This window comes from Acipenser ruthenus, chromosome 7, assembly GCF_902713425.1.
Source record: "Acipenser ruthenus chromosome 7, fAciRut3.2 maternal haplotype, whole genome shotgun sequence".
Taxonomy (NCBI): domain Eukaryota; kingdom Metazoa; phylum Chordata; class Actinopteri; order Acipenseriformes; family Acipenseridae; genus Acipenser; species Acipenser ruthenus.
The window spans coordinates 68,527,678-68,599,766 of NC_081195.1; the positions used below are offsets into that span (position 1 = coordinate 68,527,678).

Sequence of the window (72,089 nt, forward strand, 5' to 3'; positions counted from 1 at the left end):
CGATTCAGTTACAGTAATTCCAGCTCCTGAAGAGAATGCACGGTTCTTAATTAAAGATACGTGTACGATTCAGCTACAGTAATTCCAGCTCCTGAAGAGAATGCACGGTTCTTAATTAAAGATACGTGTACGATTCAGCTACAGTAATTCCAGCTCCTGAAGAGAATGCACGGTTCTTAATTAAAGATACGTGTACGATTCAGCTACAGTGATTCCAGCTCCTGAAGAGAATGCACGTTTCTTAATTAAAGATACGCGTACGATTCAGCTACAGTAATTCCAGCTCCTGAAGAGAATGCACGGTTCTTAATTAAAGATACGTGTACGATTCAGCTACAGTAATTCCAGCTCCTGAAGAGAATGCACGGTTCTTAATTAAAGATACGTGTACGATTCAGTTACAGTAATTCCAGCTCCTGAAGAGAATGCACGTTTCTTAATTAAAGATACGTGTACGATTCAGTTACAGTGATTCCAGCTCCTGAAGAGAATGCACGGTTCTTAATTAAAGATACGTGTACGATTCAGTTACAGTAATTCCAGCTCCTGAAGAGAATGCACGGTTCTTAATTAAAGATACGCGTACGATTCAGTTACAGTGATTCCAGCTCCTGAAGAGAATGCACGGTTCTTAATTAAAGATACGTGTACGATTCAGCTACAGTAATTCCAGCTCCTGAAGAGAATGCACGTTTCTTAATTAAAGATACGTGTACGATTCAGCTACAGTAATTCCAGCTCCTGAAGAGAATGCACGTTTCTTAATTAAAGATACGCGTACGATTCAGTTACAGTGATTCCAGCTCCTGAAGAGAATGCACGGTTCTTAATTAAAGATACGCGTACGATTCAGTTACAGTGATTCCAGCTCCTGAAGAGAATGCACGGTTCTTAATTAAAGATACGCGTACGATTCAGTTACAGTGATTCCAGCTCCTGAAGAGAATGCACGTTTCTTAATTAAAGATACGCGTACGATTCAGCTACAGTAATTCCAGCTCCTGAAGAGAATGCACGTTTCTTAATTAAAGATACGTGTACGATTCAGCTACAGTAATTCCAGCTCCTGAAGAGAATGCACGTTTCTTAATTAAAGATACGTGTACGATTCAGCTACAGTAATTCCAGCTCCTGAAGAGAATGCACGTTTCTTAATTAAAGATACGCGTACGATTCAGCTACAGTAATTCCAGCTCCTGAAGAGAATGCACGTTTCTTAATTAAAGATACGTGTACGATTCAGTTACAGTGATTCCAGCTCCTGAAGAGAATGCACGGTTCTTAATTAAAGATACGTGTACGATTCAGCTACAGTAATTCCAGCTCCTGAAGAGAATGCACGGTTCTTAATTAAAGATACGTGTACGATTCAGCTACAGTAATTCCAGCTCCTGAAGAGAATGCACGGTTCTTAATTAAAGATACGTGTACGATTCAGTTACAGTGATTCCAGCTCCTGAAGAGAATGCACGGTTCTTAATTAAAGATACGTGTACGATTCAGCTACAGTGATTCCAGCTCCTGAAGAGAATGCACGGTTCTTAATTAAAGATACGTGTACGATTCAGTTACAGTGATTCCAGCTCCTGAAGAGAATGCACGGTTCTTAATTAAAGATACGTGTACGATTCAGTTACAGTGATTCCAGCTCCTGAAGAGAATGCACGGTTCTTAATTAAAGATACGTGTACGATTCAGCTACAGTAATTCCAGCTCCTGAAGAGAATGCACGGTTCTTAATTAAAGATACGTGTACGATTCAGTTACAGTGATTCCAGCTCCTGAAGAGAATGCACGGTTCTTAATTAAAGATACGTGTACGATTCAGTTACAGTAATTCCAGCTCCTGAAGAGAATGCACGTTTCTTAATTAAAGATACGTGTACGATTCAGTTACAGTGATTCCAGCTCCTGAAGAGAATGCACGGTTCTTAATTAAAGATACGTGTACGATTCAGTTACAGTAATTCCAGCTCCTGAAGAGAATGCACGGTTCTTAATTAAAGATACGTGTACGATTCAGCTACAGTAATTCCAGCTCCTGAAGAGAATGCACGGTTCTTAATTAAAGATACGTGTACGATTCAGCTACAGTAATTCCAGCTCCTGAAGAGAATGCACGGTTCTTAATTAAAGATACGTGTACGATTCAGTTACAGTGATTCCAGCTCCTGAAGAGAATGCACGGTTCTTAATTAAAGATACGTGTACGATTCAGCTACAGTAATTCCAGCTCCTGAAGAGAATGCACGTTTCTTAATTAAAGATACGCGTACGATTCAGTTACAGTAATTCCAGCTCCTGAAGAGAATGCACGGTTCTTAATTAAAGATACGTGTACGATTCAGTTACAGTGATTCCAGCTCCTGAAGAGAATGCACGGTTCTTAATTAAAGATACGTGTACGATTCAGTTACAGTAATTCCAGCTCCTGAAGAGAATGCACGGTTCTTAATTAAAGATACGTGTACGATTCAGTTACAGTGATTCCAGCTCCTGAAGAGAATGCACGGTTCTTAATTAAAGATACGTGTACGATTCAGTTACAGTGATTCCAGCTCCTGAAGAGAATGCACGGTTCTTAATTAAAGATACGTGTACGATTCAGTTACAGTGATTCCAGCTCCTGAAGAGAATGCACGGTTCTTAATTAAAGATACACATATGATTCAGCTACAGTAATTCCAGCTCCTGAAGAGAATGCACGTTTCTTAATTAAAGATACGTGTACGATTCAGCTACAGTAATTCCAGCTCCTGAAGAGAATGCACGTTTCTTAATTAAAGATACGCGTACGATTCAGCTACAGTAATTCCAGCTCCTGAAGAGAATGCACGGTTCTTAATTAAAGATACGTGTACGATTCAGTTACAGTAATTCCAGCTCCTGAAGAGAATGCACGGTTCTTAATTAAAGATACGTGTACGATTCAGCTACAGTAATTCCAGCTCCTGAAGAGAATGCACGTTTCTTAATTAAAGATACGTGTACGATTCAGCTACAGTGATTCCAGCTCCTGAAGAGAATGCACGGTTCTTAATTAAAGATACGTGTACGATTCAGCTACAGTAATTCCAGCTCCTGAAGAGAATGCACGGTTCTTAATTAAAGATACGTGTACGATTCAGCTACAGTAATTCCAGCTCCTGAAGAGAATGCACGGTTCTTAATTAAAGATACGTGTACGATTCAGTTACAGTGATTCCAGCTCCTGAAGAGAATGCACGGTTCTTAATTAAAGATACGTGTACGATTCAGTTACAGTGATTCCAGCTCCTGAAGAGAATGCACGTTTCTTAATTAAAGATACGTGTACGATTCAGCTACAGTAATTCCAGCTCCTGAAGAGAATGCACGTTTCTTAATTAAAGATACGTGTACGATTCAGCTACAGTGATTCCAGCTCCTGAAGAGAATGCACGGTTCTTAATTAAAGATACGTGTACGATTCAGCTACAGTAATTCCAGCTCCTGAAGAGAATGCACGTTTCTTAATTAAAGATACGCGTACGATTCAGCTACAGTAATTCCAGCTCCTGAAGAGAATGCACGGTTCTTAATTAAAGATACGTGTACGATTCAGTTACAGTAATTCCAGCTCCTGAAGAGAATGCACGTTTCTTAATTAAAGATACGTGTACGATTCAGCTACAGTGATTCCAGCTCCTGAAGAGAATGCACGGTTCTTAATTAAAGATACGTGTACGATTCAGTTACAGTGATTCCAGCTCCTGAAGAGAATGCACGTTTCTTAATTAAAGATACGTGTACGATTCAGTTACAGTAATTCCAGCTCCTGCAGAGAATGCACGGTTCTTAATTAAAGATACGTGTACGATTCAGCTACAGTAATTCCAGCTCCTGAAGAGAATGCACGTTTCTTAATTAAAGATACGCGTACGATTCAGCTACAGTAATTCCAGCTCCTGAAGAGAATGCACGGTTCTTAATTAAAGATACGTGTACGATTCAGTTACAGTAATTCCAGCTCCTGAAGAGAATGCACGTTTCTTAATTAAAGATACGCGTACGATTCAGCTACAGTGATTCCAGCTCCTGAAGAGAATGCACGGTTCTTAATTAAAGATACGTGTACGATTCAGTTACAGTGATTCCAGCTCCTGAAGAGAATGCACGTTTCTTAATTAAAGATACGCGTACGATTCAGCTACAGTAATTCCAGCTCCTGAAGAGAATGCACGTTTCTTAATTAAAGATACGTGTACGATTCAGTTACAGTGATTCCAGCTCCTGAGGAGAATGCACGTTTCTTAATTAAAGATACGTGTACGATTCAGCTACAGTGATTCCAGCTCCTGAAGAGAATGCACGGTTCTTAATTAAAGATACGTGTACGATTCAGCTACAGTAATTCCAGCTCCTGAAGAGAATGCACGGTTCTTAATTAAAGATACGTGTACGATTCAGCTACAGTAATTCCAGCTCCTGAAGAGAATGCACGGTTCTTAATTAAAGATACGTGTACGATTCAGTTACAGTGATTCCAGCTCCTGAAGAGAATGCACGGTTCTTAATTAAAGATACGTGTACGATTCAGTTACAGTGATTCCAGCTCCTGAAGAGAATGCACGGTTCTGTGAAATATAATGAGGAACCAAAGATCAGAGCAGCATCCCAAGCTAGTGGCAAAACTCTGTTCTCTATTTAAGATGCTTCAATCAGGGCACAGACCAGGTCATGTTGTGAGGGGAATGAATCCTTGTATATTAGAGAGGCTGGTAGAATCTGTGGCCTTTAATTTAAATCCAAGGCAACTCTCTAATCCTTAACATGTAACTTCAAGAAGCACAAGTCTGGGATAAATGATTTCCCTCTCATGAAATCGATAAGCTGTTTCCCATACCAGTCCTGTGCAAGCCTGTACCAAACAGCACATGCATTCTCTCAGGATTGCTTCCTCTCTTGTAATCCTTTGAAATCCCACAGTTTGGCTCTTCACAGCAGTGGATTACATTGCAGAACAACAATGGTGTATCATTGAATCTGACCTCTTCAGGTTACTGTAGTACAACTATGATTTACAATGATCCTGCTTGTGAGTGCTCTGTCTGAGGAGCACAGCCTTCCCATCTCATCTTTAAAATCTAGCCTGTCTTGGGAAACAAACTGTGTGCGCTAGTTTACACAAATCTGTTCAATTTGTAATCCAAAATAAACATCTAGAGCCATTTAATCATATACATTCTGTCATGTAAACAATTGCCACTCCTGACACAAAGCAACACAGACAGCAAGTCTCTATCGTCAGTATGGGCAGGGACTCTTACTTTCATTCGCCATATGGCACACCAGTGGAATGACATGGCCAGTGACTCACCAGACTGCCTTGAGCTTCATCCAGTTCACACCAGGTAGCTGTTCCCTGCAGTGGGGTGGGGGATGGAGTTCATATCCTTGGTTTCTTTGAACACAAAGAGAGGACCTAGCACCAAAAGTATCTTACAAGTAATTCAAAAGTCAAAATATTCATTGAAGGATTCAAAATGGTGTCTCTAGTACATTGTTTGTTACTAGTTATATATCATTAACAGTCTTGTTTTTTTTCACAAAAAAAAAAATAGTACATTTTGGTGAAAAGACATTTTGGCCTAAAGCAGGGGTGTCCAATCCTGGTCCTGGAGGGCTATTCCACTCCAGGTTTTACAGGTAAAATGAGATAGTGAACCACTAATGGGTCTGGATGGAGACTTAATTGGTTCAATTAAAGTTTAGAACACGGTTGGAAGAAAGACTTTGCCAGCCACCACCATGCGTTTCTGAAACCTTGTCCCCTTTTTTGTTTTGTTTTCCCTTTTCTAGTAACTACAGCGCCCTGGTTGGAGTGTGGATCTACGGCTTTTTCATCATGGTGTTGCTTGCCTTGGACTTTCTGTACTACTCTGCCATGAACTATGAACTGTGCAGGTACTACTTAGTGAAGTGGGGGTTCGGGGGCCGGTGGCTGAAGCAGGGGCAGAGCCAGTGGAGCAGCCCGGTCCAGGGGTCCAGCCAGCCCCTCTCACAGCCCCCCCAAGCCTCCCAGGCGAGGCACAGCCTGAAGCCAGAAGCACAGAGCCCCACCCTCATGTCCTTCCAGAGTTCCACAGCCTGGTAAGCACACCCCTCACACTTCACTGCAGGGCCCTTACAAGCGTTTATACATTTTGCAGGTTTCCCACACCTTTCACATGGTTATCCTACACATCATTTACAACCATTTACTAAACTTATGTATGCTTTACCATCCATACTTTATTACGCGTTTTTTTTTCATTGTATTACCTTACCCCTCCTCTAACTTTAACTGCAACCTATATTCATTATTATTAGCAATTGTTGCTGGGAAACAGATAAAAAGCACAATGCAGAGTGCCCTTAGTAAATCCTGGTAACGAGCTCCTGGTTAATAGAAGGCGTGACCTGTGGAAAGGACACCTCGGAGAATACTTTACTCTGTTATTTCATTTGAAATGCCAGCAGAATGGGGACTGGAGCTGAAAACCAGGGCTTCAGGAGAATTTGCAACCCTGCGCTCTCCTGATTTCAATGTTTGTTCCAGTGTGTCTCTAATGCAACCCTGCGCTCTCCTGATTTCAGTGTTTGTTCCAGTGTGTCTCTAATGCAACCCTGCGCTCTCCTGGCTCTTTAATGATTCATGCAGCTCTGGAGGATTCGGAGGCTGTGTGTGTAAATATCACTTGTTATTGTTGGCCTGAGGTACAGTACTGTAAGCGGGGTGACAGAGGAAGCATGCGAGGACAGAGGGACTGCCAAGTGAAAATGCAATTTCTCCAATGCGTTATACCCTGTTTATCATTTCCAGGCTCATCATTATTATATAAGAGGATTCTGGTGAAGCAAATAAGGTAACCATATTAATAAACAAACGTGGCATAACCATGGGAAAACTGCAAAAATATTATGCAAAAAATAATTTTATAAGGGTATCTGCAGCATTCTTATTGTAGAGTTCTACAAACCCCTGTGTGGTGCAATGCAGTGTTCTTCACAGTTGAATCCCCTGCTGTGAGAGGATTTATTTAACATGCTAAAGGAACCCTGTCTCATGATTTGTTCTACTATCATCCCTAACTATTAAACGCTCAATATTGCTATATTAAGAAATGCTAAAAAAACCTTAACAGGTTCAATGACATTAAAGTAAGAAAGTGAGGAACAGCAGTGGCGGCTTTTTATTTAACAAACCATACTGTACAACATTAACGTGCAAGACCATTAGATAGACCAGCTGGCAATACCCTAAATTAATACAGCCCATATGGGAATGTGATCATTATGAATCCTGGATTTCAGGCTGGATTTACATGCAGCTGGTTGTCTTGATATAGCTGCACCTCATGTGTTCTGAAGCAGCTGTGGCAGGGTGGGCTGTATTACAGGGAATTCCACCATGAATACTGAAAGCATTACCGTGGAATCTGTTTGATCTTCATTGTCTCAGATTGCCTTTGCCAACATGGCTCATGTGATGCCAGGCAGGTATACACGCAGCCAGACTGGCAGAATGGAGGTAGATGTGACTTACCTGTGGCAGAGAGCAGAGCTCTGTGTAGAATTTGTTTAGCACATGCGTGTGAATACAGTTGTGCAGTTCTCTGATGAAACTGTGAATTGGGGGAAAATGCAACTAGATTAAAAGACTGCATTTTTATTTAATTTTTTTTGCAGTTAATGCTATTGTATAATCATGCATACTTCACTCACTGCTCATTCAAACAGTGAATACTATTGTACAGTCGTGCATACTTCCCTCACTACTCTTGTTTTCCATATGCGCTTATTGTGTATATCCATGGATCCATAGTGATGTTTGTTAATCAAACAGTACTGTGTCCTCTTAGAATCCCAATGAAAGTGAATGGCAGGTATATTTCACTTGTCACGTAATGTACAATAACATCCCAACACCTCCATTTTCTATGACAGCAGTACGCTGTGTGATGTCCACTGTATTACTGAATCACGTGTTTTTCAACCAGTATTGTTACTCATTGCAGGGTAGTTTATATTGGAGTTGCCTGTTTTTTATTATCACATTCATTTCAGTAAAGTCTGCCATGCAATTAAAAGAGACAAATGAAACGGCTGCATTTCCAACGTATCTTAATCAGCTGTCACAAATCAAAGGCAAAGTGAAAACCAGCGAATGAAAAACAAATTGAATGTCCAAAATAATCTTGTCAACGCGAGATGAACTGTAACCCCGGGATGACAAGGCCACTGCACAGGGGAATCTGACAACGTCCTTTAATCCAAAAAGCCAGATGCTGTGGTTTTGAAACCAAAGACCAGCATCTGTGTTTAGAGTTAAACAGTATTGTACAGGCAACTATATTTTGTCATTGTGTGAGTGTAAAAGCCTTTGACATGCAGTTTTATTGATTCATTTATTTTTTAAGAGGGTTTAATGCCAAAACTGCAGGCTAGCAGTTAATCTGAGCTGGTGGATGTGTCTTTTAGCTTACAGTTAGTTATCCATGAAATATAAAATCAAAATAATAGTAAATATTTACTAGTGTAAATTGCCTCCCCTGCGCTTGCAGGTTAGGGTTAGGGTTAGGGTTAGGGTTAGGTGCAGTGAATGATATCACACCGATCAGGGTTAGGGTTAGGTGCAGTGAATGATATCACACCGATCAGGGTTAGGGTTAGGTGCAGTGAATGTTATCACACCGATCAGGGTTAGGGTTAGGTGCAGTGAATGATATCACACAGATCAGGGTTAGGGTTAGGTGCAGTGAATGATATCACACCGATCAGGGTTAGGGTTAGGTGCAGTGAATGATATCACACCGATCAGGATTAGGGTTAGGTGCAGTGAATGATATCACACCGATCAGGGTTAGGGTTAGGTGCAGTGAATGATATCACACCGATCAGGGTTAGGGTTAGGTGCAGTGAATGATATCACACCGATCAGGGTTAGGGTTAGGTGCAGTGAATGATATCACACCGATCAGGGTTAGGGTTAGGTGCAGTGAATGATATCACACCGATCAGGATTAGGGTTAGGTGCAGTGAATGATATCACACCGATCAGGGTTAGGGTTAGGTGCAGTGAATGATATCACACCGATCAGGGTTAGGGTTAGGTGCAGTGAATGATATCACACCGATCAGGGTTAGGGTTAGGTGCAGTGAATGATATCACACCGATCAGGGTTAGGGTTAGGTGCAGTGAATGATATCACACCGATCAGGGTTAGGGTTAGGTGCAGTGAATGATATCACACCGATCAGGGTTAGGGTTAGGTGCAGTGAATGATATCACACCGATCAGGGTTAGGGTTAGGTGCAGTGAATGATATCACACCGATCAGGGTTAGGGTTAGGTGCAGTGAATGATATCACACCGATCAGGCTTAGGGTTAGGTGCAGTGAATGATATCACACCGATCAGGGTTAGGGTTAGGTGCAGTGAATGTTATCACACCGATCAGGGTTAGGGTTAGGTGCAGTGAATGATATCACACCGATCAGGGTTAGGGTTAGGTGCAGTGAATGATATCACACCGATCATGGTTAGGGTTAGGTGCAGTGAATGATATCACACCGATCAGGGTTAGGGTTAGGTGCAGTGAATGATATCACACCGATCAGGGTACCTATAGAAGCATCTGGACTATTTTATTTACTCGGCTGAACTTCTCAAGGCCCTTGGACAATATGGACAATAAACTGGGTTATTGACAATGTGATGAACGTGTCCCTGAGGGCGAGGGAGCTACAAAAAGAAGGCCTGTGCTCTGTAAAATGTTGCAGGGTCAGGATGTCAGGATGACTGATTATAGGATTTACATAATGGTTTACTTTCATTCCTCCTGGGAAAATCATGAAGCTGCATTTGCCTCTCAAACATATGAAACTAAATGCAGTGTAGCAGGTACATGTGGTGCAGCAATAAGGCAAACGTTTGCTGTATTGTTTTTTAAGTGATACAAAATATGTCTATTTGGGGAATTTTCACAGGGAAACGGAAATCCATTTTGGCATTCAAATTGTTTTGGGCTTGTTTTACAAAGCCTACCACACCCTTAGCCATTTCATTTTATGTTGTTTATAAAGTCATTCCCCCATAAAAAATCCCTTGTTAACACATCGGGCTAGATACTCAAAGCTTTGTACTTCAAATCGTCCATAAATAAACAACTCAGGCATTTTATTTAGGGGGCTTAAAATAAATCTCAAGTCTTATTTGATTTACAATTGTGTATGTAGCATTTATCTTCCAGAAATAATGTTGTGACAGTTTGGAGTAAATAGCTTTGAGAATCTGGCAGTGAAAATACTACTCCGTCTGTCTTTCTTTCTTTCTTTCGTTCTTTCGTTCTTTCGTTCTTTCGTTCTTTCTTTCTTTGCCTATGAATGGTTCTTGATTTGGAGAATGATGTCCTTGTGATAGTTCTCTACAGTGCATAGTTAGGGTTAGGGTTAGGGTTATGGTTCTTGATTTGGAGAATGATGTCTTTGTGATAGTTCTCTACAGTGCACAGTTAGGGTTAGGGTTAGGGTTAGGTTTCTTGATTTGAAGAATGATGTTCTCGTGATAGTTCTCTACAGTGCACAGTTAGGGTTAGGGTTAGGGTTAGAGTTAGGGTTAGGGTTAGGGTTAGGTTTCTTGATTTGGAGAATGATGTTCTTGTGATAGTTCTCTACAGTGCACAGTTAGGGTTAGGGTTAGGGTTAGGGTTCTTGATTTGGAGAATGACATTCTTGTGATAGTTCTCTACAGTGCACAGTTAGGGTTAGGGTTAGGGTTAGGGTTCTTGATTTGGAGAATGATGTTCTTGTGATAGTTCTCTACAGTGCACAGTTAGGGTTAGGGTTAGGTTTCTTGATTTGGAGAATGATGTTCTTGTGATAGTTCTCTACAGTGCACAGTTAGGGTTAGGGTTAGGGTTATGGTTCTTGATTTGGAGAATGATGTTCTTGTGATAGTTCTCTACAGTGCACAGTTAGCACTACCAGTGAAACCACAGGCTTTATTGCCCCACGAGGTGCGGCCAGGTTATTTACTGTAGCTGCTTTGAATCTCTCCTGAGGATGAAACATCTCCCACATTTTATCCTGTGTGTTGAAATTAAAACTGCGGATGTCTGTAAATCCCCTCATTAGACTAAACATGGCTTCTACTGATTATTCGTAAGTTGCACTGTCAGCAGCAAGCTGTACACTGGAGGGCGGTGGAGGGAGCTTGGGGAGTCTTACAGCTACTGGAATATCCTCTCTCTCTTGTACCCAGATTAGTAAAAAACAGGGAAGATGGTTTTTGGTTATAGTGCTGGACAGTGGGCTTGTTACCTCAGGAACTAAGTGTTACTTGTTTTACTGAATATGTTATACTGAATCACTGGATTACTATAAGAAACGTGAAATTGAATGACAAGCTTTTGGACAGGGCCATTAATACAAGAATGCAAGGGTTTAAAATCCATGTATTTCCTATTGTTAGATGGGCCTGTGATAAGACTGCTGGTACTGATAAGATGTACACAGAAATAGCTCTTAAACCCTTGATAACCCCACAGGGCTGTTCTGCAGTGACGGCTGTACTGCTGTACTGTCACCAAAGCCATGTGTTACTTTGGAAATCATCAGAATTACAGTAGGAACATGAGGTGGTAACTAACAAGAGGAGGCCATCCAGCACACCAGTGCTCGCACAGCTCCCACTAGCTGATTGATCCCAGTTCTTTGTCTAACTGGTTTTTAATGGATCCTGATATTTCAGCACAAAAGTGCTGTTCTGTGGTCCAGCTCTCTTTTAGGATATGTAAAAACTTCACTCAAGTCTCCTTTAACCCTGCTTTGTTCTAGATTAAATAAATTCAGTCCCAGTCAGCCTACTGTATGTGTGTAATGAATGTGTAAATCTTTTTGCACGATATAACCCTAACCCTACCCTAACTCTAACTCTAACCCTTTCCTGATACAATTGTGCACTTACATACAGTATATTGTGCAAAAAGACATGTTAAGTATGCAAGTATGCACAATAACATTGTAATTGTGTGTAAGTACACATGTATTTCCTAGGTAATTAATATGTGAATTCAAGTAATTAGAGACACTTAATATAAAGTGTGACAGACATTTATGTGTGTTTTTGGCACCCCTGATAAAGCTCCTTCTTTATTTCTGAATTGGGTGAAAGCGGGAGATTCCCATGGCATTAATATCGCTTGAGATGTTCAGTTTCACAAATTTCTAATTAAATGTACAAAAAAACACGTGCAATGTGTATGTGCGTAGACATGCCTTTGCTGTCTGAACCTGTCATCCAGTTTACCTACCTGCCTGCTTGATGAAGGCATTAAACAAACACTGTAAAGGGGAGATGCCCATGTCATTACTGTCCCTTGAATAAGAGTGTGAAGTTTCATATCGCAGGCATTTCTAATGAGATGTACAAGAAAGACCATATGGCAAGTCTTAATTGATAGCAATGCAAACCCTAGCGATCCTTGGCACCTCTGTGGGCAGATGGTGAGGGTGTCTGTGTTCTGTGTCCATCATGTACTCAACTAGCAGGTATGCTGCTGAATCTGTTGCAAGCTGTCTTTTCTGTGGCTGGAGGTGCAAGGGTAGGCCTGCCGATTCCCAGTATAATAACAGACTTACGATTGTAACATTCATGTGCATACATATAGTTCAGCATTTTTTTCTGGTTTCATGCAACATACATGTTGTGCTTAAACGTCAACCTAACAAGGTGTTACAGTCCAGCTGTTGTTTCACCTTCTCCACCGTCCTTACCTGGGAGCAGTATCACTGCAATGCTTCACTAAACTCTCGCTCTCTCAGACTGAGAGGAACTGCACCAGCCAGTCCTGAACAATCTAAAGGGCGGGGCTTAATAAGTGATATTTATTAAAGGGATCATAACACTGTGCCGCTGAAGTCGTTTACCTACATTTGATACAGCCTTCCCTGAGCGTTTCTTAAAAGAGCGTACTGTACAGTGTCCATGTTTCACAGGGTGTTATGTTTATCCTTCAAAGGGCATACGTATATTGACTTGATTTAGAGTGAGAGTATATTGTTAGATGTACAGACTTTGAGGGATTCTTCATCAATGTTTACTGTTATAACAGCATGTTATGTGTCAACACAGAATGTTACTAAGTGCTCTGAACACCTCCCATCACTGGGTCTGCAAAGCTCAAAACTACAGCGTTCACTTTTGTTTTGTTTGTTTTGCAGAAAGACGAAGCACAGCGATGAAAATTGACAACAAAAGCAGTTCTAGGATGCCTGTGTGTCGAGTGGAAAGCAGTGAAGGAGGTTAGAAGAAGCTACAGCTTGTAGATGCCAGTGGAGACGTCCACTGGACTACAGTGACGACAGCGTCGCGAGTGTAACCTGTAATCAGTGTGAATGTGGTGTGTAAGCAGTAGAGTTTGTGTAGATGACATACCTGTGCGCTGTTTCCATCGTGTGGTCTTATTGAAGCTGTGCCCCATCTCAGACAAGACAAGCAGCGTTAGAGTGTAGAGGCTGCAAACGCCTGTTCTGTGGGTATTTATAGAAGAAGCTACTTCTGCAATCAGGCCATGAAACACAAACTCTGTCACACATCAACAATATTTTATTTTAAAATTGCACTCCCACACATCCATTTAGTTTAATTTGTATTTATTTATAGATTAATGTGAACTGTATTTATTTATAGATTAATGTGAGCAGTATTTATCCATGACATAATTTTTTAGTCAAATCCTACGCCATATGAATGATTTGAAAATTGGAGTTGGGTAGATATACGTCACTATACCCAGACTCCTGATTAAACATGACATTATTTACCCAGGGTTGTTAAAGAAGAACACTAACAGCCAGCATTACCAAAGTAGACAATCAAGAAGAGCCGTGCTTCGTATTCCCATGCATTCGCAAACATAAAGTCCTTTAGAGAAAGTCTTCAGACTCGGGTTTGAGGAATGATGTGATTGGGCCTAGCCTTGCAGGAGTAGTTACCATGTTAGAGCAGACACCATTGTTAATTACACTGTTATTGCAGTCAATCAAGAAATACAGCACCTGTGTTACTTTCCTGTTCTATGGCAGCTTTCAATCCAGCTTTCCAGATGCAGTAACTAAGCAAGTATTATTAATATGAATTTTGTAATGTGTCCTTCATAACACAGCAGCCTGGCCTATTCCTTATGGCTGATCAGCAATTCTATACACAAGGTAAGGGAAAATATAACTCGCAGTTGCTCTCAACTTTAGATATATTCAGTGAGTTTTGCATATACAGCTATCTTATTTCAAACGCTCCAACATGCAAACTTTATTTTACCATTTTAGAAAAAAAATGCAGAGCAGCATCTGGGCACCAGGTGAACCCTGAGTGGAGCCGAAGGAGGTGTAAGCAACCTCCTGAAGGGAGGTGTTTGGGATTGTTTGCTCAATCAGTAAATGTAATGCTGCAGCCTCCTCTGCACTCAGTTAGCAAGCTTAATGCAACTTGAAAAAGCTCTGTTGTAAAGGGAGATGCAAACTTCCTTGATACTAATACTTGCAAAAGGTTATTTTCCAAAGAGAAATTCATTGTCTGATTTTCTTGGTGTTACACACTCTGCCAGAGCATGCTCCCTGGAGAGTCAGTGTAGCTCTGCATCTCTGAGCAAGCTAGTGGTGTTTAAGAGGAATGTGATGAAGCAAACTGTGTGCTTCCCCCCCTGTCTGTAAAACTGTTATTAGTGATGATACAGTGGTTATACTGACAACATACATATAGTAACATATAGTTCATTTCCAATGCACAGCTCCAATCCACAGATCTCTTTACATTAATACCTTGCACAAGATGTCACATTTGCCCCTGCTTGTTAGGAGGAAAAATGACTAAATAAAGACTGGGGTGGTGCCTCGTACTGTAGTTGACTATAGATTTATTGTCTTTGTATTTGATTCTTGCACCAGAGGGTGTGGCGATTGTACACCCGAGGGCATAGCAAAGCAAAGCAAGGTATGAGGGATTGCACAAGTCGTTTTCAGTGGGCTTGTCACTCATCACGTGCTGTTGGTCAGGTTTGCAAACATTTTGGACCGTGATGTCCGAATGCTGTTATTTTTTTAATGAGAGAATGATCTGAGCTCAGTTACAGCCTGGTAAAAGATACTGTACCCTGACTGGTCAAGACGCTTTCAGCAACATGCAAGACAAAAGTTTTTCTCACCTGCACACCTGCTGTGTGCATTTAAGATCAGGGAATCTTTCACAGTCTATAGTTCCAATCCCAGGCAGAGAAGGCAAGTCCTAATTAAGAGCAATTTCCAATAGCTGGAGCTGTTCATGCATGCACAGGTGGGGGCTTTCATCATGGTGTAGTGCAAAGCTGATTTATTAGGTGGAAAAGATCAAGCTTAAGCACAAGCTGCTGTTACTGCCGGAGGACCCTGTGGATAAATAATAATCAGAAATGTGTGTGCAGAGCTGCAGGCTACATCATCATAGAAAAAGTGTATGCAAGGGCCACTGAAAAAGATAAATAAATGAGATGTAATGTAATGAGAATTCCTGAAATCTTTTAACTTGTCTAACCCTGCTTCCAGCACAGTGTCTTAGATATGCATACTGTAGCAGTGCCTGGTGACAAAGGGATAATTCAAAGGAATCCAAGAAACTGCAGTAATTTATGCTGTATCAAGGGCATCCATGCTGTCAGTGAAATATTTCTCATGCATGTTGCCTTCTGTTGTCTTGCGAGTACATAGCTTAAACGGCAGGCAAACCCCTCCGAGTTGTAGCGTTTATGTGCCTGTAGCTTGATTTGATTAGCCTATACCCTGATAAGTTACAGCTGGATTCTGTTTAGAGCATTTTACAGCACTGGGGGAAATCCCTGCATTGCATCAGCCACCTGTTTGTGGTTATACAGAATTGAACTGGCTGATGCAATCCTGGTGGAATCCCTGATGCTGTAAAATGCTCAGGTCAAAATCCAGCTGTGGTTTATTCCAGGGCTCTATACAGTAGGTTAACCAATCAACTTCATTGTGTCCTATGTAAAGGAGCACTCCTATTGGTGCACACCTTGCAAACACACAGAAAAGCACAAGCATGCACACACACACACACACACGCTATAGATGCTACTTTTAAGTGTATTTATTGTTGAGCTCAGAAGCATAGTATGTGCGTACAATGCTGATATACACCTACCAGTCTCACTTGATAACAAACACACAGAGGGAAAGGAGCCCATCACTTGTAAATTACCACCGTTCCTCATTGACGTGTAAAAATGTGCAATTTTCAACTTTAAACATGCTCCTTTCCTTGAATCTAAAGTCCCTGTTGCTCTTCATGGCTATACTGTACATGTAGTATATTGTAATGCTTATACTAAGAGTGGGGGCGCACTGTATTGATATTGATAAGGAAGTTGCATTGCTAACAGTTGCCTTACAGCTGATCTACACCTGTACCCAGTAGCTTTGTAGTGGCTGCTACTGTACATGTTCCGGATACATTGTTAATACAAGTCTAATACTCTATATGTTTTATTACTAGATAGAATGTACAGTTTGAGTTTAATTGTAATTGCACTTGTTACCTTTGTATCGTTACAACATGGAAAAATAAACTATATATCTTTTCCATTGTGTTTAAATGCTTGGAGTCTCTCTCTCTCTCGCTCTCTCTCTCTCTCTCTCTCTCTCTCTCTCTCTCTCTCTCTCTCTCTCTCTCATCAAGAAAACGTTCTTGATCACCTTTTATCTGTTGTTAGTAAACTGTGACTGGCCTACCCTGATGAAAAGAGAGAGGACAAGGGATATAAAATGGATCAATTGCTATTTCTTTACCCGGTGCTTTGTGGGACATCAAATGATTCAGTACCGTCAGCTAATCAGCTTCCAGTTCTCACAGAATGACTATGTGAGCCCACTGTGACATCAGCCCACCAGCTGTGAGTTAAATCAATCCAGCCCTTGTCATTGTGACAAAACCTCAATGTTTTCAAGGGGTTCCCCGTCACACGTACTAACTTTCAAATATCTAGTATTTTTTTAGAAGCAACAAGTGTTGTATGTTTAACATCACCACCAGCTCAGTGTTTCTCTCATAATCCCAGGGTATTGTATGCTAACAGTATGTGCATTTTATGCTGGCAAACGATTCCTGGGCAGGTCCTTGCAAAACTGTCAAGCGGGCCGTCAGTCTCTTTGTTATTGAAGGGACAGAGGCATAATGGGAGGTCAATATCAGCGAATGAGGTAAAAGAAGCTGTGCAACACCTGGACTGGATGAAAGCAGGTGAGTGTGGAAGATAAGGACTGCTGACAGAGATGGAAGGTAGAGGCATTGCCATTTAAACAAAGACAAGCCATAGCAGCAAACAAAAGAGGACACACATCAAGACAGACACAAAGTGACTGCCGATGTTGCAAGGGGAAAACAATTCATCGCGTCTGCACTGAAAATGGACCACAAAAAGCAATCATTATCTCTTAGAAAAAAATATATAAAAAGAAAAAATGAATAGACGCAGTTTGATTTGTTATTGTTTAACCAGCATGAGACCGGTCTTGAAGAGACATTGCTTTATTGAGATTGTATTTAAAACTTCTGTCATCTGGACAGACTCCTGTGCTGCAACAGCTTGTTTCCAAGAGTGTCCTGGATAGAGCAAGCTGCCCCTCATACACACTGACACCATACACAGTAAACAGAGTAATGACATTGTGTTGGTTGTTTTACTGAAACTAACAAATAAGAAAAGCTTAGTCAAGTGTATTTGATCCTCCTGACATTGTTCTTTCTAACTCCCTGTTTAAATATCTATTCACTTCTTGAAATTATCCAGCTTTTTCTTTTTTTCACTTGTGTAGACTCAGGAATGAGGCTGTAGCCATCCCCTCCATTTTCTATTAGTCTGATAATCTTTAACACGGTTCCTCCCCTGCACCCATTACATCTCACAGGCAGCCAGCCAAGCAGACCTCCATGACAGCACTGGCAGCCTCACCCTGGAAACCTCTTCTGATAATGCTTCTGCTATAAATATACACAGCAACGCAAAACTGTCATTTCTTCGCCTAATTCATTTTAAAAAGGACTAATTGCTTTGATTGATACCGTCTTTCCGGATAATGTAATAAAGATGTTCACTAATACATTGCATGCAGCGGCCTCAACCGGAACATTTTCTATTTGAGGAGCTTGCAATTATATTACAAGTCATCATGATTAATAGTGTCACAGCTGCAGGGCAGTGGCAGCTGGAAAGCCTATCCGCACAATTCAATTGGTTCAGGGGTGGTCCTGGTCTTTGTTCCAAACCTGTTCCAAATTGTTTAATGGAACCAATTAAACATCCGTCCAAACCAGGGGTGTCAAACTCAGCTCCTGGTGGGCCGCAGTGTCTTCTGGCTTTCGTTCCACCCCAGCTCTCAGTTACTTAATTGGTCTAATTATTTGATTAACTGGACACATTTAACACTTCTCTTCAGGCCTCAAAATGTTTCATAGGTAGTGTACCTTGAATCAAGTGCATTTTTAAAACCAGCAACTAAAAGACCTTGAAAAATAATAAATATGTCAAATTGAACAAATAATTAGATCAATGATGTTAATTGAGAGCTTAAGTTGGAATGAAAACCAGAAGACCCTGCGACCCTCAAGGACAGGATTTTGACACCCCTGATCCAGACCCTGAAGTAGTTCATTATACAATTTTACCTGTTAAACCTGGAGTGGAATGGCCCTCCAGGAATTTACCAAACACACCGTGTGCTAGAATACAGTACAACTTGGACTGGATCATTCATATTTCCTTGCCTTCAGAATGCATGTAAATTGGTCTCTGAATCCCAGGCAAGTGAGAATGTGGCTGGAATGGAGGAGACTGTGGCCTTTATTGATGGGCCAATTAATGAATCAATTATTCACTTTGGGTAAACTGTCCTGGTGTCGATAAAAGGGTGCAGAAAGCCCAGTCAGGGGCTATAGGCTGTGCTATTGTATGTAGCTGGGTTGTATCTGTGGAAATGGTGTCTGTCCGTTGTGAGCCTAAAGACTGACAGTCTATTTGGTTTGAAAATTTGGTTTGGGTTCAGTGAGGTGATTGTGTGGCTGTTTCTATACTCGGCTACAGACATCCTTACCAGAAGTATGGTGGAGGATCTAATGGCTTTGTTAGAATGCCAAGGGATGGTTTGTGAAGAATTCATTTATTAGTCACAATTTGAAATGCTGTTAAAGTTTTACAGTTTGTTAAACCCATTAAAATGGTGATAATCTATCGTATCCCCATATGCCTTTTTAAAATGATATAATCCATGTGTTCAAGTAAAACAGGCTCATGGTGTTTTGAACAAAAAGCATAAAAACCTGTCTGAAAGACAAAAATATACCAATTTTATGCAAATGCATTTAAAAACGACAATGGTTGGAGAATCAAAAGCAACAAAGAAAGAAAGAAAGAGTAATTATGAAAACAGCAGGGACCCAGGAACTGGAAGAGGGTGACAGGGACTACAAAAGAAAGAGAAGAAAGAAACAAAAGGGTTAGAAATGTACAAAATCGCTGAGACGCAGAGCGAACGGGAGACGGGCGACAGCAAAAAAAAAAAAGAAGCTTTTCACTGTATTTCCTTACAATATCAATAAAAATGTGATTCATGTTTTTTTGTGTGTGTTTGGATGCACAGTACTGGGATGCTAATGCAATTAGCCTACAAGCACAAGAGGGTTGCAGGGCTGGATTTTATCAGCCACTCCTCCAGCTTGTTCCATTGCAACAGAGGACATTTTAGTGTGGGGATCAGAAAACCCCACTTTAAACTGCTGAACCCTGAGTAAAACTGATGAAATGTGACCCCCAAAGAAGGGGATAAAAGGGTTTCTAAATTCATTGTAAATATAGTCACTACAGGTTATTACTACGTAATGCCTTTAACATTTAACATACTCTATTCGGCTGCTATAAATTCCACCTTGTGTGGATCCACCACTTAACCCTACCAATGTTGTCATTCTTTAGCTACCATGGGGTCTGCTCGATTGACCTCAACCAGGGGTCTCAATCCTGGTCCTGGAGGGCCGCTGTCCCTCCTGGTTTTTGTTCCAACTGTACCCTAAATTACATAATTGGACCAATTAAGTACTTATCAGAAGCTCAATTGGTCCATTTAATTCATTTAGGGTACAGTTGGAACAAAAACCAGGAGGGACAGTGGCCCTCCAGGACCAGGATTGGAGACCCCTGATCTAAACAGAGGCCAATTTAAACGCTATCATCATTTCAATAAGAGCGGACCAATCTTTTTGGTGTAAAGAGCCATTCTGATCTCCAGGGAGTTAAAACGACTAAATAGCACTGAGATGCCGCTTCAGTAGTTTTCTGCTCAATAAAACACAACATCAATCTCCTGCATTGTGACTGTATTTGCTTCCGCAGCGACACAGAGTGCAGCTTGTCTTTTTTTTTCAAACCCATTCAAAACCTGAAATACTTCAAAGGAGATCTCACTGAGACCTATTCATTTTCATAACCACTAAGACCCTGAATTCATCCCATTTAAACAATGATGGGATTAAGATCCACCTCCGAGTGGCTCACCTGGCTAAAGCATGGGCACATGGTGTGCAGTGGACCCTAACGGCCAGGTGCCTGGTGAGCTCTAGAGGACACCTCCAGCGCTGGCCCTTGTCCCCCAGAGGCCAGTAGCTCTCTGACATCTAGTCTCGAGTTCCTGGGAGTAAAAGAGGAAACTGGCTTGGTCGTGGGATCGGAGGACGCCCACTGAACCTTCAGTTCTCCTGAGTTGTGTGTGGAATAGCTCTGTTGAGGGAAATCACATTTTAAACTGGGGAGAAAACCAGAGGTAAAATAACTGGACACTCTAAATGTATGTAAAAATGTACAATCTTTTTTTTTTTATGTTTTTTTAAATAGTTGTTGTTCCTGAGTAAAATCTTCTATTTTGTGATAAATAAATCGTTTAGCACTGTTTGAGCAAACCAAACTGCATGAGAGGGAATGTCTTATACTAGAGACCTCCTGCACTCACTGTGTTAAGTTATGAAACAGTTCAGAGAGTAATATTGGAACTGCATGACAAGGGGATATGGATTTGAATCCAGTGCTGCACAGCCGGGCTCTGTTTGATCAGACATGTTTGTTCTTTTGTTCTCCCAGGCTTGACGACTGCCTCTGCTTTACCTCCTGTGGTTGAACCATTAGATTTCAGGTTACGTCCTGCTCCAGCTGCCTGAACTGGCCACAGCACCACAGTAATAATCGTTAGAGCTTAGCTTTATCTGCCTAATAGCTTTCATACAAGACAAGACAGGTCAATTCTACATAAGCCAGGGAGATGACTGTGCAAGGGGGTGGCTCTTTACAACTTGCACAACAGCGGCAAATCCTCGGAACAGGTTATTGACCTGGAAAAAGATAAGAAACGTCTCCTTTCATGCTGCATACTGTATACCATGCAACTGATTGAATCCAGAATTTAAGATCACAATCTCAACTGCTGTCAGATCAACCAAGGTTCAATAAAACACCATATGGGTTCATTTTAGTGCTTGTTATGATTACAATTTTAAGGTTCTACTGCAGCTTCTGTTATTTATCTTGAAGATTGTGCACAAAACTGAAACACCTATCATGGGCAGATATTTAACCACCGTTATCCCACGAATCCATTCTGCTGTACCCAGGAGCAGTCAAAACCCAATGGTTACCCAGGAAACATGGTCAAAGTTTATCTACCTGCAAACAATACATCCAGCCACAAAATGCCTCCATAAAATTCTCTGGAAGTAGCGTTCAGAGTTAGTGCAAACATTTTACTCAAACAATGAGTTCAGGATCAGCGGAAATAAAAATAATGGGATATCACTGTGAAAAGGTCCAAGGTACCCAAAAAGGTCTCTGTGCAATCGTGCAATAAAGATGGGATTTAAAACCAGTTCAATTCCATCTTAACCCCCCCCCCCCCCCCCCCAAAATTCATACCTCTGCAGTTCAGACAAGCTGCACTCTTTAGGCCTACCGTTCTCCAGCTTATTGAATGATTGATGTCTCGAAGACCTTTTAGTTTCTTTAAAAAACAACTGTCAGTATGTAGAAACGGGAAATGAGCAAAACAAGATGCATTATTTCATTCCACTAAAAGATCAATCATTCCATTAAAACACTCCCTTAAACTAATCTGATTGCACAATGGAAAAGCAACCCAGCACTGGGGAAATCAACCAGGCTTATCACAGTTCAAATCACCCCTAATCATTTGAATATGCAGCACACCATGGTAAGGAATTGCTTATGTATTGTTTTTCAAGAAAACAAATAGTTACCACTGTGTTGAACATGGATAGTCAGGATTGCCTCTAGTTTTATGTATGTGTGTATATTGAATACATGCTCGCAAAGGGAAAGACCTTTTTAACAGGAAATGCATTTCATGTTAAGTGGTTGTCCAAAGTGAACGTAGCATAACTTTATTATAATGTGCACTTGAGCAGAGATACTGAGCTCCTTTTGCAATTACAACAGGGATCATTACTAAAATATAGTGCAGCGTGCACGGGGGTAGGGTCAGGGCTGGTAGGTGACGCACTCTAAAACATGTAGACATAAGCCTGATATCTTCTCCTGCAAGGGAGCCGGCTCTTTTGTACAGCGATATTGGCGCTATGCTTCAGAGCAGGAGGCCCCAGGTTCACGTCCCACCTCCGCCTGTGAGAAGCCCCTGCCTGTGGGAAACGAGGTTTGCCACAATATTAAAAACTAATGTTGGTCTCCCTGTATGAGGGTTCAAGAAATGTGTTTAAATATATTCAACATATACTAATACTTACACTTATATAGCACCTTTTATCATAAAGGATCCCAAAGCACAAACTAGGAACCTCGTTACGCAGTAATAATAATAATACAAAAAACAAACTTGACAGTGCTTCCCATGATGCAGGATCTTTTAAAGTTGCAAATAGAAAGCTGCATGTTTAAAAGAGACTGGGGGGGGGGGGGGTACTGCAGCTCACTGGAGAGGTCAGGCCATTGGGAATCAGTCACACACATGAACTGTGCTTCTGTCTTGGGGATCGGAACATGGTTAGATTGAATCCCACAGTGTAAAGAGCACTTGTACTGAGTTTTCACACCTAACATGCTCTTCTTGTCCTTATTTAAATTCACGTTGTCCAGTTTTCTGTTTCAGTCATCACATCCCTAAGGTCCCATGTTTCATCAACTGGAATGCCGGTCCAGACTATAACTGCGGATTTTGGACAATGATTAATTTGACATGAATTATTAAAATTACATTTCAAATCAATAAAAGAAAAAGGAGACAGCAACATTGGTTCATTTAAAATTCTACAATTTGCAACTTGAATTAAGAACACATAAGTGAATGAAGTGTCCTTTGCCTACAATCCTATGTTGATAATGAAAAACTTCAGTTTAATCCCACAGTTTAATCCACTTTTTATATTCATATGCTTATTCTGACTCTAGTCTTGTGCTGCGCACTGAAGCTGGGAAACAACCAAGACCGACCTTAAATCCAATCTTACATAGAAGTTGTATTTTGCGGGTTGTACAATGACTGTCGTGGGTCTGCGGGTTTTATTGTCAATTTGCAGGTCCGGCCAGCGAAATGCGTAATCACTTGGGTGGTCATGTTAAATGAGTTTAAAGCAGCCCTTGTGGTCTCAATATACCTTTAAGCACAACTCGTGTAGACACAGCATACCCATTGTTTCATTTCTTTAAGCACAACTCGTATAGACACAGCATACCCATTGTTTCATTTCTTTAAGCACAACTCGTATAGACACAGCATACCCATTGTTTCATTTCTTTAAGCACAACTCATATAGACACAGCATACCCATTGTTTCATTTCTTTAAGCACAACTCGTATAGACACAGCATACCCATTGTTTCACTAACACCTATATCTGGTAATGTGCACTTACTGCTATGTGAACACCAACACCTATATCTGGTCTGCTTAACACTTGGCTACTGTTTAAACTTCCTCTTTACACTCTATAAATTATTAATACACCTTTATTTAACCTTTTTTCAAGCAGGAACATCCCAGTGAAATTCAAATATAGTTCTTAAGAGATACCTGGTCTTTACCTTGAAACAATAAGCAATTCCTATGTAGTATTTAGGGTTAGGGTTACACAGGGCGCAGGTTTCTGAAGTGTTCTTTGAGATCTAAACCAAGAGCTTGAGTAACCAACGTTTTTCCTTGGATTTAGGATTGGATGTCTAAGTGGTGGCTGCACAGCTCTATTCCTTTGTTCAATCCCTGCCTGGGCACTCAGGTGTCAGACTCATGATAGTGGCTTCATTCCCATTCTTTTTTTAGAAGTTTTTTTAGTTACAAGAGCAGATGCTCAGCTTGTATTTCTAATGATAGAGCCTGCGGCTCAGAGCATCAAGCAAACCTGAACAGATCTGATCTGCACTTCTACAGTAAGCAAGTCCACAGACACTCGGGGGCATTCCTTTGGCAAATTCAAAATTGCAATTGAAAAGCTTTTGATACCACTCGGGCTTGGAGATTTCCTTTTCAATTCATCAGAATTGTGAATTACAAACCGGCGTTCATCTGTACCAAGCTATTACACTTCATAGAGCCGCTGCTCATAAATGTGAAGAACAATCAGGCCTCCGAATGAAATGTGAATGATGAGAAGTTCCCTGCTGCAGTCACTACCCTGCGCAGATGTTCTCTCTGCCACTGGAAGAATGCCTTTAATGAAGATAAGCAGACACGTTCTCAAGGACCATTAGGAGCTCATCCCCACTCAGTCTGACTCGGAGCTGAGCAAATTGTTCAGTCTTCCTTTAAAAGCCATTCAGAGATGAAACAAACACATTGCATGTGCAGCAGTGTGGAGTAGTGGTTAGGGCTCTGGACTCTTGACCGGAGGGTTGTGGGTTCAATCCCCAGTGGGAGACACTGCTGTTGTACCCTTGAGCAAGGTACTTTACCTAGATTGCTCCAGTAAAAAAAACCAACTGTATAAATGGGTAATTGTATGTAAACATAATGTGATATCTGTATAATGTGCAATAATGTATAATGTGATATCTTGTAACAATTGTAAGTCGCCCTGGATAAGGGCGTCTGCTTAGAAATAAATAATAATAATAATAATAATAATAATAATGTGCATGATGGGAACCAGTGGAAAAAGCAATCAATTTGCTACTGGCCTTTCAAGGAGAGAAAATCACAAAATGACACGAGACACAAACAGCTGGTTTCACAGACCCCAGTTAGCACTAATCTCAGACTACCTTACCTAAAACAGCATAGGAGAGTTCAAGATTAGTGCTAATCGGGGTCCAGCAGATTTGTAAAGGTGCAAGGCTGGTTTAGCATTGACAACCACTCTACAATCAATCACTCTGGCAGGGGTAGTGTGCCACTTTATATTTAAATGACCCATTGTGTGTCATTGGTTTCTTAAAACAATATGTACAAATGAAAACGAATAAACCGCTACACAGTGACTGTGCTATGAATTAGGTCGAACAGCTCATATAGATAGGTTACAGGGTTTGCTTTGATTGCGAAGTAGAAGCCTAATTATGCCCCCTAGTGTTAAATGTGTTCAACTTCATAAAACAATAGTATTAAAACACACAATTAATACAGAGAACATGAATCTACATTACGTGCATCTACTGTAAAGCTTCAAAAACAAACCCTAGGATCACATTTTAACTGCTCAGCTTAGAAATTACTAAATAACAAAAACATTTTTTAAAAGTTGCATTGTCATAGTTAAAATGTATTCACATAAACACAGGCTGAGGATAGTAGGAAATATCTGACCTTTGTGCCCCCCCCCCCCCCCAAATAATGTGTTCCATATTGACAGTGTTATGGCATGTGTTTCACCCCTTTCATATCACGTACTAAGAAGTTCAGTTTACCAGTGTCATGATTAATGGATTTGTACATGTCATTACACTACACTACGCATAGGCTGCTGGAGTGACAATAATAACACAAAATAAATAATAACTTAAAACATAAATAGAAACAATGTTTATATTTAAAAGGTTTTTATTAAATTTGAAACATGTGCAATTCACAAGCATTCCACAAAATGTATATACAGGTATTACATTTAAAAACAATGCACAATGACCATAGTTAAATAGAAATAAAGAGGTTTGGTTTATGACAGCAAGAATGCTCTTGAAACTAGTCCATTCCAATCAGGTAAGGACTCTTTTTATATATATAGAATGTGCAGTGATTATTTCCAGGATCACGTTAGCGAAGGCTCCCAGTGCAGCTTGGTGCATGCAGGCTTGATCTCAGTAAGCTATGGTGTGGTTCACTGGAGCAGTTCCTTTTCTGAGGACCCAAGGTACCCGTGTTTAAAATGTTTCTGAATATATTACCAATCCGCTCCACTCCGGTGACTGGGGCTGTCTGCAGCACTTCTATGACTGTATCATGAATCCTCAGCTCTGCCCTTGTATTTTTTAAACAAGGCGTACAGAACACTCAGAGTTGCTTTCACATCCTGGGAAACGATATCTATTGAAAAAAAGAAAAACAGTTGAGTCAGGAAAATCAAGCGAGAGATTATTTATTAAAAGCAGACTAGACAACATGACTACAATATACAGATGTTACACTTTCGAGGTACCCCTGCCCATAAATGAGCTTGCAGATAAGTGGAGAGGCTGACCGTAGGGAAGCCATGGGCAGGGGGGCAGGATAGCTGCCCTCCTCTGTTAGACAAAGGCAAAAAGCAGGTGGAGGCTGGGGAAGAGGAGGAGAACTCTGGTGCACAGTGGGGACGTAATGGATTGAGGCAATATATAAATCCTTTCATTGCCGATCACTGGACATATTGTTTATCGAGGAACAAATAAAGAAACTAGCTATTCAATTGAAGATTTAGTCTGGTATTGGACGCACCTAAAATATGCTTGATATTTATGTGATTTGAGCTCCCTGTCACAGCCATCGCTTTTATGAATCATTACCATATTCATCACTTACAGAAGGGACTGTTTTGTTGCATATTTTAATACAGCACATTTCTATTTTATGTAAAACATTGCAGGGCAACATGTAGAACTGTAATTAAACCGCTAATTCTTATTCATGCTGTATATACAGTATATATGATGGCGAGACTTATTTTTTTCTGATTAATAAATCTAGTTAATTTGCTTTTCACCATGTCCTGCAGGGCTACTAACGCAATATATACTTTACCGTCAGGGATGTGAAAGTCAGTTCTGCAATTTAAATTCATATATATATATAAAAATACAAAAATACATGAATAAAAACATCCAGATTGAACCACATTCTACACTGGTAAAGAGTTTTGGAAATGCATAAGAAAAAACAAAGAGCTGTCAATAAAAAGCTGCTGACCTTCGGGGGCGACGGGATGCTGCAACAGCCCCTGATCCTTTAACAGCTCCAGCGCTAGAGACACATTCTGGAGCTGTGGAAATGAACCATCCATGTGTTAATGTGCTGCCTGCTCTTTGAAACACACACAGGGTAAGCAGCCATGCACATCACTGGAGCCTGGGTCTCTACTGATATGGGAATGGTGTAACATTGGTTTGCTGTTGCAGTCGGCTCAAACTACTTTATGATTCCTTTACCATTTCTGAGGTGGTGGTTGGCCTGAAACAGAAGTCGTTGAGATGAACAAAATAGCCGTTCAGCTGCCCGATCAGTAAAATCAGAATCACTCCATCAGAAAACTGGGGGGAGAAGGGAAGAAGAGATGTTAGTGGTGGATAGTAAATCAATATATATATATATATATATATATATATATATATATATATATATATATATATATATAAATATAAATATAAATATAATCAGGTGGATAGATAGATAGATATACAAATGCAGGGAAAATCTTTGAGATAACCACGGCGGTCTGAAATGTGATTATGATTCTTGAACCATGCATTATGCAATAAACAACATTCAACTATTAAAAAGGGGAAGTCACTTTAAACACAAATTTGATTTACTGGATTTCCCTTAGCTGGGAACAAGCCTTTCTCCTGGAACGCTGGCTGGCTAGAGTACAGCACAGTATCACAGCTCCCCCTACAGCAGCACCACACCGCACTGTCCCTGCTAATATGGACTCTGAGCAGGTACCCTGGAGTAGAATGGAGAGTGCACACCAACCTGGCTGTCCATGCTGCTCACTGATAACCCCAGGTTGAATAGGTTCTTGTTCACAAAGTGCAAAATGGCCTTAAAAAAAAAAAAAATGAGCCAGACAAGTCAATCAATCAATCCAAAATCTGCTTTGTGATTAAAACGAAGCATTGCAAAGCATGCTGTGGCCTGCTCCAGTACCTGCTTCACCGTGTTCACTTTCTGTGCTCCCAGTTTTAGCAGCTCATCCATAGGACCTGATTGTAAGTAAATACAGAGAGAGTGTGAATTATATAGATCAACCCAGAGAACACAATCCCAGTCAGGCTGGAGTCCCTGTTCAACCCAGAGAACACAATCCCAGTCAGGCTGGAGTCCCTGTTCAACCCAGAGAACACAATCCCAGTCAGGCTGGAGTCCCTGTTCAACCCAGAGAACACAATCCCAGTCAGGTTGGAGTCCCTGTTCAATCCAGAGAACACAATCCCAGTCAGGCTGGAGTCGCTGTTCCGCTGAAGACAGGTGAGCTCTGCATTGGCTGCAGCTGGCTACATTAACTTTTATAAGGGCAGTTTTATGTTTTTTCAACCTGGAACTGTGGCTTAAAGACAATCAAAAGGAAATGAATGTATGGGACAGTTCTCCATGTGTGCTCCCATGACGGGATTTTAATGGTGATACCTACAGTAAATGGTAAATGTGTTTAAAATGTAAACTTACTACTCGTGTCCTCTTCGGCAACAACACTGAGAAAAACAGAACACAATATATTAGATCAAGCTGAAAAACAGACAACATGCACACAACAGCGCCATCATATTTACTGCATTGGCTGTACACCATCAGCACTGTACATGCATAGTATCAGCACACTTCAAAATGGTTATTTACCATCACCTACCCTTGGTCTGTAATGTATTCAATCATTTTTTCTGACTTGATTCCATTTTTGCTAACCTGTTGAGAATAACATAAAAGTTAAAATTGGCACCTTTTCATTTTGTGAGCGTCACCCTTTTCAATGGATCTTAAGGCTATTCAGAGTCATTTTTTAAACACAACAACAAACTATACGGAGGTCTGTAATAATCTGGGGGTTACCGCTGTGCCAACTGCTATTTCCAATGGAGGTATTGTCAATGCCCATGACAAACAAACTGAAATCCTATTAGCATGTATTAAAGTGAACAGTATTCTCGTCCATGCAGAAAGTTAGTTCATATATCATATTGCCTCAAGTCTATGTGTCACCATGTAGCTGCCGACCAACAAAATCTTCATTCAGAGAAACAAGAGAAGATACTTCTACAAAATGACCCACGTTAATGTGCACAGCGATCTTGCTGTTTGCAGTGCTTTTACTACGCAGCTGCCACACTGCCAGCCTATCCGTGTGCTTTGCCGTGGTTTACAATGCTGTGCTTACCACTGTATAAAGCCATGCACTTTTACAAGGAGGGATTCAACTTCAAATGAAGGCAGAAACTAAAAGCCTTTCGAATTGTTCTCTCTCAGATCACTGGACCTTTTTTGTGTGATCCACAGTTAAAGGTAAAGCAGACATGAAAGAAGGCAGGAAACTTTAATCTTGGAATTCCTAGAGAATAAAAGCATTGCTTTGGTCAAACACAGCAGCAGCAGCAGCAGCAGCAGCAGCAGTAGTTTGGCTCTCAGGACATGTTTTGTACTGGTTTGGGGTCTGGAATCAGCACACGACACAATCCAAGTGAAACGCATCTCAGAGCTATTTACTCCAAAACATTAGCACAATTTTATTTATTTATTTATTTTAGATAGTAAAAAACCCAATAATCTTATCAAACCAGAAATAAACCAAATCAGGCATTTAATTTAGGAGCCTGCAAGTAGTCTGATGTTGTTTCTTACTGTTGGTTTAATTGGAAATGGTGCTGTTTGCCTTCAGACAAAAATAACACTGATGCTGATCTGGAGTAAATATCTTTCTAGTGCATTGTGTCCACTACCGCTGTTACTGGGGCAGTAATGTGTCTGGGTATGTAGCTTAACTTTAACACCATGTTTAACACTGTGTTAAATAGCTACTGCATGTAGTAAGTGGCCAATATAACCCAGTCTGCGCTAGACCCTGCAAACAGCCTTCTTTGTAATGTATGTTTCTACATGTCATTCTGAGGTTTAAGAGACTAGGTACTAGAATCTCAAAGCTATCTACTCAATTGTAATTTGCGTTATTTTTCTGTCAAACACCACTTCAGGGTACTCACAAGCCCCTACATTAAATATCTGCAGTGCTTCTTTCTGGTTTGGTACCTCGATTGGGTGTGTTTTCACTGTGGTGTTTTGGTGTAAAGAGCTCTGAGAATCCAGCCCTGCGTGATTGAGAAGGAACACTGTTACCTCCAGGATAAGCACTTCCACGGACACACCGGCCGGCAGCTCCAGCTCGGGTTTGAAATGCTTTGCCATGGCAACCAAGAGATGCAAGGTAGCCAGCAAATCCCGGCTATGGATTTCTGGTACGGAAGAAAGCAAATACATTGTCATGTACACAGAGGCAGAGGGGTGTACACAAATGATCTGCGGTGCCAATCATTCAGCTCCTGAACTCAGACGAAAGCTCCTGAAACAGCACTGAATCAACAGGGTTCTTTACATCTTCCACCCTTTTGATTCATTTCAATTACAATTTCATTCAAACAAGGTACACAGCCTTTATCAGTGTTCATCATTTTCTTATACAGCAAAATACAATTTTAGCACTTCATATTCTGCATAATAAATGCCCTGTGCTGAAATTCTAATATGTGCAGAAATACAAACATCATTAATAATGAAGAGGAAGCAACACAGATGTTCAGTGCCTCTAAAACAGGAAATTAAAAGAAAGGGTTTTTTTTATGTTTCTCTAATACATTCCTCAGTGTGCAGGATCTAAGTCACAAAGCTAATCATTCTTTAGCAGCACCATTATTTTCTGAAAGGTGAAAAAGTGAAAAAGTGAAAAACTCATTGAAGCTGGAAAATATGAAATAAAAACCAGCTTTTAATTCAAGGTATTATGAGGGCGTTAATTTTCAGCTCTGCAACTCCTTCTTTCAAAATAACAACACAGTAACACAGACAATAACATACAACCTCAAGGCACTACAATAAGGCTCAACTACTTGCTGCTAGTTTTGTAACATTAGTTATAATTTTGAAGTCATAAAGTCCTCTCCAGGGATGGAAATGAGAGACCCACTGCACAGCAGTTTGATCCCTGATTCCTGGTTTCATTATGAGTTTAATAAGACACTCCTGAGCTTGTTATCTATACACTGTGGCTAATCAAGAGCTTGGTGAAACCTGGAATGGGTGAAACTGCTCTGCAGTAGGAGTCCTATTTCCACACCTGCCTCTCAGTGTGCCATGTCTATACAGACTCATTGTGTTCTAACCCTGCCTCTCAGTGTGCCATGTCTATACAGACTCATTGTGTTCTAACCCTGCCTCTCAGTGTGCCATGTCTATACAGACTCATTGTGTTCTAACCCTGCCTCTCAGTGTGCCATGTCTATACAGACTCATTGTGTTCTAACCCTGCCTCTCAGTGTGCCATGTCTATACAGACTCATTGTGTTCTAACCCTGCCTCTCAGTGTGCCATGTCTATACAGACTCATTGTGTTCTAACCCTGCCTCTCAGTGTGCCATGTCTATACAGACTCATTGTGTTCTAACCCTGCCTCTCAGTGTGCCATGTCTATACAGACTCATTGTGTTCTAACCCTGCCTCTCAGTGTGCCATGTCTATACAGACTCATTGTGTTCTACTCACGTTCCACACTCCACTTCTGCATGGCCTCCTCTGGCAGCCTCAGCTTCTGCTTCAGGGCGTCCATTACAACACAGAGCTTGCGTTTCTGAGCAGTGGCAGTCAGAGCTATTTCTTCTACATCCAATTTAACATCCCCTAATCTTGCTGGCAAAAGAAAAGAAAAAATACAACAATCTTGACATGCAGGCCTGCAGTGAATTAGTCTAGAACTTACTGAACCTTTAATGGTGTCAAAAGCAGGTCAATCTGTTTGGTTTGTTAATGGTGAAGGGGTGGGGTACACAAGAGTGTAAGAACATAAGGAAACGAGAGCAGACCCTTCAGCCCATTACAGCTAAATGAAACAATATCAAAGTGTCCATACAATCTCTACATGCAGTACTATAGCACTCTCCCTGAACTGAGGCAACTCAATGTCCCTTTGCAAACCGAGCGAATGATAGAGCAAGGTGCAGTGACAAGAGTGAGCACACTTGCAGCCAGCACTATACCACACACTGTACAGTGCAGCCACGGAGATAGTGAATATCTGCATTCAGCAATGCAATTCAGACCAGGTAGGCGTTATTGTTAGGGCTCCAGGTTCGCATTGCAATGTAAAAGTAAACATGCCTACCGAGGAGATGATGCAGTATGAGCCCATCGAAAAGATCCTCCTCCAGGCTCTTCACCACAATGTGCTCCTGGTGCAGGGATCCATTGATCCAGTCAATCAGAAACTGCAAACACACACAGAGACATGGGCAAGGAGACCAGCCTGGTGTTGGGGGGGGAGAGCATCAGCAGCCTAACTAACTGCGCTGTACTTGAACTTTACACTGTACAGAAGTTTTCTACAAGGAGAAGAAAGCCATCATTTGCAAGCTTGGGCTTGTTCCTAATATTTTGTCAGATCAGTACAAGACCCTTCTTTCATCTGAAGCTGTAATACACTCAATGGTGGTTTTTGTAGTAATGCTAAAATAAACTTTTAATAAAATTTGGTGGCAAACATATCTACGAGACATCTTTCTCAACATTCTGTCACACTGAAATGTTTCTACAAGACATCTTTCTCAACGTTCCGTCACACGAAAACGTTTCCTCGAGATTAAACCTAAAAACGGACATGTTGCATTTGGCTAGTTACAAAACCCATCAGTTTCACAATAACCTGCATTTCTAGCTGCTGTGTCAGTAATGCTGATAAAAGACCAAACTGAAGTCCAGTAATTGGATTTTTAAATGATTTCCAAGTTTTGCTGTCTCTCAACTCTATTCTCCAATAGTCTTCAGACCCACATGCTTTCCTCACATCTAAGTGCGCTCCCATTACAGAATAGAGTGTCCTCCTACAGCCCAATCAAACAGTAAATGCAATGCAGTCCAGCAGGAAACCAGAACTAAAGTCAGGGTTACCGTTTTTAGTTTTTCAAGTTTCGGATCCTTTAGGGACTGGGGCTGAATTATCTTTCTTTTTTCACCTATGAAAGAATAAAACAAACACTGTTGCAGAGTGTGGCATATACAAAATGGAGACACTGTTTATTACGTGCAGGTATGTCAGCTTTCTTTTTTTGTCTTTTTTTAAAACTAATTTTGCCAAAATACCCACCCTGCAGAGGTGCAAAGCTTTACCCTTTACCCGCATTACATATCTAAGAGAACTGCAAGTTTCTATACACAGAATTTGAGACCCGTGATTTTTGTTTATTGATGAATATGGAGTACGATACAGTCTAATCATAATCATTGGCCTCAAACCTGACTGGCAGGCTGGATGAGGCAATAGACCCCACCCTCCCTGTGATTTAACCAATGGGAAACAAAGAATTGTTTCGGAGGGATGTGAATAGATTGCACAATGGGGGGGGTGGGGGGTGGGGGGGGTCTGGTTTATTCTGGTTTATTTATAATCTCCTGATTGGTTAGTAGATGATGTAATGCGCAGGTGGCAGTACTTCCTCCAGAACAAAAGTTATTATCTTTTATTTGAAGAAGCGAGAAATGCCACGTGAACTGTGAAAACTTACCTAAAAAACCTTCAATATCTTCTGAAGGTTTGGTTTCAATGGAAGCCTGGGCAAAGATTTCAGAATAGTCCAGATCCATTCTTTCTGAAACTACAAAGCATAATGGGTTATTCATATTTCTGTCATTGTGAATTACATCACTGTGTCCCTATGGCATTCAGCAGAGACCTGAGGCGTGTCCAAACCAAATTTCATCTTCTTTTTGCCAACTAAATACAGCCTTCTGAAAAGAAATGTTTGTGGCTTAAGTTTTTCCATCACGTCCCTTGTTCATTTTCCAGAAAAAAAAAAAAACTGAGATCTTTGTCTGTGGAAACAAGCATGTTCCATGCTAAGCGGAAAGCCTATGCTTGTGTTCTACCTGATACCATGTAACTTGAATACACACCACAACTTTACCTGGAACAGTCATTTCATCCTGGGGTTCCGGTGACATTGGCAGACTACCAGAACACATCGATGGACTTACAGCCTTTCACACACTGACCCTTACACTGTGTAGCCGGATTGATCCACACCCTTACACTGTGCAGCTGGATTGATCCACACCCTTACACTGTGCAGCCGGATTGATCCACACCCTTACACTGTGCAGTCGGATTGATCCACACCGACCCTTACACTGTGCAGCCGGATTGATTCACACACTGACCCTTACACTGTGCAGCCGGATTGATCCACACCCTTACACTGTGCAGCCGGATTGATCCACACCGACCCTTACACTCTGCAGCAGGATTGATCCACACCCTTACACTGTGCAGCCGGATTGATCCACACCGACCCTTACACTGTGCAGCCGGATTGATCCACACCCTTACACTGTGCAGCCGGATTGATCCACACCGCCCCTTACACTGCGCAGCCGGATTGATCCACACCCTTACACTGTGCAGCCGGATTGATCCACACCGACCCTTACACTGTGCAGCCGGATTTTACAAATAACATTTCAGATAAACTTTTAATACATCTACTATCTTGGTAAGAGTATGACATTTTCTCATCAATAAGACTTTTTTTTTTTTTACAAATAATGTGTAAAAAAATAATGTAATTGTATGTAAAAATAATGTGATATCTTGTAACAATTGTAAGTCACCCTGGCTAAGGGCATCTGCTAAGAAATAAATAAGAATAAAGAAAAAAAATGGCTTTAAAAACACCAGAACATAAAATTAACAAAACGAGAGGTCATTCAGCCCATCTAAGCTCATCTTGTTAATAGTAACTGATTCATCTCAGAACTTTATCAAGTTGGGTCTTAAAGGATCCAAGTGATTCTGTCTCAACAACATGACTAGGTAACCCATTCCACACATTGCATGTACCTGCCTGGTACATTTCTTTAGAGACACATCCAGGGTTCAATCTTTCAAAAGCAACAATAAACACGACCCAGGCGGACGACACCTAAGCAAATGAAACAACGTTCTTCTTGTTAACTGCAGACCGATCGCTCTTGCATCGCGTTAAAATAAGCCAAGATGCACAGCATTACACAAATAAAGAGACTTACCCTTTTAAAAGACAGCACTAGTATACCGAGAAAAGAGAACGTTGTTTTTGTATTCCTTTCCTTCCTCCTAATAGTTAAATGTGATGTCTGAAAAGAAGGAACCAAAGTCACGGAAAAAAAAAAAAACAACACCCACAGTAAAACAGTTAATTATTTCGGTTTGCTGGCAACTTTGAGAGCCACGGAAGCCAGGCAAGACAAACAGTATTTGCTCTGAATGGATGATCTTAGTTATACACATACATACATATACAAAACCGTGTAGAAAACAGACTTCCTGTTGTGGCTTTTCATGGAAGCTGTGCAGAGACGTTAAGCTGCTGAAAGTCAGCCACGTGTTGCTGTGTGGTTTTTGTGACTTGTCACAGAAAGGGAACTATACCACGGTGTTGAAGCAGCAAGGTGGTGAGGAGACAGAACGACCAATATGAGAAGCATCATAGCCAGTTGATCTAGTGATGAGTTTATACACACACACGGCATGGGTCTAGCTAGGACGACTTTGTAAAGTCAGAATGCATCGGTAACAATGCACCCCCCCCCCCCCAAAAAGAGAGAAAGAGACCTGTAGCAACGCTCAGCTGATTCATCAGGAAAACCACAAGCATGTTTAAAAAGAGGAACATTCAGCAAACTCTGAGGCAGCAGCTTCCTGAACGCAATGGGTGCTCATTTTACTTGAAACATGAACTGGGTTTAGAGAAGGCTGTGGCACTCCTGTGACTGCTTTTCACAGAAAAAGGTAAGTGAACCAACAATTCAAAGAAATGAATTCATTCTGTGCGGACAAGATATTTCTTCACTGCCAAATCTTGTGTGTCAACACTCACTATATACTTTCTTTATATTAAGATATTACTTGTAAAAGAAACAGCACCAAGACAACCAGAATGCCTGGTGGTCTTATCACTAGCATAAGGCGGATCTATCTCATTTCTAATGTCTACATTTGTTTGTAGTTGTTTGTAGTGTGTAGTTCCCGATCGACTAGATTCAATGCATTAGAATGTCTCGCCTCAGTCAGTCTGGGAATATACAGTACCGGCTGGTTAAACTTGGCTCAAGCGAATGGTCAGTATTTTGTTGAACAGCAGTTGAAGATGAAAACAGCACTGTCTTGTTTCTGGTGATGAAGTCACGGTCTTGTGGCTTGTGGGTAACACTAGTGCTTGACTCGTATCACCTAGAGAAAGAATAGCACCGCCTATCCGGGTTTCGAACAACACCTTTACACACAGTTCTGTGCAGAGCGAACTTCACTGCCATGAGCTGCTTTGGTTGTCAGATCATCTGTTGCAAGACACTTTCCTGCAATGTATTAGCTGAGTGTCCACACTAACGAGCACAGTTCATGCAACCAACCAAGCTATAGTACAACAGCTCTTCTAGCATCAGCAACTCATTCAGCACACAACCCAGAAGTGTTTAAACCACCCAAACAGAATGCTCCAAAAAAATGACTCAGGCAATTTGTTTCACAACATCTTTTTTATTAGAACAAAACACACACACGGCAGCCACTAGTTTACACATTCTTTTTTCGTACTCTGGCAGCAGATCTGCCAACATGTTTTAAATAACGTATTAAGGCAAGCATGCATTGGCATCCTCTGTACATATGGCTCTGTCGGATATTTTGGTACAATGTTTTGGTAAAACGTTCATTTAGACATATAAATACAGTGTTGTTGGCAGCATAACAGTTTCAGAACTAAAAATCCAGCCTTCTGAACACAAACATTTGTATTGCAGGGATGGAAATAACAATCCTACTGTATAGCAGTTTCACCCTTTCCTGGTTTTACTATGAGCTTGATGAGCCACAGTGTACAGGTAACAAGCTCAGGTGTGTCCTATTAAAAACTCATAGTTGAACCAGGAATTGATCCAGCTGCTATGCAATGGGAGTCTTCTTTTCATCCCTGTTAAGTTTTTTTTTTTCAAACTTGGAGGTGTAACTTGGCACACGTCATACCTGATCAAAACCAGTATAGTAAGTGAAAGAAGGTTACTGAAGCAGAAGATATTGCATGGACAGGAAATTCATCAGGCCATGCACACATCCAAAGCAATCAGCATTTGGACAAACACAGCAAACTTCACATGATCAAATAGTCTTTACCTAGAAAAGTTGAACCATAAACCTTCTCCTGCGAATTATTATTGCAAATCAAGGCTTCGAGATGAACAACATGCAAAAAAAAAAAAAGTAATATTGCTAAAAACTTTCATTAGGGGTTTTATAGCCTTTCAACATCCATAAATATCCAGCATAATTCAAGAAAGGATTCGATTTCGTATGAATAAAGTGGTTTCATAAGGGACCTAATACAGTAAAGAACATTTTTTCCAATCAACAAAACCTCCAGTAAACTTGCACGCTGCGACCAACAATCCAATTATTTTGCTGCATTCACAGTATGGACTTCATGCACAATTTAAAAGAATCTTGGTTATGTCTTGAATTATCATACAGTGCACACTGGAGAAATGCTGACTAGACTTGTCAATATTACAAGCAAGCAAATGTTGAAATGAACAAGACAAACTGCATTTTTAAATGTGCGTTCGATTAATACACACGAAAAGCACAAGCGCATAGTGCTTACAGTGCTGTATATGCTACACCTGGTTTAATGTTTCACACAAACCCGCATTTTAAAATCTACCACATTATTACGCTCCTTAAATAAATACGGTCATCTAACACTGCTTTCTGAATTATGTTTGATAAATTATTTTACACCGCAAAATTTCAGTTTCATCTTAACAAAGTTATTGGTCTCACACAGCGAACATTACAAAAGTATGGTGTACCTTATTAATGCAAGTCCTGCACATTCTCATATGTATAGCAACTAAGAGAAGCTATTATAGCAGCAGTTAGTGAGAAGGCATCCGTTTTAAATGTAGCAACAAAACACATGTTTCCTGTCTCACTAAAGCTTATGAGCACACTTCAGTAATGCAACACTAAGAAACTACAAATTAGTACAAAAAACAGGAACATTTTAGTTCATTTTCAGCACTCTCCTTTCAACAAAAAACACCTTTGCATAAATAAAACCAAGGCAATTGCATAGAGAAGGTACAAAAAGAAGAAGATATAGTACAAATTACAGTACAACTCATGTCCTAGCACGCTTGCATGACTGTGCCAGGATACAGCAGACACGAGAAAGAGAGAAAGAGAGAGAGAGAGAGAGAGAGAAAGCAAAGTCTACTAATTTAATTGAAGAGCTAGAAATGAGTCTACTCCTTCATTCAAACCCTTGTATTCCAGTGTGGCTATGCTCGTCTCCATTAGCAGTACTGAGATGATGGCTGGTCTTCCTGAGAGTTGTATTTGTAGCTGTACACAGCGCCCTCCAGTGGTTACTCTGCGTTTTTGTAGTTCGTGAACAGGTTATACAGAACCCTCAGGGTGGATTTGAGATTCAAATTGACAACGTCTGCAAAAACACAATGGTAACAGGTTTTTTTTTTTTTGTTTTTTTTTTTTTAACGTCCACTTACCTTTTTATGATTTACTGTTTTTCATTGCAAATTCACAAACACAAATATAACGTTACTTTATAGATGTTAAAGCTTTTAATCTGCAATACATGAACTGAATGATAGTGTTAGAGCACCGCCTTCTGGATCAAAATGTCATTACAACTGAATTAAAACACGAAAACGTCATAAAACACTCATTTCAGTTCATTTCAGAATGATCAGATGCGCTAAACAGATGCGCTAAATATTCTTGTACCTTCAGGACGTGCTTTAGGTTTCTTCAGCCCTCCATCCTGCATCAGCTCAAAGGCAAAGGAAACATTAAGAACCTGCAGACACAGAAAACGATTACAGGAACACTTAAATAAGACAACAGTTCAATCTGCCCCTCCTCTTCAAAGTGCGTACCGGTATTCCCAGGAAACAAGCCCATCATATCAAGCCCTTGCTTTATACAGCAATTATTACTACTGTGTGCTAACCCTGCAAGAGAGCATGCACAGGACTTACCTTCTGCTCAACACTCTCCGGAGTCAAAAAGAAGTTGTGCAGGGGGACAAAGTAATCCTCCAGCAATCCCATCAGCAAAACCAGATACACCCCATCTGCAAACTAGACAGAGCCTTTCATTACCTATTACATGTGCACAGACCCGCATCAGGGGACTGCACTATCTCTCAAGTCCAGACTCATGTTTTTGCATAGTACACTGGCATAGCAGATTCCTGTTAATTGTAATCTAAATTCATTATACAGCTTTAAAACAGCCAATAAAGAAGCTGCATTAATAAACTGCACAAGTGTGGATCTCCAGCCAGTAATGAAGCTGCATTAATAAACTGCACAAGTGTGGATCTCCAGCCAGTAATGAAGCTGCATTAATAAACTGCACAAGTGTGGATCTCCAGCCGGTAACGAAGTTGCATTAATAAACTGCACAAGTCATCACGCATGTCGGAGTCTCACCTGTGTCTCCAGCTCGGTCACCTCCAGGTTCAGTTTGTTTAGGTGCTTGTTCACAAAGGTAATAAGAGACTGTGAACGTTAAGAGAAAGAAAGGGGCATTGCTGAAAAAGTACATGTGCTGTAAATGAAAACCAGACTGATAAACAGACAGACTGGAGCACATACGATTCCTTACTGTCACTTTAAAGGAAGTAGCAAGGCAGTGTTAAAGCTGTAACCCCGCAGTGCGTTTCTAACAGGGCTGTAACCCCGCAGTGCGTTTCTAACAGGGCTGTAACCCCGCGGTGCGTTTCTAACAGGGCTGTAACCCCGCGGTGCGTTTCTAACAGGGCTGTAACCCCGCGGTGCGTTTCTAACAGGGCTGTAACCCCGCGGTGCGTTTCTAACAGGGCTGTAACCCCGCGGTGCGTTTCTAACAGGGCTGTAACCCCGCGGTGCGTTTCTAACAGGGCTGTAACCCCGCAGTGCGTTTCTAACAGGGCTGTAACCCCGCGGTGCGTTTCTAACAGGGCTGTAACCCCGCGGTGCGTTTCTAACAGGGCTGTAACCCCGCGGTGCGTGGCTAACAGGGCTGTAACCCCGCGGTGCGTTGCTAACAGGGCTGTAACCCCGCGGTGCGTTGCTAACAGGGCTGTAACCCCGCGGTGCGTTTCTAACAGGGCTGTAACCCCGCGGTGCGTTTCTAACAGGGCTGTAACCCCGCAGTGCGTTTCTAACAGGGCTGTAACCCCGCAGTGCGTTTCTAACAGGGCTGTAACCCCGCGGTGCGTGGCTAACAGGGCTGTAACCCCGCGGTGCGTTGCTAACAGGGCTGTAACCCCGCGGTGCGTTGCTAACAGGGCTGTAACCCCGCGGTGCGTTTCTAACAGGGCTGTAACCCCGCGGTGCGTGGCTAACAGGGCTGTAACCCCGCGGTGCGTTGCTAACAGGGCTGTAACCCCGCGGTGCGTTGCTAACAGGGCTGTAACCCCGCGGTGCGTTTCTAACAGGGCTGTAACCCCGCGGTGCGTTTCTAACAGGGCTGTAACCCCGCGGTGCGTTTCTAACAGGGCTGTAACCCCGCGGTGCGTTTCTAACAGGGCTGTAACCCCGCGGTGCGTTTCTAACAGGGCTGTAACCCCGCGGTGCGTTTCTAACAGGGCTGTAACCCCGCGGTGCGTTTCTAACAGGGCTGTAACCCCGCGGTGCGTTTCTAACAGGGCTGTAACCCCGCGGTGCGTTTCTAACAGGGCTGTAACCCCGCAGTGCGTTTCTAACAGGGCTGTAACCCCGCAGTGCGTTTCTAACAGGGCTGTAACCCCGCAGTGCGTTTCTAACAAGGCTGTAACCCCGCAGTGCGTTTCTAACAGGGCTGTAACCCCGCAGTGCGTTTCTAACAGGGCTGTAACTCCGCGGTGCGTTTCTAACAGGGCTGTAACCCCGCGGTGCGTTTCTAACAGGGCTGTAACCCCGCGGTGCGTTTCTAACAGGGCTGTAACCCCGCGGTGTGTTTCTATCAGGGCTGTAACCCCGCGGTGCGTTTCTAACAGGGCTGTAACCCCGCGGTGCGTTTCTAACAGGGCTGTAACCCCGCGGTGCGTTTCTAACAGGGCTGTAACCCCGCAGTGCGTTTCTAACAGGGCTGTAACCCCGCAGTGCGTTTCTAACAGAGCTGTAACCCTGCAGTGTGTTTCTAACAGGGTTGCTAAACACACTCAATAACAAATTGATGTTTTTTTTACCTTTTTAACAACGCTGAGTTTATCAGGAGCATGGTCAAGCAGAGTATCAAAAGCATCTCTTTCTGAAAAGAGATACATAGAAATAAGGAAAAAGAAAATCCGCTGCAGTTTCAAAATGTTAGTTTGTTTAATTGAGCTCCTGGGAATTCTTTGAAACAATCGAATCAGAACAATGCCATGCAGGTGAAGCTCAGTTCACGTCAGAAGTTACAGACAGGACACTGGGGCTGAAGTTTGAATCTAAAACAGCATAGCGTTTCTGGATTTCAACTGAAATGGAGTACTCACCAAATCTCCCCATCATCATCCTATAAAACAAATAAATAAGAACCTCTTGTTAGAGAAATAAAGTGTGCACGTATGTTAAAGAATATTGGAAGCACATTGGTAGGTTGTATGCCTGGCAAGATGGTATTGGACTAGCTAATGTTATCTTAGGTAAGAGAGTCCAAGATTAGTGTTAATCAGGGTCTGTGAAAGCTGCTCTTCATTGGTCTTCTCTCCCTTCCAGTCTTGCATTGCTCCGTTTGGAAAGGTCTATACCTCCCTATTCTGTAAAAGTGTTAGAATCTCAGAGCATTTAAGTCTAATGTATTATAATGTATAAACAGTAGATGGCAGCAACTCATAGTGAAGGTCAGCTTCAGTTTTACTGTAGTTTTCATTGGCATTCTTATTTTTCACTGCAGCCCAACAGACACACCTAGTGGGAGACTAGCGCATAGCAAGGCCCTTTTAGTACAGCGATGTAGTGTCAGGTACTGTACAATGCAGATAGAACAGGGATCTCCTCAAAAAGAAAAGCTTCATGAAAAGGTGAAAAGGTAAAAGGTTGTGTTGCCGTGTCTTACAGAAGATCCCTCAGTTAATACACTAGCGTGCAGGAACACTACCTTCACACTCCTTTCAAATTCATGCATAACAGGATGAAAGAAAACGTAAAAAATAAAAAGAACAAAAAGAATAAAATGACTCACTCTGTAGTGGTGGTGAGCTCCTTGGTGACATGCGATGACTGAAGCAGGCCTTCTCTTTTCTGCATCAGGACAAAAGAAAAACATTTAGCTTTAGCTGCTCATTGTCCTCCTGAAGGATGTCCTCAGTCCACGTTACCCAGATGGAAGGGCCCCCCAGGACCGGCAATGCCCCTGAATTAGGCATCCTGAAACTGGGTTAGTCTGAAGACACAGGGCTGCATGGGCTTATTAAGCTGCAGGACAGTCTTGAGCTCACACTTACCTTCACAAGGACAAGCTGCACAGACACGCGCTCTTACCTTCACAAGGACCAGCTGCACAGACACGCGCTCTTACCTTCACAAGGACCAGCTGCACAGACACGCGCTCTTACCTTCACAAGGACCAGCTGCACAGACACGCTCTCTTACCTTCACAAGGACCAGCTGCACAGACACGCGCTCTTACCTTCACAAGGACCAGCTGCACAGACACGCTCTCTTACCTTCACAACGACTAGCTGCACAGACACGTGCTCTGGGAGTCGGATGGGAGCCTGGAAATGCATGGCCAGACCCACCAGGAGGTACACGATAGAGATCAGGTTTTTACAGTGGATAGCTGGGAAAAAAAAAAACACAACAAGCAATGAATGAAACTGCATTCAGAGACTGCTTTATTTAAATTAGAGACTGCTAGGAGCTAATCAGAGTGCAAGCTTGTGTCCTGTATGCCTGTAGTATATCAGTAAAACAAACCGCATTCATGACATCTACCACCCCTCACCGAGCCGCTACGCTTCATGACATCTACCACCCCTCACCGAGCCGCTACCCTTCATGCCATCTACCACCCCACACCGAGCCGCTACCCTTCTCAGTAATCTGTATGATTGTCAACTGCTTGAGGAGGAAAAAAAAAAAAAAAAACCAACAACATGCTTCTACTCACAATCCACGCTCCACTCGATGGACCAGCCGTTGGGACGCAGCAGCTCGTTCACGGCCTCCAGAACTGTCTGCAGCTTCTGCTTCTGACCGATTTCCGACTGGGTCACTTCAGCTACGTTCAGCTTGCACCCCGAGAGCTTCTCTGCAGGATGAGGCAAAATAAATACAAACACACTGAGCATGTCAGTGCAGTGTGCCAAATAGACCTGAAACAATAAACACCCCTTTCTACAGGTTTACCAGACGTCAAGCATAGTGCAATAAAGCATGTAACTGTAAAGTGAAGTACAGTAAATCATGTTGAGAAACATGACAAACCAGGGTAAACTACAGGAAATGCAAAGTACAACAATGGAAAAACATTGTAAGAAAAATGCTAAAACAGTGGCAAAAATACCACTGTATACTTTTATACGGGATAGAGTAATAATAAAAATAATAGTAATAGATAAAAAAAATGAAGCTGCAAAAGAAAAAAAGAATGGCGTACTTTATTGAATACTCTTAGCAAGAGAAGCCAGGAGCTTTGAATTGTCTATTTTTACATTTCCCCTTACACTTACTGTATGGTTCTCCAGACAAGCTCAAAGCAAATTCAAAGCCAGGTGAAGGCAGATTAACTGAAAAGTTATAATAACTCAATATTGGAGCAATAGAACACAGAACCCTCACAATTATTGCAAACACCAGAATATATTATGAGTAATGCATATTTTTTTTTTAAAAAGCACTTACATGATGTTTGAAGCTGCTTACTCCTTAACATGCAGCCTACATGGTCATTAAAAATGACTATTTCCATGTAGCAGCTTTAAAAAAAGGAGCCACAGCATCAGTGGACTCCAGCCACCATTCCCTGGTGCTGCTCCACTCCCTTCTACTGCACTAAAACACCTAGTGCTGCTCCACTCCCTTCCACTGCACTCACCAAACACCCAGTGCTGCTCCACTCCCTTCTACTGCACTAAAACACCTAGTGCTGCTCCACTCCCTTCCACTGCACTCACCAAACACCTAGTGCTGCTCCACTCCCTGCCACTGCACTCACCAAACACCTAGTGCTGCTCCACTCCCTTCCACTGCACTCACCAAACACCTAGTGCTGCTCCACTCCCTGCCACTGCACTCACCAAACACCTAGTGCTGCTCCACTCCCTTCCACTGCACTCACCAAACACCTAGTGCTGCTCCACTCCCTGCCACTGCACTCACCAAACACCTAGTGCTGCTCCACTCCCTTCCACTGCACTCACCAAACACCTAGTGCTGCTCCACTCCCTTCTACTGCACTCACCAAACACCTAGTGCTGCTCCATTCCCTTCTACTGCACTCACCAAACACCTAGTGCTGCTCCACTCCCTGCCACTGCACTCACCAAACACCTAGTGCTGCTCCACTCCCTTCTACTGCACTCACCAAACACCTAGTGCTGCTCCACTCCCTTCTACTGCACTCACCAAACACCTAGTGCTGCTCCACTCCCTTCTACTGCACTCACCAAACACCTAGTGCTGCTCCACTCCCTTCCACTGCACTCACCAAACACCCAGTGCTGCTCCACTCCCTTCTACTGCACTCACCAAACACCTAGTGCTGCTCCACTCCCTTCTACTGCACTCACCAAACACCTAGTGCTGCTCCACTCCCTTCTACTGCACTCACCAAACAGCTTCTGCAACACCTGTCCATCATACAGATCCTCCTCCAGGTCCTTCACGATGATTCTGTCTTCCTCCAGCTCGTTATTAATCCAGTCAATCAAAACCTTGACACAGTAATAATGCAAGCGAGCGTCAGACAGCATGTGTCATACGCTGTACATTATATACAGGATTTTACTTTATTCCATCAAGTGCAAAGTTTCACAAAACAGTAGACAATACATTTAGATCAGGTTTGGAAATAGACAAAATTCATATTATGCCAGCTCAGTCCTATGACTGGCAGACAGACAGAGACAGATAAACAGATAGACAGATAGACAGAATCTTAAATACAAGTTATAGTAATTACTATGGATTACAGAGAACTGAAGACAAGAAAATAAATAAAATACATAATAAGTAAATAAGTAAATAAAGACATGTTACCCGAAGCAGTTCTTTAAACTTGGGATCTTCTTTTGAGGTGGGGTCAATCATACTTCTTTCTGCGTTCTCTTCTGTAAGAAAGACACCGGGTTTGAGAGACAAGCTGAGATGAAGTGAACTCCTGACCATGCGGGTGACACATTGTATCAGCTGATCAAGGGGCTGTTCCTATTTTACAAACTCGTTACAGAAGTGTGCATCCAGTACTATAGGCTTTGCGGAAGATATTGAGACTTTCAGCTAGTTATTAAAATATATTTAAATATATAAGTCTCTCTATATTTGTAACATTTAAAGGCATGACTCAGACAGGAATTTAGTTCACTTGAAGAAAGCATCCTCCATTGGGGGATTCATGATTTTTGTTAAATAACTTTAATTATGAAAATGCTTTTATTTTATTTATTTTTAAGTCCACAGGTCAGCGGAATTATTTGAATTCATTGAAATATGGCAATAAATATTACAACAATACTGAACCAGTTTAAACTGCTTCAGTAGCAATAGAGAGAACTGAAAAAGAGTATGCAAACTAGAAACAATCCCTGGAGAGCCATCAAGTGATTCAGACAGGAAGACACAGGACAGGGAGTGAAGCACGCTGCCACCCCACCCCTCCCCTCCCCTCCCTTCCTCCCTTATGCACACAGTTCATGAACTTCTCTTTCACATGAAGGCACACATGACAGTGTCAATCTGAAATGTTATTTTGTTGCACAGGGATTTTCAGTTCAACACAGTGCTTGACATGATGATCAAATCCCGCTGCGTGTTTGGGAAGCAGGAGGCCTTACTCTAGCCCTAAATGGCACTAAATACAAACAGTAACTGAATACACCCAGACTTGAACCTATACTAGAGGTACCCATACAGTACAGTGCACTGCAGTACCTTCAAGAACACATTATGCTTTCCTGGTAATTGAATGGGATTGTTTCTGTGAACTCTGTGGGGTACGTGAAGCTGCCCTGCCATGTGTGCCAAGTAGAGCACAGATAGGAAACTTAACATGGTACAGATATAAATGTGCTGACCGAAGGGGACAGAAAGTCTAAGATGATACTGAAATTCATTTGTTCCAGGGACTCTGACTAAGAGGGAGAAGAGACTGCTGAGTGAAATTAAAGATTTACACGTACTGTAAAACAGGGCTCCCAAACTTTCTTGAGATTCCCCCACCCCCCCGCCACCCTGACTGAGGCCCCCCTCCTGAAATGTTGCTTTTGATCCCTTTAGTGAGAGAGCTTGTTCGGGTGTACTGGTTGAAGTGCTACTGCTTTCATTGTGTTCAGTGTCATTGCTCTACGTCATCCCCTCTGTAGTTACTGGACTGTTGTACACCGTCTGACTGCAAATGCAACACAAACCTGCCTGGAAACGTTTGTGTAAATTAACCCGACCCCCGGGTCTGGGGAACAGTGCTTTGTCAGGGTCACTTGGGAGGGAACATGTTTGTATGCGCTGCGGCCCCCTGAACCCATCATCTCGCAGCCCCAGCCCATGCATGTGTTTTTGGCTGCGTGAAGCGTTTTAAAGGAGGGTACCGAGGGGAGATGACAGCTGAATGTACCGAGCATGGTGTCCTCCGGGTGGATGTCTATGCTGGAGGGCTGGAGAGGAGAGTTGATGGCATTCTTTCCCTCTTCGTGCAGGTCGCTCACTAAACAAGGAGGGGAAACAAAAGATACAACTCAGAAGGCATTGATTTTATCACCTTGTCTTTGCATGTATTAACTTGTATGTCCAGATTATAACCCACTCCTTCTCCACCTGCTGTACCTAAATAAGAACATACAAGAAGTTCTTGAACGAGAAGAGGCTGTTCAGCTCATCAAGGCTGGTTCATTCTCAGCACACCATTCGCATAAAGAGATCTCATTTAACAGGGCAGAATCCAATTGCTTTTTATGGTCGCTTGTGTTTTCAATGTTACCCCTTCCATGCATCTATTCCATGCATGCTCTTTGTAAACCAAATCACAAAGAGAAACATGCATCACCAGCTTGGGGATCCTAGTGGGTAATTAAAACCCTATTCCTAACCTTGACCCCAAGACAGTGGGGTCAATCCACCAAGCTGACCGGCTCATATTTCAGCTTGGGATCCTGAGTATACATGGAATCCTTTTGTGTAAATTGTCAACCATTTAAACTGTTACATGATTTCTATGAAAAAGTAGGTGTAGTATTTATAGTCACCTATTTTGCTTTTGTATTTATTATTTCACACTTTACACTTGTTTTCGCAATGAATGAATATACTGCAAATGATTCAACTTTGATTCAACTTTTATGTTCATTTACAGTTTAAACATTACTAAGGCTTTAAAGGGTAACATTGAAACACGGATACTCTCTCTCTGTGTGATGAGGCATCCACTTCTGCTTACAAACCCTGTACTCATTCATAGACATGAGACTGTATTGCATTATTATTCAGCAGTATTAATCACACCCCGCCACCCAAACAGTGGTCCTGTACTTCAACCAAAGCAACTCCAATAAAGACAACACCCACAAAGTAATTCAAGGCAATTACAAAGCCATAGCGAACTGAACAAAACAAATATCTAATGTAAACATTCGAAGTGTACAAATCACTTCTACTAGGGGTGCTACTGTAATTTCCCTTGAATTTAAACTTTAGTATTGAATGTGTTTAACATTTCCATATAGGGAACGTGTGCCAACAAGCAAAAAATCCAGCATCCTGTGTACAGCTAGTACAGCACAGTGCATGTTATGTGGTAGATCATCTGCACTATCTAACCTGCGAGACAAACGTCTGAAGTATATCACATTGGAACTGTACACCATTCAATGAACTGCAATGAGCCAGCAGAGCAGTAAACAAAGCTGACCACACTCACATTGAATACAAAGATTCCTGGCTTGCACAAAGACAAGACTGCGTTTGACACCGTTTCCAAACAGCTGTCCATGAAGAGCTTGCGAGACAAGCAGCCACGCTCAGCTTGGGTACCAATCTCACTGACTGGCTCTGGCTAGCATCTACAGTTAAAGCATCATGAAGATTCAACAATCGAAATACCCAACTGTACGTGTCACTCATTTCAACCCCACCCTCACAGAGCAGTTTTAAAACAGCTTGGTTATTTAAGTCCATTATTAGCATGGCCAGTGAATTTAAATCTCCTCACCATTATGACCAATATCAAAAGCTTTTTTATCTTGTATGCTTTAGTTGTTGCATTTACAGCAATTGTCTGTGCATACTTTATAATCCATGTACAAAGCTAGACAATATTTACTGCATTTGGTTCTTCCCCTCTCTGTTATTCTGGTTCAAACGTGCTGTATAGAGACAGCTCCACTGCCACCTCCAACTTATAAAGCTGAAGATCAAAAAAACCAGCAGCTCTCATGAACCTCAATACAACTCATCAGCAGCCCAACTGCACCATCAGAGCGGCAACCCTCCCATAAGAGGTAGTGATGAGGAAACGTTAGGGGCTAGATTCTCAAAGAACTTTACTAACTATCGTCATTAGCGAGATTTTTAACCCAATAATGAACTCAATAACACACACATTTTGCTGGTTACGCAGAACTGAAATGGCATTAATCTTGTACTACTTTACCAAAAATAACCAAGGTACAGTCCTGTAAGTAGTCAAAGAATAGTGTCAATCAGAGTGTTCCTCTACAGTAAGACACTGAAAGAAGTGCCAATCAGAGTGTTCCGCTACAGTAAGACACTGAAAGAAGTGCCAATCAGAGTGTTCCGCTACAGTAAGACACTGAAAGAATAGTGCCAATCAGAGTGTTCCGCTACAGTAAGACACTGAAAGAATAGTGCCAATCAGAGTGTTCCGCTACAGTAAGACACTGAACTAATAAATTAAACTAATAAATCAACACAACACCCTTTAGCTTCTGCACATAAAGTACAAACCCAGCGTAACCATGGAAATCTTTTCATTTAGCTAATCCGGACTGTTCCCAGGGAAACAGTCATTAAGCATCTAATTACTGATGAATGTAAACGACCTTACCAGCAGCCCAGCCGAGATGGAGTGTGTCGTTTAGGCTGGCTTCCTGTGTCACAGCTTAATGGGTCTGAGGCAGTGAAAGTCCATGTGACTCGCCCACAACAACACACAGCCGTGAACCTACCCAGAAACCTCCTAGCTTAGAACCTAACATTAATGCCATTCCAAACCATTCCAATTAGCACTTATCTTGGTCCATCATACCTAAGGTAAGATTTAGTAGTCCACAAAACCTTAGTTATGAATGCCTATGACTTTGCCACATTTTGCTTTTTCAACAAACAAAACGATTTAGAAGGTGTTTCCCATTTTCACTAGTTACAGTGGATTGTAAAAGGTAACTCCACTGGCACCTTCTGTAAATAGCACACCCAAAATATGCAACCTTTGAAGAGATCGGGTAGAACAGGAGGTGGTGACGATGGCATGAGTCCTGTAAATATAAAAGACCCTGCTACAGTGTTGCATATACTGCAGGAGTTCCACCACATTCCACATGGTCTTGCCTGGTTACTCTAACCCACAGTACCTTGCTTCTTCCTTTTGGTCCCACACAGCAGGCCTGCCATGTCTCTGGTGCAGATCTCCAGCAGTGAATGTGACAGGGGCTCTGGTGCTGTAAACCAGGTGGCAGCTGGAGTGTACGTGGCATGCTGGCCAGTCATCACGTGCTATTTGTGTCACAGCACCGGTCCAGTTACACCACACAGTTCAGGAGAGGGAACAGGAGACACACCACCAGCAAATACCTGAGGAGCTTGAACGCAGAAGCACTGGGGACGACCACCGGCTGAGCCAGCAGATGTGTTCTCCGAGCTGCAGTGGTATGTGTGGTTCTAGCTTTGTTTTTTATTTATTTATTTTTTAAATACTTGCTTACATACTTCATGTGTTGCAGGAAAAAACAAATGAATGAATCCAGTTTCTTTTCATCTTTCATTGCTTTCAAAATGTATTTGGAAATGACTTCAGGGCAGCACTTGTTGTGACTATGTACTGTAACTTACAGTGCTCACTCAGAACTTTGGCTTCAAGTCTTGATCAGGCTTGGGGTGAGGTTTAGCATTTCAAATAATGAATGAAAAGGTAAGGGTGCTTCAGGTGTTGCTTAGCGGTGGACAGAAAAAACAAAGTTATTTGATATGTGTTCTTTCCTAATATACCGCAAGCTTAGTCACAAAAAGCCTCTTAATTGGGCCTTGAAAAGTCATACTACAGTATAGGGCAATGCACTCTATAGCCTCTGTCAGGGTGCTTAAAGATACGTGAAACTTCTTCAGTTATAATATCTTGCGGTTTAACGATGTAAAGAAGCTCCAGTTGGGTAGTTTTCTGATGGTGCTGTTGTGTTCATTCCAAGAGCTGTCAGCCGGGCAATGAGACGTAGACTTTCTCTTCCGATGAGGAGGGCGGCTGCTTCATTCTACAAGAAGCAGATACCATAGCCTGGGTGCCAGTGAAGGGATCCGTACCATTGCCTGGTGCTCTGGTGAAGGAGGATGCGAGCGAGGCATGGTATGGATCCCAGCTGAGACACAAAGTACGATTCTCAGCCTTACTGCCCGTCTTCTGCTTCGATTCCAGTAAGATTTTACTCCTAGACACATTGCTATAGTTCTGAAGCAACAGTGCTTCCCTATGTCTTAAATCTGAATTTGAACTTTTTTTTATGACAAGCCTGTACCCCGAGATTGGATGTTTTACTTTTAACATTAAACGGAAGAACTTATGGTAGCGTACTTTACTGTACATACAACAGGGTTAGAAACTCACACTAGCTCTGCACCCAGTCCTGGGTTTGCAAACTACCATCAATTAAGTATATCATTTAAATGATTCAGTAGCCAGGAGTTTGAGCAACCCCTTTTAAACATAGCGTTGCTTCCCTTACAGTTGCATGAACAACTCCTACTGTAACAGTCAACCTACAGACGCAGGTGATCAAGTGTGATCAGTCCAGAGCAGATTTAGCAGGGGTCTGATTGTTCAAACTCCTGGCACCTGCAGATTTCAATAACATACCTAACAAGGGGAGTTCAGAAACCCAGAACTGGGTGCAGGACTTCTGGAAGTTTCTAACCCCAATACAATATTTCACAAACCAGCATTTTGTAAGCATTGCTTGTATTGGGAGCCGACAGCAAAATGTCTACTGACAATTCCAATTAGATTAATCAATGGAGTCTCAATATTAGACACTGTGTTTGCATGCAGTTATTTCCCATGTGTTTCTGGGATAATTCATTGTAAAATCAATGCCATGTTAATTTAAAACAATTGTAAACTGGATAATGTGTTCCAAGCACTGGTCCCATTTATTTATCCAGTAAAGCTACTTATCCCCATTTAGGTAACCGCGATGATTTACTGCAGCCCAGAAATAAATAAAGTCGCTGCAGAAGGGAGATCAATGTCTTTAAATGTAACCCTAGTTATTTCTGGCTGTCCACTCACCCTCTCTGTCTAACAGACATGTAAGACCAGCACTACAGTAAGTGACGAGTCTGTCCGATACAACCAGAGACATCACATCCCGGTGACTTTTTAAAACCCTAACTTAAAAGCACCAGTCAGCATACATTGTAAACTAAACTGCATGAAGCACACAGCTGCTGTATTGAATTAAAGGTTTAAACAGTACTATAAACAAGCTTCCATTGAATGCAAAAGCTGTCCCTCTGACCCTGTTTACAAGTACAACACACTTGCATTACAGAAACTTAACGATGTTTGCCAACAGTTCCTTGTTGAATGCTGCCCTTGTTACACTCCCCACCTAATTACTGTAAAGAATGCAATCATGCCTGTGCTGCAGAACGTCTAACAGCATCTTTAGTTTAGCAGTGGAAATAGATGCTACTAATACAAACTGAACAGTGAAAAAAAAAAAAAAAAAATCTTAGAACTGCTGGAAGTCGACAGCAAATCTAAAATGTAAATATTCGATTTGCTGAAATATGCGATTATAACACAGAGATGTTTTGCACTTGTTGCTGTAACATGGGTTGTTCACATTAATGAATTCATTTGTATTTAACATATTGTGTGCAAATGGCTGCATGATCTGTGTAGGTAGAAACAAACTGGTAGGTTAAACAAATGGGTCAGTGTTATAACACTTAAGGCTTTGGTTCGAAACAGTTGCCTGCTTGACTTGAATTTTACAGTTTAATCATAGCAATGTAATGCAGACAGTTTAAATTAGGATGAGAAGCTGCCAGCATAAACAGAATCCACCTGCCTTGAGCGTTTAACCTCACTGCGAGGGTGCGGCTGGGGGAGGCGGAGGGGTACGAAGGAATCGAATACTATGGAGGGGTCAGTTACCAGTCTCCCTCCCAAAAATACAGTTTGAAAGTTAATACATTTCTAAATTGAAGTATGAATCCTGCAAACCCGTAATTGCTGGAAATGACACTGTAAACAATCATCCAATAGTCTGCATTTCAATTTCAATGGGATTCACAGTGTTGCTATCCAGACGCCCCACACTGTGTTTCATAAAGAATGCACAGTGCAGTACAATAAGAATCAGGAAGGAATGGGTGTGGTCAGATTGCAATGTAACCAAAGACCCTCTGTCTTCTTCCATGTAACTGCTGTTGATAAACAGATACGATTCCAGGAAGCATTGCACAGTATCGACAGCAAACAAAGAGACACAGGGCTGGATTCTCAATGACAAACTCCAAATCATTGTGTTTCAGAAAGGAAACACACACCCAATAAAGTTACCAAAACGGAAATAAACAGCTTGTATGTATTATTATTATTATTATTATTATTATTAGTTTTGGAATGTATGTGTTGTATTGTTATCACAACTGAAACAGCAGCAATTAAGTACTGTTTGCAGTTCAGAGATGGAAAGAAGTCTCCCATTGCATAGCAGCTTCACCCATTCCAGGTTTCACTATGAGCTTTATTAGCCCCAGTGTGTACAGGTGACACGTTTGGGTGTGTCTTATTGAAGTTGTAGTAAAAACAAGTAATGGATAAAACTGCTATGCAATGGGGAGTCTTATTGCCATCCCTGAAACCCACAATATTTCATATTGCTAAAGTGCAGTTGGTTATTTTTTTTGTTTGTTTTTTTTAACATTTCTAGGGATTTGGCAGTCGCATTAACCGACAATACAGTGAACCGATTTGCTTATTTGGGGCAGTATTTCAGACGGCAAGCTAACGCATGGACAGCTCCTGTAATCAGCCCTGATGCAGCGGTGGAAAAATAACTGCGGTGACATTCCTTTGTAATTGCTAGTCTGGCACACACTCTCCGCCTCCCTCTACTGGCATATACAGCAGTGAGACGCATACCACCACGTTACAGCAGCTGCTATCACAAACACAGTCTGGGACGTTAGAGTCGCGAATAAAAACTGTAGCAAGACCCGATGTTTGAGTTTGAAAATCGACTGATGTGTCAACTCGAATTAAAAACGCAAACTCGAGCAAGAGTACGTGATGCATACAACGTGAACAACAAAATCCATACCGTGAGGTACAGACTGTCTCAAATGTCTATCTCAAAACAACTTGTATGCACCGGCATAGCAATTACAGATGAACGAATGAATCCGCAAACAGGCTGAAGAAAATGTGTATTCCAGGCAGAATATTACGATCGATAAGTCAGAATTTTAATATGCGTTACATATCCTAATTGTGCTGTAGTGCATTACAGATATACATTATAAAATACCCCCCACCCAAAAAAAATTCACCCCCATTCACTAAACCCCGAGTATCTACTAGAACATGTCATAGCAGATACAATAGCGTAAACCGATAACTACACCAACTGTATTCTGTACACACTTTAATTCAAATGAATGAATCGTATTTACTTCACGTTTCTTCACGAACTGACATCAGCATACAGTTTATCATGAAATAACTTGATCCCGTTCTCATAGTAGTAGAACAGCATCCTTCTTAATTCATTTCAAATGTATTTGTAGTCGTGTTCGTAGTATTTGACACATCAAACTGACCTTCTTTGTACTTTTTCTTCCTCACTAAGGTGCCTCCCAACTTGCCCAGGAACGACTCCTCCTTTTTCATCTTGCTGTTAGACTGCACGGTCGGTGATCGTATTGGAGTCGAACTAGACATGCTATTCTCGTTTCAACCCAACCAAAACAACAACACGAAATCCGTTTTGTAAAGGAGCAGCCTCCCTGAGCGGCAGCACACCACAAAGGTAAGACAAATACACGTAAAGTCATTTAAAGAACAGGGAAAAACGACGTAGAAAAAAAAAAGAAAGATTGCTTTCCTATATGGCACAGGGAACAAAGCACCCCGCTTTCCTCACAGCGCCAGCCGACGGATGGGATGTCTGCCTGGAAACGGTGGACAGGGACCCCATGCAAAACTCACGACACTGAACGGGGAGTCACCTCAGGTGATTCAAATGAATCGCGCAAGCAATTTAAATAAGTGCTTTTCAATAATAAAACAAACAATACTAATAGTCCCTTACGGGTCGGAACACTTTGTGTTCATTCGACCTCATTTCAGCGCGGTTCTCCCAGTGTTTTTGTTTGTTTGTTTTTTGTCCTGGTCAGAAACAGTAAAATTGTTAAATCGCCCCTGTCTTGCAATTTTGTTTAAGTTCAAAACTGTAGCAGTGTGCTCAGCAAGTTGACAGCACGGTAATTTATTATATAAAAAAAAAGACATTTAGGGATTACTTATTAAATCATTCATATTATGTGTTTATAATTAATGTTCTGTTTAACTTCCTGAACCATGGCTAGGTTTCTGCATAAACAATTAGGCTGGTGAAATGTTTAATATATATCCTGAATTTATTAATAGAGCATTCATGCAAGTAGCTCTGAAATCGAACTTTAAATAACACCAGAAGCACATCATGTGGAGTTACAGTAGATTCTTGTTAATTACATAGCCCAGGTGCCTACTGTAACAGCTTTATGCAATTAACCAGCGTATGCAAGTACCAGTAACATATACAATGTAATACATTTAATTGTATACATGGTGATTGCATACAATTGTGAAGTACATTTCTTTTGAAAATGTATGTTCGTGTGGCAGGGTAGACAGAGCCCTGCTTGTAAATAACTGTATTGTATGTAAATCACATTGTAAATAGTGTATTATGATTTTAAAAAGGAAATGCATTGTTTGGTTTGGATGTGGTCTGGCAGAGGCGATGGTAGCAGGTCGTCTCTGCCAGACATCTCATGCGAATACATGGTCGTCAGCGAATTCATTAAGAGTTGCTGTCGACCACGCAGATATTAAAAACTCATGCAGAATGTGACCTTCTCCAGATTGATTGATTTATTACTAATCTGGAGATGGGCACATGTATGAAAAACCTACAGCATTTGCTGATCGGGGTAGGTGTTCAAGGAGGAGGAACGTGAGCGAGCGAGCGCAAAAAGACGAAGGTGAAGGTAAGACGAAAGAAAGCAATTGCTACTCGTGCTGGGCAGACCGGCATGGTATTTGTTTGGGTGTTCAAGAGTTGTTTTTGATTACTCTTTTAAATTTCTCTGTGAGCATTGTTTTTGTTTAATTATTTTTGTTTGAATAAAAACAGCCCCAGCACTTTCAACCCCTCAGCTTCCGGGCAGGTGAGGTGATAAATGCATCAGTAGATGCATTAAAAAACCTCTGTCAAGATGAAGATTTCTGGGATGAACACTATAGTGTAGCTGTAGATGTGCATCCTACAAAGAGACAGAGAACCACAAGTAAGCAGCTAGCTGATTCTGTTGTTCTCAACACTAGGACATTCAGACTCTGCTAATACTGCTAAATCTGACTGCAGTCTGACATTAAAGAGACCTATGTTAAACATTCTAGATAGAGCAATGTCAGAGATGGACACAGATTTTCTCAGAAGAATCTGGATTTAATGAAGTCTTTGTCCTGCCTTGTACCCCAATCTGGTACATTTCTTGATGCTACCATGCTAGAGCCTCTGCAGATGATAGCTGTTGTTGACAAAAGTGACATGGCCAATGAAATTGTTGTAACTAAACCTATGTTGTTTAAAAAACTCAACAAAGATGCCGACTGTACTGCTGTCTGTAAACCTCTGCATGGATATGCAGGTGCATTTCCTTTGCTGCATAAGGAATTACCTATAAGCCTATATTATTAGTGCAACAAAAAATGACTATGTTTAAAGGTATGTGTCTAAATGGTGGCCCCTCTAAGAGGTCTACTGGCCCCCCATCCTAAAGCAGCTGGAGCCAGACCTGCTTCCGGGTCTGGGTACGTCACCACACAAGCCGTCTGCCACAGTTCCTTATTCTGGGTAAATGCATCAAACTGTTTGGCACACGGGATATGCAATTCACAGGAATCTGGCCTTGCTCCTCTCCCTCTCCCTCTCACAAGGCTGCTCTGGTCCAGACTGCTGCTATTGCAGGTAGTGACTCACCTGGGAGAATGTGGACTGAACCCCTGGACTTGCTGAACAGAAAGGCTGCTCTCGTCCAGACTGCTTCCTGATCTTCTGCTTTCACTTTTACACAGCTGCTGATTATGTGTTTATTAGGACAGGTTCATTCAACACATGATTTTTTCACAATTAGTGAAAATAAAGAACAATAAACTTCAGATTTGTAGTAATTTTATTTTATAGTAAAATCATATTTTACAGAAAATACAAGAAACTTTCTCAACCTGATTGCTACACATTCTTCTAAATACAATTAGCCCATTTCCCAAAACATGCAATGTGCATGGTGACTGTGTGGTGACTGTGTGGTGGTGTGCGAGGTGATTGTGTGGTGACTGTGTGGTGGTGTGCGAGGTGACTGTGTGGTGGTGTGTGAGGTGATTGTGTGGTGACTGTGTGGTGGTGTGTGAGGTGATTGTGTGGTGATTGTGTGGTGACTGTGTGGTGGTGTGCGAGGTGATTGTGTGGTGACTGTGTGGTGGTGTGTGAGGTGATTGTGTGGTGATTGTGTGGTGACTGTGTGGTGGTGTGCGAGGTGATTGTGTGGTGACTGTGTGGTGGTGTGTGAGGTGATTGTGTGGTGACTGTGGTGGTGTGCCAGGTGATTGTGTGGTGATTGTGTGGTGGTGTGTGAGGTGATTGTGTGGTGACTGTGTGGTGGTGTGCGAGGTGATTGTGTGGTGACTGTGTGGTGGTGTGTGAGGTGATTGTGTGGTGATTGTGTGGTGACTGTGTGGTGGTGTGCGAGGTGATTGTGTGGTGGTGTGTGAGGTGATTGTGTGGTGACTGTGGTGTTGTGCCAGGTGATTGTGTGGTGACTGTGTGGTGGTGTGCGAGGTGATTGTGTGGTAACTGTGTGGTGGTGTGTGGTGTGCGAGGTGACTGTATGGTGATTGTGTGGTGACTGTGTAGTGGTGTGCGAAGTGATTGTGTGGTGACTGTGTAGTGGTGTGCGAGGAGATTGTGTGGTGACTGTGTAGTGGTGTGCGAGGTGATTGTGTGGTGACTGTGTGATGGTGTGCGAGGTGATTGTGTGGTGACTGTGTGGTGATTGTGTGGTGGTGTGCGAGGTGATTGTGTGGTGGTGTGTGAGGTGATTGTGTGGTGACTGTGTGGTGGTGTGCCAGGTGATTGTGTGGTGACTGTGTGGTGGTGTGTGAGGTGATTGTGTGGTGACTGTGTGGTGACTGTGTGGTGGTGTGCGAGGTGATTGTGTGGTGATTGTGTGGTGTGCGAGGTGACTGTATGGTGATTGTGTGGTGACTGTGTAGTGGTGTGTGTGGTGACTGTGTAGTGGTGTGCGAGGTGATTGTGTGGTGACTGGTGGTGTGCCAGGTGATTGTGTGGTGACTGTGTGGTGGTGTGCGAGGTGATTGTGTGGTGACTGTGTGGTGGTGTGCCAGGTGATTGTGTGGTGACTGTGTGGTGGTGTGCGAGGTGATTGTGTGGTGACTGTGTGGTGGTGTGCCAGGTGATTGTGTGGTGACTGTGTGGTGGTGTGCCAGGTGATTGTGTGGTGACTGTGTGGTGGTGTGTGTGGTGACTGTGTAGTGGTGTGCGAGGTGATTGTGTGGTGACTGGTGGTGTGCCAGGTGATTGTGTGGTGACTGTGTGGTGGTGTGCGAGGTGATTGTGTGGTGACTGTGTGGTGGTGTGCCAGGTGATTGTGTGGTGATTGTGTGGTGACTGTGTGGTGGTGTGTGGTGTGCGAGGTGACTGTATGGTGATTGTGTGGTGACTGTGTAGTGGTGTGCGAGGTGATTGTGTGGTGACTGTGTGGTGGTGTGCGAGGTGATTGTGTGGTGACTGTGTAGTGGTGTGCCAGGTGATTGTGTGGTGACTGTGTGGTGGTGTGCGAGGAGATTGTGTGGTGACTGTGTAGTGGTGTGCGAGGAGATTGTGTGGTGACTGTGTAGTGGTGTGCGAGGTGATTGTGTGGTGACTGTGTGATGGTGTGCGAGGTGATTGTGTGGTGACTGTGTGGTGGTGTGCATGGTGATTGTGTGGTGATTGTGTGGTGGTGTGTGAGGTGATTGTGTGGTGACTGTGTGGTGGTGTGCCAGGTGATTGTGTGGTGACTGTGTGGTGGTGTGTGAGGTGATTGTGTGGTGACTGTGTGGTGGTGTGTGAGGTGATTGTGTGGTGATTGTGTGGTGACTGTGTGGTGGTGTGCGAGGTGATTGTGTGGTGATTGTGTGGTGTGCGAGGTGACTGTATGGTGATTGTGTGGTGACTGTGTAGTGGTGTGCGAGGTGATTGTGTGGTGACTGGTGGTGTGCCAGGTGATTGTGTGGTGACTGTGTGGTGGTGTGCGAGGTGATTGTGTGGTGACTGTGTGGTGGTGTGCCAGGTGATTGTGTGGTGACTGTGTGGTGGTGTGCGAGGTGATTGTGTGGTGACTGTGTGGTGGTGTGCCAGGTGATTGTGTGGTGACTGTGTGGTGGTGTGCCAGGTGATTGTGTGGTGACTGTGTGGTGGTGTGTGTGGTGACTGTGTAGTGGTGTGCGAGGTGATTGTGTGGTGACTGGTGGTGTGCCAGGTGATTGTGTGGTGACTGTGTGGTGGTGTGCGAGGTGATTGTGTGGTGACTGTGTGGTGGTGTGCCAGGTGATTGTGTGGTGACTGTGTGGTGGTGTGCCAGGTGATTGTGTGGTGACTGTGTGATGGTGTGCGAGGTGATTGTGTGGTCACTGTGTGGTGGTGTGCGAGGTGATTGTGTGGTGACTGTGTGATGGTGTGCATGGTGATTGTGTGGTGACTGTGTGGTGGTGTGCCAGGTGATTGTGTGGTGATTGTGTGGTGACTGTGTAGTGGTGTGTGAGGTGATTGTGTGGTGACTGTGTGGTGGTGTGTGAGGTGATTGTGTGGTGACTGTGTGGTGGTGTGCCAGGTGATTGTGTGGTGACTGTGTGGTGGTGTGTGAGGTGATTGTGTGGTGACTGTGTGGTGGTGTGCCAGGTGATTGTGTGGTGACTGTGTGGTGGTGTGCGAGGTGATTGTGTGGTGACTGTGTGGTGGTGTGCGAGGTGATTGTGTGGTGATTGTGTGGTGATTGTGTGGTGGTGTGCGAGGTGATTGTGTGGTGACTGTGTGGTGACTGTAACGTGGTGTGCATGGTGACTAATGTGGTGTGCATGGTGACTGTAACGTGGTGTGCATGGTGACTGTAACATGGTGTGCATGGTGACTGTGTCACAGTTTGAGTAGTTTGAGCAGCTCAGCTTCGGATAGCAGTGCTCTGGCCTCCAAACTATACCAGACGACATCTCTTGTACAACAACAGACACCCTACACACCACAGATTACCTTCTAATAAAACCCTTTGACTGAAATGTGCTGTACAAATTGCTCTAAATATCATTTTAAACCCATCGCCCTAAACATGCAAGGAGAAGTAACTATCGACATCTGATCCTCACAATGAAACGATTCTATGAGATATAAAAGTGAATGATGATGATAATAATAATATCTAGTCAATGTAAAGCTAGTTCAGCATTCTAATAGCATGTCTTGTATGAAGCTAATGCGCAGGAAGCTTTTGTGTGCTTATTGGAGCAGCATTCCCTGAGCACTGGCCAGGCTCTGCTCTCTCAGGGCTTGGGGCACGTCCCCCCCTCCTCATCCTCCTGCTTGTGGAAAATCTGCCCATCAATCTCTCTCCAGCTCAGCTTCAGGTCCTGCGAATAGGTGTGCCCTGAGTGGAGCCTTTCAATCTGAAACAGCAGCAGCAGCAGCAGCAGACTCCATGTTACAAGAACACAAGAAGAGGAAAGTCTGTGCAGACCAGCCAGGCTCTCCTCATGCTAGCACAGCTAATAAACCTCAAGAGATCTGCACACGTCACATCAATTAAACAATTCATGGACTGATAGGTAGCTTGTGTGCGATTGGATGGAATACCAACATAAATGAAGAAGACACTTTGGAATGAAAAGGAACCTGTCTTCACACACACACACACACACACACACACACACACAGACAAGACACAGACAGACAGACACACACTCACACAGGCAAGACACAGACAGACAGACACACACACACACACACTCATACACACACACACACACAGACAAGACACAGACACACTCACACACAGACAAGACACACTCACACACAGACACACTCACACAGACAAGACACAGACACACACTCATACACACATATACGCACACACACACACTCACACATATACGCACACACACATACACTCACACACACACACACGGCTCAGTTTGTGCTTGTGAGGTAGTGAAGATAGAAACTTGAATCACCTGCTTAAATAATTGTTAATGCAAACTGTATAAATGGTGCTTGATAAGCAGAGTTCAGGAGGAGAGACAGCCTCAGCGCTGCGTCACTTCTCTTAGGGTATCCATTCACAGCCTCAGAGCTGTGTCACTTCTCTCAGGGTGTCCATTCACAGCCTCAGCGCTGCGTCACTTCTCTCAGGGTGTCCATTCACAGCCTCAGCGCTGCGTCACTTCTCTCAGGGTATCCATTCACAGCCTCAGAGCTGCGTCACTTCTCTCAGGGTATCCATTCACAGCCTCAGCGCTGCGTCACTTCTCTCAGGGTGTCCATTCACAGCCTCAGCACTGCGTCACTTCACTCAGGGTATCCATTCACAGCCTCAGCGCTGCATCACTTCTCTCAGGGTATCCATTCACAGCCTCAGCACTGCATCACTTCTCTCAGGGTATCCATTCACAGCCTCAGCACTGTGTCACTTCTCTCAGGGTGTCCATTCACAGCCTCAGCGCTGCGTCACTTCTCTCAGGGTGTCCATTCACAGCCTCAGCGCTGTGTCACTTCTCTCAGGGTATCCATTCACAGCCTCAGCGCTGCGTCACTTCTCTCAGGGTGTCCATTCACAGCCTCAGCGCTGCGTCACTTCTCTCAAGGTGTCCATTCACAGCCTCAGCACTGCGGCACTTCTCTCAGGGTGTCCATTCACAGCATCAGCGCTGCGTCACTTCTCTCAGGGTGTCCATTCACAGCCTCAGGCTGCGTCACTTCTCTCAGGGTATCCATTCACAGCCTCAGCGCTGCGTCACTTCTCTCAGGGTATCCATTCACAGCCTCAGCGCTGCGTCACTTCTCTCAGGGTATCCATTCACAGCCTCAGCGCTGTGTCACTTCTCTCAGGGTGTCCATTCACAGCCTCAGAGCTGCGTCACTTCTCTCAGGGTGTCCATTCACAGCCTCAGGCTGCGTCACTTCTCTCAGGGTGTCCATTCACAGCCTCAGGCTGCGTCACTTCTCTCAGGGTGTCCATTCACAGCCTCAGTGCTGCGTCACTTCTCTCAGGGTATCCATTCACAGCCTCAGAGCTGCGTCACTTCTCTCAGGGTGTCCATTCACAGCCTCAGAGCTGCGTCACTTCTCTCAGGGTGTCCATTCACAGCCTCAGGCTGCGTCACTTCTCTCAGGGTATCCATTCACAGCCTCAGTGCTGCGTCACTTCTCTCAGGGTGTCCATTCACAGCCTCAGCGCTGCGTCACTTCTCTCAGGGTGTCCATTCACAGCCTCAGGCTGCGTCACTTCTCTCAGGGTATCCATTCACAGCCTCAGCGCTGCGTCACTTCTCTCAGGGTGTCCATTCACAGCCTCAGAGCTGCGTCACTTCTCTCAGGGTATCCATTCACAGCCTCAGCGCTGCGTCACTTCTCTCAGGGTATCCATTCACAGTATAGGCTTGTGTGGGGTCTCCATTGCACATTGCATTTAGAAATCTGCTCATTAAAATCATGTTCCATTAAATATTGGGTCACTTGTCTTGATCTCCTGAATAAATAATCATTGATAGAGAAGCTTTCTGGAACACAAACTAGACAGCCTGCATCGAATATCATGAAGAGGAAGTGCCCCCTACCTCAGCGAAAATGGCATCTCTGATTTGCGGGTCTTCAGGATCACGTCCTTCTGGTGCCGTTATATAAATCCTCAGCACCCGTCTTTCCCCTGTGTGGACAAACCCAACCATTCACACACAATGGATTAGAAAGGGTGCTGTGACTGTCACTATATACAAATCAGGGCTGACTGCAGCTCACACCCCTGCTTCATCAGTGTCCTGTTTGCTATGAGCTGGGAATCCCACTGAACTCAACTGAAATGGCTGCAGTGAATAACATGCCTCTGTGCTGTACAGTGCCCTGCTTCACACTGCAGTGAGCGGAGGATCACTCTGAACTGAACTGGTTGCAGTGAATAACATGCCTCTGTGCTGTACAGTGCCCTGCTTCACACTGCAGTGAGCGGAGGATCACTCTGAACTGAACTGGCTGCAGTGAATTACATGCCTCTGTGCTGTACAGTGCCCTGCTTCACACTGCAGTGAGCGGAGGATCACTCTGAACTGAACTGGTTGCAGTGAATAACATGCCTCTGTGCTGTACAGTGCCCTGCTTCACACTGCAGTGAGCGGAGGATCACTCTGAACTGAACTGGCTGCAGTGAATACAGTGCCCTGCTTCACACTGCAGTGCAGATACAGCCAAGAACAAGTATCCATTCCAGTGATGGCACTTTAAGATCTGCAGAAGAGGGTCTTGTGGTAATTCCAAGAACTCGATAAAAAAAACCTACGAACAAGCTCCTTCACTGTGGAACTCACTGCTGAGTCAGTATTTAATAGTATACTAATACTACTACTACTACTACTACTACTACTAATAATAATAATAATAATAATAATAATAATAATAATAATAATAATAATAATAATGTTGATTTTAAACAGGATGTTTTAACACTTTTTATACACCTTTTGAATCGCTAGGTTTTAAAGCTGCAAAGGAAATTCGTTATTTGTTACAATGCGATAGCCATTTGTGCAATAATGTGTGTGGTTTATGGATTTAATTATCCTGCGATTTCCCTATTACTAATTTAGCATGTGGTGTGTCAGCGCTAAAAAAAGAGTTTGTGTGCTATTTTATTGATGTTAGTTTTAGTGGTTTTAATTATAGTTGTTGACGTGCGTTTATATGTTTTTACTGTACTTTAATAACTTTGCTTATTGCACTCTAACTTAATAACAAGAGTTTTTAGCCTTCTGTAAACCTGGCTGCTGTTAAAGTGGACTCTTGAAGGTGCTTGAAGCACACGTTGGTCTCCTTGACTTTCATTTCATTGAAAGGGCTCAGTGCAGTTAGTGACTGGTCTCTACATGTCAGAGAATCCAGTTAGTGACTGGGCTCTACATATCAGAGAATCCAGTTAGTGACTGGGCTCTACATATCAGAGAATCCAGTTAGTGACTGGGCTCTACATATCAGAGAATCCATTTGGATCTCCTCCCAGAGGCTGATGAGTTAACAATACTAACATCAGCATGAGACCTAGCATAAATACTGCAATGATCTCAGATTTCTACACAATACCAATTATATATCAATTACCTCCGTAGCAGAGAAAGTAGACTCTCTCAGTGCAGCTCCTATCATCCCAGAAGCCCAGAGCTCTTCCTGGGGCATTCCCATTCATGCTGACACAGGCGTCCTGTGTATTCAAGAGGTCTGGTTCACCATTATCCCACTTTTCAATTGGGTCTCCATTAGACCACTTCCATGGCTGTGAGCTGTTCTCTCTATACAAACCGATCCAGACAGCCTTATCTGCTGTGAATGGATCAGTGAGAGTATTGAGAGCCACCTGCTCCTCCAGGCTGCGTATGCTGGCAAACTCTGAGCCCTCATCTCTACAGTGCTGCTGGGCGTCAGTCCAGGACTTCATTTGGTTTACCAAATAATATCCCTTCTGAGCAGAGCTGTCTCTCTCTGCAACTAAAGAGAAAGCAGAGTATAGTGAAGGTGGGGAATACCCTCTCATAAATACTGCTCTTAATCATTACAGTGCTTTTACTTTAGAAATGTGTGCTACAGTATTTGCACTTCATAACATCTGCACACAAGAGAACTGCTGATTTGGTTGATTTCTCCTGTTTGATTTATAACATATTTGTACCCTAGCTATACATTACAGTGTATTGCACTTATTGCATTGTGTATAGGAGCCTGTTGGTGGCATATCTTTATTGTCACTATCATTGTGTGTGTTTTGATTTATTTCTTTGTAATTGAATGTTGTATCTTCATATAAATACAAATAAGTCTCATTTCTGATCTTGCTCGGCTAATGGTGGATCCTGAGTCAAAGTCAATCTGTGATCTTTTATTTTATTTATCTAATAAAATGATTTGATGTTTTCCTGTTTGATGTTCAAAGTACCAAACTAGTATTCCTTGGACTGTAATTCACAGAATTGTAGAACATTATTATTATTTCTCTCCCCTGTGCTGTTAAAACACAAAGCCCTTTACATTACACCACGTCAGAAGTACAGCACTCACACAGCCAGCACAACTGATATGGAAAGCCGTCGGGGCCACAAATGTATTGACACAACGCCTAAGAAAGTTTGGCAACGCGTTGTGAAAGTGTCAATCATGGTGTTTCCATGCGGGTCAATTTACACGTGAAATGGCGATGCCCGTGCACGTTTGGGAGAATTACTCGTGTAAATCAGGTTTGTGGCCGAAAAAAAACGGCCAAAGAGAGGGATAGGGTCAATCTCATTTACTCGTGTAAATGATGAAACACACGGGGAAAATCACGCACATTTCACGTGTACATGTTAATGAGCGTGTTTATCCTTAACTATAAATATTGCAAGGGATCAATCAGGTCAGTTGTTACTGTGGATTCCGAGACGGCAGAAAGTAGTGGCTGATGGGCGATTTTATGGTTAGCAGTGGCGTAGTTCACCTTAATGCTAATGCGGGCGGTCTTTTTTTATTATTGTTTTTTGCTGTGTCTGGTCTGTCATGTTGTATATATCTTGTGGGTTTACAGTTCTGTATAAAACCACTTACCACGAACTGCGTTATGCATTTGTTATAGTATTAAAGCAGCTGCTTGAGAATACCCTTGCTGTAAAACCAATGCTAAAGTTAACCACGAAGAGCAAGTGAGCTGCTTAACTGAATTAATTCCCGTCCTTTTTTTGATCCCAGCTACGTCCAAAGACAACGCGCGTCTGCCCTCCACGTTAATAAATATGGTTTGTGAACTGGATGTCATGAGCCAGCTCGATCACCCAAAACAGCGCAACAACATAGTTGTTGATGCCCTCTCAGAACTGACCAAATAAAATTGAAAATTAACATATTGATTGTGTTTTATTTGTTTGCATCATTAATATTTAACACAGCCGTAAATCCAACACAACTTAAAAAAGGAGGGAATCTCTGACAGCACGAGCCTCCTCAGATCGCTGCTGTCCAAGTGAAACTGGCAGCTGAGGTAACCTTCACAGTTGCCAAGTCCGCTTATAATAAATGTTTAGAGTCGCGGGTTGTAATTTGCATAAACACCCATACTCTAACACGGGTTGCGCTTGTTTGGGGCTTGTTGTGAAAGGCAGTGCTGTTTTGTTTTTTGTTTTTTTTTGTTTTTTTTATTTGTTTTTTCTCGTGAGACTGTAACCTTCCCCGTCTGTCTCACAGCTAGCCCCTGATTCCTGAACACCTAATTTTGTTGTTGACAAGAGTTTGTGCAGGCAGCAGGCAGTGGCAATTTTGGGAACGAATTCATGCACTTCTGTCCGTTTCATCAGTATCTGCCACATCCCTTTCAAGTAAGTGCCCACTACCCGTATTTGCCCAAGCGTGATGTTGAATGCTTCCTCAGCAGCTGTCAGCCGTCCGGACGGGTTGGGTTTCTAAGCCAGGGTAGTATACGCAGCATCACCTGATCCCCTATGCTCTAGTGCCTGAATGAAAGGGAGATATATATATATATATATATATATATATATATATATATATATATATATATATATATATAGATAGATAGATAGATAGATAGATAGATAGATAGATAGATAGATAGATAGATAGATAGATAGATAGATAGATAGATAGATAACGTCTCCGCCGGTTTTCAGCCATGGTGCAATACCTGTGTTGGTCAGATTCATTTTATACCTCCGAGTTTTAATTAATGAGTCGTCAGATAAATTAGTTGAAACCGGATTCAGTACTAACAACAAGCCAACCCACTTGACATTTTAAGAACAATTTGACCAAAGCACATTATTAACCAAGCAGACACAGGGTATTTTGCTTTACAGCAGCTTAGATTCACTCGTGTACCAGTTCTCTGCACATGGAAACCACATTTTCACAAAATGTCACTAGTAATCTTCAAAAACAGCACGAGTACTTTACGCATAGCTAATTTACATATCAACCCCCACCTTTCCAATTCAAATTTGTATGACGACTGGGGTGAAAAGCCGACTATTGATACCCAGCGTTTATTATGTAACATCACTAACAGCTTCAGATACTTCAGATGCAATCATGGAGAAGCCACTAACATACAACCTTATTGCATTAACATAACTAAATTGGCGATTCTAAGTTTTGGTGACAGAAAAAAAAAAAAACCAGGAAAAGTAAAGGCATATAAAAACACTGTACAAACAGAAGTGAAACAATTGGAAAGGCACGTTTAAAAAAGCATGTTTTGAGACGTCTTTTAAAAATATTCAGAGGCTCAGATTCCCTCATCACTTTTGGAAGAGCATGGAAAAATATGAGGCGGCTTTTCATTTAGTACACGTACTATTTTCTTTAAATTCATTGGCTCTTATTTCATTTCTAAATCACTGATTGGCCCACATTTGTACGTGTAGTAAAAATAGTACGTGTAGTTAACAAAATAGAACGCGTGGTGTATCACAGTACTACACGTAGTAATTTATTCGAAACGTATACTAACAGCACACGTTTTTGACCCAAATGGCCTTACATAGATTTTAACATTATGGCCCTTTTGGCGTTTACCGTTGTTTTTAGTCTAATCACAGTCTTCTTTACGCGTTGATAAATCCCGGTTCTCATTGGTCACGTACTTAAGCGTTGTGTCAATACATTTATGGCCCCGATGGCTTGCCATAAACTGACAGCTCTGGAACACACAGACCAATAGAGTGCATAACCCGTAGCGCATTACCTTATTCCACCAGCAGGGGTCAGCAATGCATCACACAGCACTGCCTGTAACATCTGTGAAAGGGTCAGAGTGAGGCAGGTACAGTGGCGAGCCTGGTGTTTGTGAAAGGGAGTGAACCAGGCATAGCAATGAGCCTGGGAATGGGAACAGCAGGACAGTTCAGAGGAGCCAGCAGCTGCACCAGCCCGCCTCTTTCAACAGGATTTACTGAAGAGCAGAGAGCAGCTTACACACAGGGGTAGAACAGGAGGATAGGGAGTGGAAAGAGAGGCTCCTTACACACAGGGGTAGAACAAGAGGATAGGGAGTGGAAAGAGAGGCTCCTTACACACAGGGGTAGAACAGGAGGATAGGGAGAGGAAAGAGAGGCTCCTTACACACAGGGGTAGAACAGGAGGATAGGGAGAGGAAAGAGAGGCTCCTTACACACAGGGGTAGAACAGGAGGATAGGGAGAGGAAAGAGAGGCTTCTTACACACAGGGGTAGAACAGGAGGATAGGGAGTGGAAAGAGAGGCTCCTTACACACAGGGGTAGAACAGGAGGATAGGGAGAGGAAAGAGAGGCTCCTTACACACAGGGGTAGAACAGGAGGATAGGGAGTGGAAAGAGAGGCTCCTTACACACAGGGGTAGAACAGGAGGATAGGGAGAGGAAAGAGAGGCTCCTTACACACAGGGGTAGAACAGGAGGATAGGGAGTGGAAAGAGAGGCTCCTTACACACAGGGGTAGAACAGGAGGATAGGGAGAGGAAAGAGAGGCTCCTTACCTTTCTGGCATATGAAATATAAAGAAGAAGAAGATGGACGACCAAGCCATTGTTTTCGATAAGCTGCAGCATACAGATCAGAGTCCAGTGCATTCTGATACCAGTTCAGGTACATGAAGTAATCTCCATTGGACCACTGCCATTGCTGGCTGGTGTTGTTTCTAAACAGCCCGATCCAAACTCTCTCTGTCTGGACGTCTTGCACAGTAGTGTTTATCTTCTCCACTTCTTGTGCACTGCGAATGCTGACTAGGTCTGTGTAGTGTTCTCTGCAGTAGCTCTGAGCTTCACTCCAGGTTTTATTTATCTTCAGTAAGTGGAGCGTTCCACTCACTGAGACCAGGACCAGGCTGATAGCTGGGGAAAGAAACACAAGATACTGTCACAGCACCATCAGGAACAAGCATGCAGAGAGTAGAGGATAGGACACAAGATACTGTCTCATAGCACCATCATGGACAAGCATGCAGAGAGTAGCAGATAGGACACAAGTTACTGTCTCACAGCACCATCAGAGACAAGCATGCAGAGAGTAGAGGATAGGACACGAGATACTGTCTCACAGCACCATCAGGAACAAGCATGCAGAGAGTAGAGGATAGGACACAAGTTACTGTCTCACAGCACCATCAGAGACAAGCATGCAGAGAGTAGCAGATAGGACACAAGTTACTGTCTCACAGCACCATCATGGACAAGCATGCAGAGAGTAGCAGATAGGACACAAATTACTGTCTCACAGCACCATCAGAGACAAGCATGCAGAGAGTAGAGGATAGGACACAAGTTACTGTCTCACAGCACCATCATGGACAAGCATGCAGAGAGTAGCAGATAGCACACAAGTTACTGTCTCACAGCACCATCATGGACAAACATGCAGAGAGTAGAGGATAGGACACAAGTTACTGTCTCACAGCACCATCAGAGACAAGCATGCAGAGAGTAGCAGATAGGACACAAGATACTGTCTCACAGCACCATCAGAGACAAGCATGCAGAGAGTAGCAGATAGGACACAAGTTACTGTCTCACAGCACCATCATGGACAAGCATGCAGAGAGTAGCAGATAGGACACAAGATACTGTCTCACAGCACCATCATGGACAAGCATGCAGAGAGTAGCAGATAGGACACAAGATACTGTCTCACAGCACCATCAGAGACAAGCATGCAGAGAGTAGCAGATAGGACACAAGTTACTGTCTCACAGCACCATCATGGACAAGCATGCAGAGAGTAGCAGATAGGACACAAGATACTGTCTCACAGCACCATCATGGACAAGCATGCAGAGAGTAGCAGATAGGACACAAGTTACTGTCTCACAGCACCATCATGGACAAACATGCAGAGAGTAGCAGATAGGACACAAGTTACTGTCTCACAGCACCATCAGAGACAAGCATGCAGAGAGTAGCAGATAGGACACAAGATACTGTCTCACAGCACCATCAGGAACAAGCATGGAGAGAGTAGCAGATAGGACACAAGATACTGTCTCACAGCACCATCAGGAACAAGGATGCAGAGAGTAGCAGATAGGACACAAGTTACTGTCTCACAGCACCATCATGGACAAGCATGCAGAGAGTAGAGGATAGGACACAAGTTACTGTCTCACAGCACCATCATGGACAAGCATGCAGAGAGTAGAGGATAGGACACAAGATACTGTCTCACAGCACCATCAGAGACAAGCATGCAGAGAGTAGCAGATAGCACACAAGTTACTGTCTCACAGCACCATCATGGACAAGCATGCAGAGAGTAGCAGATAGGACACAAGTTACTGTCTCACAGCACCATCATGGACAAGCATGCAGAGAGTAGAGGATAGGACACAAGTTACTGTCTCACAGCACCATCATGGACAAGCATGCAGAGAGTAGCAGATAGGACACAAGTTACTGTCTCACAGCACCATCAGAGACAAGCATGCAGAGAGTAGAGGATAGGACACAAGATACTGTCTCACAGCACCATCAGAGACAAGCATGCAGAGAGTAGAGGATAGGACACAAGATACTGTCTCACAGCACCATCAGAGACAAGCATGCAGAGAGTAGCAGATAGGACACAAGATACTGTCTCACAGCACCATCAGAGACAAGCATGCAGAGAGTAGAGGATAGGACACAAGATACTGTCACAGCACCATCAGAGACAAGCATGCAGAGAGTAGAGGATAGGACACAAGTTACTGTCTCACAGCACCATCAGAGACAAGCATGCAGAGAGTAGCAGATAGGACACAAGATACTGTCTCACAGCACCATCATGGACAAGCATGCAGAGAGTAGAGGATAGGACACAAGATACTGTCTCACAGCACCATCAGAGACAAGCATGCAGAGAGTAGCAGATAGGACACAAGATACTGTCTCACAACACCATCAGAGACAAGCATGCAGAGAGTAGCAGATAGGACACAAGATACTCTCTCACAGCACCATCAGAGACAAGCATGGCAGTGACATTCAGCCACTAATGTCAATTCAAAATTAGAGCCATCAGTAACATGAACAAGTAAATCCCTGTGATCCACACCACTGTATGCCCGGTACATGTGAAATGTAGCTTTGACATCATATACCCCCCGATTCTGCTAATAACTTAGGTATGTTAAATGCATGACATACAGGCAGCTAACATAGAACCCCAGATTACGATGCATTAAAAACCCTTTGCTTTGTATTCAAGCATAAACAAGAACACTAAGTTCCTTTGTAATAAATCTCAGAAAACAACCAATCAAATGTAGCGACACAACCCAAGCACAACAAATCTGCCTAGCAACACACTGCACCTGCAGAAATACAACACAGACGAAACAATGACTCGTTGTGCTCAGCATGCAGCTCTCAGGCAGGAAGAACAGCCCTTAATAAACTCAACAGCGTGCAGGTGAGCAAGGGTTAAAGATCTGAAAGCTGTGCATTGAAACAGCACGTGGTATATTAGCAGTAACTGACAGGCATCTCTGATCTAAAACATGTTTCCACACCTGGCTTTGGCTGCCCTTCCACTTGACTAGAATGATTAATGAGTAATACATCATATTTACTGGAGCCCCACATTGTGCAGCGTACCTGAAATCAGCAGCAGCAGCACCTTGCTTCCCATCGTCACACT

General features: G+C 42.6%; 3 protein-coding genes and 1 long non-coding RNA gene across 7 annotated transcripts in view; 2 read left to right on the forward strand and 2 right to left on the reverse strand.

The window, feature by feature from the left end:
- LOC117414825 (protein shisa-like-1a) overlaps positions 1-16,625 on the forward strand; it is a 104,340-nt gene extending 87,715 nt beyond the window's left edge. For 2 of the 3 annotated variants that reach the window (XM_059027748.1, XM_059027747.1), the window contains exon 4: positions 5,821-6,115. In XM_059027748.1, coding sequence (XP_058883731.1) covers positions 5,821-6,115 — 295 coding nt within the window. Of the gene's footprint in view, positions 1-5,820; positions 6,116-13,224 lie in introns of those variants that run through there. The other variant, XM_059027750.1, reaches the window with a different exon arrangement.
- A 9,442-nt stretch (positions 16,626-26,067) lies between these two features.
- LOC117414900 (gamma-parvin-like) lies at positions 26,068-35,840 on the reverse strand. Its single transcript, XM_034024749.3, has 14 exons — positions 35,759-35,840; positions 35,512-35,598; positions 33,993-34,082; positions 33,379-33,443; positions 32,597-32,699; positions 31,981-32,124; positions 30,562-30,677; positions 29,084-29,139; positions 28,903-28,928; positions 28,384-28,439; positions 28,210-28,278; positions 27,663-27,764; positions 27,424-27,496; positions 26,068-26,568 (listed from the first exon to the last, which is right to left on the reverse strand). Exons 3-14 carry the CDS (start codon positions 34,069-34,071, stop codon positions 26,483-26,485), a joined length of 975 nt encoding a protein of 324 aa, XP_033880640.1. The 5' UTR covers positions 34,072-34,082; positions 35,512-35,598; positions 35,759-35,840; the 3' UTR covers positions 26,068-26,482.
- Positions 35,841-35,956: 116 nt separating this feature from the next.
- On the forward strand, positions 35,957-57,079 carry LOC131737563 (uncharacterized). The gene is made up of 4 exons (XR_009329215.1): positions 35,957-36,253; positions 50,263-50,529; positions 54,732-54,911; positions 56,065-57,079. It is a non-coding gene; the product is annotated as an uncharacterized LOC131737563 (long non-coding RNA).
- On the reverse strand, positions 36,981-54,843 carry LOC117415861 (beta-parvin). 2 transcript variants are annotated; one of them, XM_034026745.3, is made up of 13 exons: positions 54,703-54,843; positions 47,264-47,353; positions 45,694-45,764; positions 45,266-45,368; positions 43,604-43,744; positions 43,158-43,273; positions 42,674-42,732; positions 41,985-42,004; positions 41,697-41,758; positions 39,976-40,044; positions 39,520-39,621; positions 39,266-39,338; positions 36,981-38,963 (listed from the first exon to the last, which is right to left on the reverse strand). In XM_034026745.3, the coding sequence occupies exons 1-13, from the start codon at positions 54,821-54,823 to the stop codon at positions 38,887-38,889; spliced, it is 1,104 nt and encodes a 367-aa protein (XP_033882636.1). In that variant the 5' UTR covers positions 54,824-54,843; the 3' UTR covers positions 36,981-38,886. The 2 variants fall into 2 exon arrangements, with proteins under 2 accessions (XP_033882636.1, XP_033882635.1); XM_034026744.3 differs by lacking the exon at positions 54,703-54,843 and adding an exon at positions 50,235-50,402.
- Positions 57,080-72,089: the final 15,010 nt, after the last annotated feature.

Coding starts and splice junctions, on each gene's coding strand:
- LOC117415861 (XM_034026744.3), bottom strand. CDS start 50,370: ATGACTGGCCAGCATGCCACGTACACTCCAGCTGCCACCTGGTTTACA. Junction 45,369..45,693: donor AGTTTAAAGAACTGCTTCGG/GTAACATGTCTT, acceptor TACTGTGTCAAG/GTTTTGATTGACTGGATTAA. Junction 39,622..39,975: donor TGACCGAGCTGGAGACACAG/GTGAGACTCCGA, acceptor GGCTCTGTCTAG/TTTGCAGATGGGGTGTATCT.
- LOC117414900 (XM_034024749.3), bottom strand. CDS start 34,071: ATGGATCTGGACTATTCTGAAATCTTTGCCCAGGCTTCCATTGAAACC. Junction 32,125..32,596: donor CATACTGCATCATCTCCTCG/GTAGGCATGTTT, acceptor TTCTTTTGCCAG/CAAGATTAGGGGATGTTAAA. Junction 28,440..28,902: donor TGCCGAAGAGGACACGAGTA/GTAAGTTTACAT, acceptor ACTTACAATCAG/GTCCTATGGATGAGCTGCTA.